The following is a 63,256-nucleotide window of genomic DNA, read 5'->3' on the forward strand; positions in this document are numbered from 1 at the left end:
CACTAGGTCAACATGGGGATAGGTCGACATGGGTTTAGGTCGACAGGTCATTAGGTCGACACAAGCATTAGGTCGACAGTTTCTAGGTCGATAGTCAAAAGGTCGACATGGGTTTTTCCACTGTTCTTTGAGCCGACATGTTCCCACAGGTGGTATTTCATGCCCTACCATCCACTAGGGTGTGGTGGGAGAATAAAATAGTGTGCCGAGCGCAGAGAGGCACCGTGCCCGAAGCATCGCGAGTAAAGCGAGTGGTGTGAGGAAAATTCAAAAATAAAAGGAAAGAGACCATTTCACGCATAGTACTTTGCTACACCCAAAAAATTCATTTTTAGGGTATGAAATACCTACTGTTTTGGAATAATATAATTATTTGCTTTGTTACATATAACATACATGTCTATGGGTAGCATAATGTCTTGTTTGAAAAATGGAGCTGATTGGTTGGAACTTTGGTACTTATGTAATATCTGGACTCCCGTTTTTCTTATGAGACCGCGTCCCCTCGCGGGGCTCGCTGCGCTCACCACGCTTCGGGCACGGTGGCTCTCTGCGCTCGCCACACTATATAAAATCAACTGGATAGTAGGGGTATGAAAAAATGGGGTGCATTTAACATGGGAGTCCAGATAATACATAAGTACCGGAACTTTATCTCTCTCGTACATCTACCATGTCTTCACAATTTGTTTGGGAATTATAGAATAAATATGTATAAACCACCCAGTAATATCACTAATACCCCTTTCGCATCGCATCCTCGAGGTGCAGTGTGAACCCACCACGGTTTATAACCCGGATTAAGCAACCCGGCAATTCGACCCAGGTTAATCTAACAGCGCCGGACAGAATTGGACCCAGGTTTGCGATGTAAAAGCGGTACATGGTGCAAGGCACCTTTGGCCTAATGACTCTAATTCGGATGACAAGTAGACAGGAATAAATGTATCAATTGCAAGTTTTGTTACTGTAGCATTTATGTTATTTCATGACTAGTGGTATAATCTAGAATCTCAGAAGTTATACTGTAGGAGATCTACCTGTGACCTGTGGTTGTGCTCCATTCAGGCCAAGCATTAGAGCCTACTGATTTAAGAACTCTCCTTTCATAAATGGTGTCATAATGGCACCGGTACCAGACAGGCAGACTAAAGGCTCCAAGCAGGCAAGACTTTTATAACCCAATAGGTAACAGGGATTATGTTAAGAGAGATGTGGATTAAAGAATATCAATTATTAATTGGGGGGTATTTTAGCCAAGTGCAGTTTACTCAGCTGTGCAGGAACAAAGGTGCTTCGGTATGTTATCTCCTGGGAAGCCAGAGCCCATTTGAGAGTAAGCGGACTGTCTTTATGCCTCAATGAGGACTGTCAACATGCCCCAAATGTCTACCTAAGGATTCACCTGGTCTATTCTCCAGGATTGCAAGGTCATCTAGCCTACCAAAGTACTGCGTGAAACTTTAAACTTTAGGGTCAGTGGAAAGGTCAAGCAATTATAAAGACATTTCTTTATTTAAACAAGAAGGATAATTGGAAGTGCAATACCTGCAGATGCAGACCCCCATTGGATAAAGTGTCAATGTATACACAATACAATTAGTTGTCAAACACCTTACAGGTCATCTAGGATTGCTAGGATTGTTTGAAGACATTGTTTCTTCCTGTTGACGGAGAGATTTGGCTTTGGTTCTTTAGATCACTTTTTCCAATTTAGTTCACTTTCAGGATTTGAACACATTATAGTCATTACCCTCATAAATCTGGCATTGTTCAAGGTGTGACCTACAGGAATGGACCACACTGGAGAAGAGTCTGTGTGTATGGGTATTGTTTCTGTGCTTATATGGTTATACAACAGAGGTATATGCTGTAACCGGTGTAATTGTGGGACTATATGTCCCAGCATGCTCTAATACAGTGGTTCCAGGGGCGTAACTATAGCACCGCAGCCCTCGCCACCGCGGGGGGGGCGCTGTGCATGTGGGGGCGCCGGGGGATGCGGTGCTATAGTTAAACCCCCCTTCAATCCCCCGCAGACTTACCTATCGCGCTGGTCCCGGCGGCTCCGTTCTTCTGCTGAGGACCACCACAAAATGGCTGCCGCCATATAGCACACAGTTCTCTGATAGGTAAGGCTGTGGGGGATTGAGGGGGGGTTTGCATGGGCGACGGGGAGGCGGGGTAGGGGTGCTCGGCGGGGCGGCGACGGGGGGGGGGGGGCGCCCCCCCCACTAACGGCGGGGGGGGGGGGGGGCACCCAAAACGTAGCTACGCCACTGAGTGGTTCCCAACCCTGGTCCTCAAGTACCCCCAACAGTGCACATTCTCCAGGTTGTCTGAGGGTTCTCTAACAGAAAGTATACCTTGGGGTGAGGTGTGGGTATATGTACTAATGTAAGTCTGAAGATTGGTTCATTTGTTAGTTAATAATGAATGCTAAATCAGTGTACACATGGGGGTAATTCAGTCCTGGTGGGCGACTCCCGGCAGCGATGAACTCTTGTTATTTATTTTTTATCGTTGGCCGATCAAAAGGTGATTGATAGAAAGTAGACATCAGGGGGTGGTAACCGGCCATTTAGTGGGAGTGCTAAGAAAAACGCAGACGTGCCCCACCCAAAAAACGGTAGGCATGCCTAAAAAAACCGCTAGGTATGCCTAAGTATTTTAGGGGAGGATGTGTGACGTCAGCAACAGGCCGGATATGCCAGTTTTCCTTAAACGCCACAGAGTAAGCCTCTGGGTACTCTGGCTTTGCAATAATTTGTGCCCAGCGTAAAATCAATGTGATCTGGACCTATCAGCATGGCTGCGAAGAGATTCACAGCCGTACGCATCTATTCGCACACCGGGCACATTAATACGCTAGGCGGGATTTCACTCCAACAGGGCAGCATCTTAACCGAATGCTGGCCGCTGCGAATTAGCAGCCGTGTGATTACTTTTTAATTACCCCATAAAAAAAACGGGATCATTATTTGAATAATTGATTGTTAAATTATTCTCAATTTTAGACAGTGCATAACTTAAATAATTGTAAATATATATATATATATACTGTACTGTATATCTGTGTGTAATATATATATATATATAGTCAAGGGTGAACTGGTCCGACTTGTCCGTAGGACAAGTCAGACTACTGTATGGGGGCCTTTAGGCAGAGCTTTCAATTTTAATGTTATTTTAATGTTATATCTAACCAGAGGCAGGGGTGGAACTACCATTTGTGCATCAGGTACATTGCATTGCCCAGGGGTAGGAGCCCCTAGATGGGTTCTACTGCACCAGTGATTTTTCGTAATCGGATGGAATCAGATGAAAACAGGAGTGCTTTTTGTGCATGCGATATATCGCATGTGATGTATCGCAGGAACCCTAACCCCCTAATCCAGCCCATCAGATATATTTTATGGTACAATTGTATACCATATATATATATATATATATATATATATATATATATATATATATATATATATATATATATGAGAGAGAGAGAAGCGATGGTGTGGCACTCGTGGCCAATGTTCAATAATCAGGAAAGGACGCCAATTAATAACTTTGTTATTAATTGGCGTCCTTTCCTGATTATTGAACATTGGCCACGAGTGCCACACCATCGCTTCTCTATCCAAATCCCCCTGTGAGGGCACCGGCCGCAGTTTTTTCGTTATAGGGAGTGCCGAACCTTTGCTGTCTCTCTCTCTCTCTATATATATATATATATATCTCAGCTTGATCAATCGCATGTGATATATCTTATGGAAAAATGACACCAAAGTACATAATCGGATGGAATCGCTCCCGGGAAGGTCCAGGGGGGAGTTCAAGGGAATTGCATCCAACTTCAGCGTCATATATATCTTTGTAGTGTATGGGAGCCTTAAGGATATTGCTACCCATTACAAGTGTTTTGTTACACCGTGTCCAATTTTTATATATAATTGCCTTCATGTGCAAATATATATTCACCACAATCAGCATGTAGGCACATAGAAGGGCTTTATTGATAAGAAATTTGTTAGTGATCTATTTTTGCAGAATTATTGCACATGCACATTTTTACATTTATACATTATGATATTTAAGGTGTAAGCATAATTGTATTGTGTTTTAAACTCATTTAGAAGCATATTCGGAACATCTTCTCTTTCAAGCCTATTTTTTATATATATTGAATAAAAGTAGATTTTTATTGAAATAAGACACAAAATACACAGGAGAGCGCCACCAACTCACATACATCTGGGGTATTAGCCACGGAAGTGGCCCCTATAGGTGAGGTAGGCAGTTGGTAAAGCAAACAAAACAAAACAATTTTGGGACAAATGTAATAGGGTGAGAGTTTCAGAAAGTGATAGATTTTGGGAGAGTTTTCCCATGTTTTTTAAAGCAGCAATCAATTACATGGCAAAATCAACCTGGTTTTGCAGTGTCATTGATTGCTGCTTTAACCCCTTCCCGACATTTGACGTACATTTACGTCATGGCCGGGATGTACTTCCCGACACATGGCGTAAATGTACGTCATGGCTTTAAACTGTCACCGCGTCTATAGACGCGGTGACAGTTTAAACATATCTGCTGTCCCTGACAGCAGACATGTCCCTGCATGCCCAGGGGGGGCTGCGATGCCGCCCCCCCGTCGGCGATCGCTGTGATTGGCTGTTCAGTGTGAACAGCCAATTACAGCGTTTTCTGTGTCACCGGCGAATAACGTTCGCCGGTGACACAGGGATCAGTGGTGATTGGTGCTGTAAAGTACAGCACCAATCACCACGAGGTGTAAAGGTGACACTGGTGTCACCCCACCTCACCCCACCCGCCCCCAAAGGCCGTGATTGGTTCGTCGGACCGACGAACCAATCACAGCCATGGATGGTGATTTAAACTAACTGTGACTGCACTGCAGACGCCATTCCGGTCTGGAATTGCGTGCAGTGCGGTCACCGTGCCTATCTGCCGCGATATACTGACCTGATCCTTGCAAACACTTACCTGATCACTGCTTGTAGCGTTCCTGGATCTTGTTACTTCTTGTGACTTCCTGTGTTGTGCTGTGCTGTGTTGTGCTGCTGCAGTGTGTTCGAGTTATAGATAGAGAGATAGAGAGAGATAGAGAGAGATAGAGAGGGCTAGTGACAGAGAGTGCTATATTTTGTGCTGCTGCAGTGTGATAGAGTTATAGATAGAGAGATAGAGAGAGATAGAGAGAGATAGAGAGATAGTGACAGATTGTGCTATATATTTTTTATATATATACAGCTGTACTGCGTGTGCAACTGACTGCTGCCCCCCCCTTTTGTGCTGATCAGTATAAATTAACTGATCAGCAACTTTTTGGGGGCGCAGGTTTTTTTTTTTATATATACCTGTCAGTGCTGCTGCTGCAGTGTCATAGAGTGATAGATAGTGAGAGATAGAGAGATAGAGAGAGATAGTGATAGAAAGTGCTATATTTTGTGTCTGCTGCCCCCCTTTTGTGCACCCCCAGCAACTTTTTGGGGGTGCAGGGGTTATTTTTTATATATATAACTGTCAGTGCTGCTGCTGCAGTGTCATAGAGTGATAGATAGAGAGAGATAGAGAGAGATAGTGACAGAGAGTGATAGAGAGTGCTATATTTTGTGTCTGCTGCCCCCCTTTTGTGCACTCCCAGCAACTTTTTGGGGGTGCAGGGGTTATTTTTTATATATATAACTGTCAGTGCTGCTGCTGCAGTGTCATAGAGTGATAGATAGTGAGAGATAGTGAGAGATAGTGAGAGATAGTGAGAGATAGAGAGAGATAGAGAGAGATAGAGAGAGATAGAGAGAGATAGAGAGAGATAGAGAGAGATAGTGACAGAAAGTGATAGAGAGTGCTATATTTTGTGTCTGCTGCCCCCCCCTTTTGTGCTGATCACTATATCTGAGGTGATCAGCAACTTTTTGGGGGTGCAGAGGTTTTTTTTTTATATATACCTGCCAGTTGCACTGTCAGTTGCACCAAAGGTTGTGCACCTGCTGCCCCTCACTGGTAATCAGTGTCGCATCACTGATCACCTTTTTTTTTTTTTTTGAGGGTGCTGTGGGGTCTTTTTTTAATTTTTTTTTATCAAATTTTTTTGATCAAATTCCTGTTGCCTTTGAGCGCTGTTCAGTGACGGACGTTACTGACCAACATCTGTGCTCAATTTTTGGCGCAGGACCTTTTTTTTTTTTTCTGCACTACATACACACTACACACTACACACTACATACTACATTGAAATAAAGTTTGTACCCCCCCTACACTATACACGTGTTGAAACATTTCACTACCAGAAACACAAAAATAAAAATGGCATCCCAAATGTCATCCCAAATGTCATCCCAAATGTCATCCCAGTCATCCAGAAGAATGTATTCAGCGGAGGAGGCATATGCCATGCTTGCCTCTGACTCTGACACAGCCAGTGAGGCAAGCGGGGAATTTGAAGGATTCATCTTAAGCTCCTCTTCCTCCTCTAGTGATGAGGGACCCCCTCAAAGACGCCCCCGTAGAGCAGCTGAGACCCCCCCCCCCAATAATTGATCTCGTATGGACCCCACCACCAGACAATTTTGAGCCCCAGGTTCCTGAGTTTTTGGCCATCCCAGGAATCCAATTTGATTCCACAGGTCTCAGAGAAATTGACTTTTTCAAATTATTTTTCAATGATGATTTTATAAATTTAATGGTGGACCAAACTAATTTATATGCCCAGCAGTTTATTGCTCAAAACCCCACGTCATCATTTGCTAGGTGGACCCCTGTAGATGCAGTAGAGATGATGACGTTTTGGGGTCTGGTGTTTCATATGGGCATAGTAAAAAAGCCAGAAATTAGGCAATATTGGAGTACAGATGTTCTGTACAGCACCCCACTTTACCGTATGGCCATGACCCGGACTCGTTTTGAGTTAATCCTTAAATTTTTGCATTACAACGATAATGCACAGTGCCCACCCAGAGATGATCCCACCTTTGACCGGCTATTCAAAGTCAGGCCGGTCATTGATCACTTCAGTGCCAAATTTGAAGAGATGTACATCCCAGATAAATTCATTTGCATAGACGAGTCCCTTATACATTTTAAAGGAAGGGTTAAATTCCGCCAGTACCTTCCCAGTAAGAGGGCAAGGTATGGCATAAAAATGTATAAGCTGTGTGAAAGCACCTCAGGGTAAACTCACAGGTTTAGGGTATATGAAGGGAAGGATTCAAGAATTGAACCGCCAGAATGCCCCCCCTCCCTCGTAGGTGTTAGTGGAAAAATTGTCTGGGATTTAGTGCACCCCTTCCTGGATAAAGGTTATCACCTCTATGTGGATAACTTTTACACCAGCATCCCCCTGTTTAAGGCCCTTGGTTCAAGAGGTACAGCAGCTTGCGATACTGTGCGCAAGAACCAAAGAGGCCTCCCAAAAACGCACATTGCCCAAGTAATGAGAAGGGGTGAAAGCAGGGGAATATGCACCGAAAATATGTTGTTGGTCAAATATAAGGACAAGAGGGATGTCCTTATACTGACAACAATTCACGGAGACAGTACCACCTCCGTCCCTGTACGAGGTACCAGTTCCCACACCTCAAAACCTAATTGTATCCTGGATTACAATAGGTACATGGGCGGAGTGGATCTTTCAGATCAGGTACTGAAGCCGTACAGTGCCCTGCGGAAAACAAAAATCTGGTACAAGAAGCTGGCCGTGTATATCATCCAGATGGCACTGTATAACGCTTACGTGCTATTCCATTCAACCAGCCAGAGGGGGACATTTATGCACTTTCAAGAGGAAGTCATAAAGGGCCTAATATTTGGGAACCAGCAGGCAGAGGGCCCCAGTACTTCTAGTACTGGCCCCCGTATTGTACCAGGGCAGCATTTTCCTGATGAAATCCCCTCCACTGGAAAAAAGGGCAGGACACAAAAAAGGTGCAAAGTTTGCTATAAAAAGGGAATAAGAAAGCAAACTATTTTCGAGTGTGACACTTGCCCCGACAAACCCGGCCTATGTATAAAGTAGTGTTTTAAAATATACCACACATCTATGGATTATTAGGTTCATAATTTCACCGTGCTTCGGGGGTCTTGCTAATGCCACATAGCACCCACCATTCATTCCACCAGAATCTGAGCCGCAAAATCCAAAAATCACTCCTTCCCTTCTGAGTCCTGCCATGCACCCAACTGGTATTTTTTGGTCACATGTGAGGCATTGCCGTACTCGGGAGAAATTGGGGCACAGATTTTGGGGTGCTTTTTCTCCTTCATACCTTCTGAAAATGAAAAATTTTGAGCCAGAACTGCATTTTTGTGTAAAAAAATGTAATTTTTCATTTTCACTGCCCAGTTGTATCAAAATTGGTGAAACCCCTGGGGGTTTGAAATGTACACTATACCCCTAGATGAATTCCCTGAGGGGTGTAGTTTGCAAAATGGGGTCATTTGTGGGGGGGTTCCACTGTATTGGTGCTTTGGGGGTCTTGCTAATGCGACATAGCACCCACCAACATTCCACCAGAATCTGTGCTGCAAAATCCAAATATCACTCCTTCCCTTCTGAGTCCTGCCACTTTTTGGTCACATGTGAGGCATTGCCGTACTCGGGAGAAATTGGGGCACAGATTTTGGGGTGCTTTTTCTCCTTCATACCTTCTGAAAATGAAAAATTTTGAGCCAGAACTGCATTTTTGTGTAAAAAAATGTAATTTTTCATTTTCACTGCCCAGTTGTATCAAAATTGGTGAAACCCCTGGGGGTTTGAAATGTACACTATACCCCTAGATGAATTCCCTGAGGGGTGTAGTTTGCAAAATGGGGTCATTTGTGGGGGGGTTCCACTGTATTGGTGCTTTGGGGGTCTTGCTAATGCGACATAGCACCCACCAACATTCCACCAGAATCTGTGCTGCAAAATCCAAATATCACTCCTTCCCTTCTGAGTCCTGCCACTTTTTGGTCACACATGAGGCATTTCCGTACTCGGGAGAAATTGGGGCACAGATTTTGGGGTGCTTTTTCTCCTTCATACCTTCTGAAAATGAAAAATTTTGAGCCAGAACTGCATTTTTGTGTAAAAAAATTTAATTTTTCATTTTCACTGCCCAGTTGTATCAAAATTGGTGAAACCCCTGGGGGTTTGAAATGTACACTATACCCCTAGATGAATTCCCTGAGGGGTGTAGTTTGCAAAATGGGGTCATTTGTGGGGGGTTCCACTGTATTGGTGCTTCGGGGGTCTTGCTAATGCGACATAGCACCCACCAACATTCCACCAGAATCTGTGCTGCAAAATCCAAAAATCACTCCTTCCCTTCTGAGTCCTGCCATGCACCCAAATGGTATTTTTTGGTCACATGTGAGGCATTGCCGTACTCGGGAGAAATTGGGGCACAGATTTTGGGGTGCTTTGTCTCCTTCATTCCTTGTGAAAATGAAAAATTTTGAGCCAGAACTGCATTTTTGTGTAAAAAATGTAATTTTTCATTTGCACAGCCCAGTTGTATCAAAATTGGTGAAACCCCTGGGGGTTTGAAATGTACACTATACCCCTAGATGAATTCCCTGAGGGGTGTAGTTTGCAAAATGGGGTCACTTGTGGGGGGGGTTCCACTGTATTGGTGCTTGGGGGGTCTTGCTAATGCGACATAGCACCCACCAACATTCCACCAGAATCTGAGCTGCAAAATCCAAAAATCACTCCTTCCCTTCTGAGTCCTGCCATGCACCCAAATGGTATTTTTTGGTCACATGTGAGGCATTGCCGTACTCGGGAGAAATTGGGGCACAGATTTTGGGGTGCTTTTTCTCCTTCATACCTTCTGAAAATGAAAAATTTTGAGCCAGAACTGCATTTTTGTGTAAAAAAAATGTAATTTTTCATTTTCACTGCCCAGTTGTATCAAAATTGGTGAAACCCCTGGGGGTTTGAAATGTACACTATACCCCTAGATGAATTCCCTGAGGGGTGTAGTTTGCAAAATGGGGTCACTTGTGGGGGGCTTCCATTGTATTGGTGCTTTGGGGGTCTTGCTAATGCGACATAGCACCCACCAACATTCCACCAGAATCTGTGCTGCAAAATCCAAAAATCACTCCTTCCCTTCTGAGTCCTGCCATGCACCCAAATGGTATTTTTTGGTCACATGTGAGGCATTGCCGTACTCGGGAGAAATTGGGGCACAGATTTTGGGGTGCTTTGTCTCCTTCATTCCTTGTGAAAATGAAAAATTTTGAGCCAGAACTGCATTTTTGTGTAAAAAATGTAATTTTTCATTTGCACAGCCCAGTTGTATCAAAATTGGTGAAACCCCTGGGGGTTTGAAATGTAAACTATACCCCTAGATGAATTCCATGAGGGGTGTAGTTTGCAAAATGGGGTCACTTGTGGGGGGGTTTCACTGTATTGGTGCTTGGGGGGTCTTGCTAATGCGACATAGCACCCACCAACATTCCATCAGAATCTGAGCTGCAAAATCCAAAAATCACTCCTTCCCTTCTGAGTCCTGCCATGCACCCAAATGGTATTATTTGGTCACATGTGAGGCATTGCCGTACTCGGGAGAAATTGGGGCACAGATTTTGGGGTGCTTTTTCTCCTTCATACCTTCTGAAAATGAAAAATTTTGAGCCAGAACTGCATTTTTGTGTAAAAAAATTAATTTGTCATTTTCACTGCCCAGTTGTACCACAATTGGTGAAACCCCTGGGGGTTTGAAATGTACACTATACCCCTAGATGAATTCCCTGAGGGGTGTAGTTTGCAAAATGGGGTCACTTGTGGGGGGGTTCCTAAATTTTAGCATCTTATGGTGCCTAGAAACCTACATGGTGCCTAAAAAATAATCTCATAAAAAGGAGGCTCCAAAATCAAGTAGGTGCTCCTTCTATTATGAAGCCTGTGGTTTGGTCAACGTGCACACTAGGGCCACATATAGGATATTTATGAAAACAAAAGAATTGGGGGAATCAATTTTTAGTCACATTTCTCTAGTAAAATCTACTGTGTTCCTTAGAAAAATGTATTAAAATTGCAAATCTGCAAAAAAAATGAAATTTTGAAATTTCACCTACACTTTGTTTTAATTCCTGTGAAACACCTAAAGGGTTAACAAACTTCCAAAATGCTGTTTTGAATACTGTGAGGGGTGCAGTTTTTGAAATGGCATCATTTATGGGGGTGTCTCACATACAAGTCCCTCAAAGTCACATCAGAACTGAACTGGTCCCTAAAAAAATCAGTGTTTGAAATTTTCTTGAAAATTTTAGAATTTGCTATTCATATTGTAAGCCTCCTAGTGTCCAAAAAAATTAAAAGGAAGTTGAAATAATGATGGAAACATAAAGTAGACATATGGTCTATGTTAGTTATTAACTATTTTGAGTGGTATGATTATTTGTCTCACAAGCAGAAAATTTAACATTTTGCAAATGGCTAAATTTTCCATTTTTTTACGACATTTTGGTATTTTTCACAAAAAAACACAGACTGTATCGACCCAAATTTACCACTAATTTGAAGTACAATGTGTCACGAGAAAACAATCTCAAAATCACTGGGATAAGTAAAAGCAAAAAAAAGTTATCCCCACTTAAGTGATACATGTCAGATTTGAAAAAAAGGGCTCTGTCAGGAAGGCAAAAACTGGCTGTGTCAGGAAGGGGTTAAAAAACATGGGAAAACTCTCATAAAATCTCTCACTTTCTGAAACTCGAACCCTATTACATTTGGCCCTTTATTTTACTTTCTCTCTGTACCTCCTATCAAAGATGATTACTCAATCATATGTAGAAGGATTACTTGGCACCATCAAACTAAATTAAGTGCCGACAATTAAAACCACATTAGGGAAATAAAATCAATGGCAAAAATCAATTTCAGTTTTAAACAATCAGCACCTATTATTCTCTCCATGTAATTTGCCCCCATTTTGGTCCTTATTCTGGTTCACTCGCAGAGGCAAATTCCTTCTCAAAATGGACAAAACCATGTGCACTGCAGGGGGGCAGATGTACCATGTGCAGAGATAGTTAGATTTGGGTGGGTTATTTTGTTTCTGTGCAGGGAAAATACTGGCTGCTTTAGTTTTGCAATATAGATCTCAATTTGAAGTAAAACCCCACCCAAATCTAACTCTGCCCGATTAACTCTAGCAACTTATTTGATGAGCAGAGGAGGTATTATTATATAACATATCAATAGTGCAACACTGAGTACCAAGCTCTAAACAACCTCTGGAACAACATCAGCATGAGAGCGGTATGCTGGGAACCTCAACGGTTGAGTCTCCATGGCCAAGTAGCCTTGGAAGTCTCAGATCCCCATGTGCAATACTAAACAACATCTTAGGTGGTGTAGTTGTGGTGTGTACGGGACAGGCTGGTATTTACCCTTTTGTCCTCCCGGTATCGTGTAACGATAGACCTTCTCTCAGTTCGGGTCCCCCTCCAGGTATTCATGGCTGGTGTAATAGGGACAATGTCGGAATAATGAGTGTGGGAACTATGGGTGGCAGTGACCTTCACTGGCTGGGTAAATGGTCATCATTGGCCGTAGCCTCAGCCACCCAGTTTCACCTATGTAGCACTCATGCGCTGAGGCGTTTGATTCAGGCACCTACACTTGTTATCTGGGGGTTGACCTCCCCATGGTGTGAGCAGCTAAGCTTTAACACCTCACCCAGAAGCGCCTGCATTATACTCTTCCACTCAGGTGGTTCAGTATAAGTACTTCTCTTACCTACACATCCGTGTGCAGTCTCCAAGCCGGCGCTCAGAAAGCGGGAAAAGGACAGACAATGCAGAGGAGAGGATACTCATGCCCGCACATATAGGGGAAACACAACCTCGCTATCCTATAACTTTCCCTAACAGGAGGCTACTAACCTACACTCACCTAACAGTGTTACACCAAACGTCATGCAGCTAACTTGCCTTCACAACAGTTACTAACAACAATTTCTTAATATATGCCTGTCCGCCACTGCGCCACCCAAACACGGAGAGCCTCGGCTTCGGAACGGGGGTGAGTAACCCCCCCAGTCCCTCCACTGCACTGGGGCATCCCCTCGCAGTTGGACTTGTTTGCTGGAGTGACTAATCATGCTTCCTGCCTAATTCAGACCTGATCACTGTTGTGCGAATACGCAAGCCTAACTATACATGAATGCGGATTGTACGCACATGCGTGAGGCCAAACAGCGTCAAAAAAACAGATGACTTTTTTCTCAATCCCCTCGCAACTTGATGGACAACAATCTGGCGCTTGGGGTTGGTAACCAACCAAAATCATTAGATGGTGAGTTGCGAATGGATTTGCAGATCAGCTTGTTATGGTAGCCTCCTGCCTGCGGGGCCTAGCTGCAAAGGCAGGTACTGGGCCGCACTGTTTTGGATGCAGTTGCTGCATGTGATGTCTTGCAGCCGTTGCAAACCGCCCACCCAAAGCTTTGCGGACTCCCAATGCCGTGTCACCATCCCGTTGCCAACCCCTGCTAGCATTTAGTCTTTGGTTGCATTTTACAGGATGTGCGAGCATGCGCAGAATAGCGCAACTGACGAATAGTAATTTTCACTATTCTACATACCAAGCTGAATTAGTCCCTATATCCTATATGTAATTCCATGCTTATGTTCCTTTAATAGGGATTGTGATCTACCTCCTAGTTGGCCTTTCACTAGGGGGTAGAACATCTTTAAGCTGCTTGTGATTAATGTTATCCATGATTATTATATAAAATATGAGATATACTGTGCAGGCCTGGCTGACCTGTGGCTCACTAGCTGTTGTAAAACTACAAATCCCAGCATGCCCTGCCTTATTTTTGCTATTAGGGAATGCTAAAACTGTGGCAGGACATGCTGTAAAGTGTAGTTTCACAGCAGATGTAGAGCCAGGCCTGGTATAGTATCTTCTAGTAATGATTTTGGTGCATTATAAAATGATAAAGCAGACCAAAGCGGTCCACAATTGCTCGGACTCAGGCGTATCACTTTAGAGGTCATGTCACATGACTAAAAAAGGAGGTGCCTATGTGCTGCAGTGCTTATACACTATAACTGGGGTATAGGGTTACCACCTTACCCCTTTAATTCCGGACACATATTAATTACACAGGTTCTGTGGAAGTTTAAAACCAGGTGATATGGAGTCTTGAAGTCAGCCAGCCACAGAACCTGTGTAATTAATATGTGTCCGGAATTAAAGGGGAAAGGTGGTAACCCTACTGGGGTAGCCAACCCTAGTCCTCGAGAGCTACCAACAGTGCTTGTTTTGCAGGTCTCCTCACAGAATCACAAGTGAGCTAATTAGCTCCATATGTGTATCTTTTAAAATGTGTCAGTGAATAATGAGTGCAGCTGTGCAGCAGCTAGGTTGTCTGGAAAATGTGAACTGTTGGTAGCTCTCGAGGGCTAGGGTTGGCTACCACTGCACTATAATGAATGGAGACAGTGTAACCCATTATACCATATGCAGTAGTTTCTTCCAATTCTCCAGTCCACATTATGAATAAGTGCTTTAATTGCGTGCTTGACATTACACTTACAAACCTTCTGGCGCCCACTGCCATTAGCTGGGAAACAAAATACCACCAGTCCTTTTTTACCTATGGCACTCTGATTTCAGGCATAGATTCCTATGTTTAATAGCCAAACTGTCCTTGTTTAGGAGATATTCATAACAATATGTGATCATTTCCCCACATGGCTCTTGACATGGTTTAATCCTTTTATTCCTCCCCATAAAGGTTGTCTTACTTCCTTATAGGAATCACAGCTGTTCCTTATAAAAGAGTCACCATATAAACAAAGCCACATCTTGTTCTTGGAATTGTATTATAACTGCACATAGATATGATTCGGTAGCTGGGATTCTGGAAGCTATCATTTAATTACAGGGATCCTTTTATTCAGGATAAATTATTCCGTGGCTAGTTTTAGTAAATGGTAAAAGTGGCCTTTTATCTTGTGGGATATTTTGGCGCAACCTGCTCCTAACACAGGCGTTGGAAGTTTGAACTCTAATATCTTTTCAGCTGCAGTGCAATTTGAAAAACTTTTTTATATAGTAATCTAATATAAATCAATTCAAATAAAAGTTGTATTAAATCCATGTTTTAAAAAAGGTTTCTGAAGACAAAGTTTTTACTTTAATGTATAACCTGGCACAAATAACTAATACATTTGGATTCATAAAGAAATAGAAGGACTTATCAAATTTTAACAGAAGAGAAGACATTAGAAAACATGGGCTTCACACTACAGCAGTGGTCAGGGAACTCGGTCCTCATTACCCCACGCAGTGCATGTTTTGCAGGTCTCCTCACAGAATCACAAGTGAAATAATGAACTCCACCTGCGGATCTTATAATATGTGTCTGTGAGTAATTAGTACACCTGTGCACCTGCTGGGTTACCAGCAAAACATGCACTGTGTGGGGTAATGAGGACCGAGTTTCCTGACCACTGCACTACAGTATGTCTCCAATACCTGAGCCCAGAGCTGGAAACATACTAACCTTAAAGGGCAATTCTGGACCTTATTCAGTTCCATTCGCTGCCCCGGGCATTGGCACAGCAGAGCCATGTTTAGCAACTGTGCATAATCTATTATACGCATGTGTAGCCGCTTGGTGCGAACGGGCACGACAAATTGATTATTCACCGACCCGTTTGCACCTAGCTGTGTGGGTGGGGGCGAGGGGTAGCGCCCATTGGAACGCCCAGCGCTTCATGAGCGTTCCCATGTAAATGTGCCGTTGATGTGGATGTGGGGGGTAGGCAGCTGACGTCAGCTGCCCGCCCTCTTCCCGTACAGGGATACCGCAGATCTAAGACATAAGACACCAGCAAGATGTATTAGATCTGCGAGCGTTTTCAAAATCATTCAATGGTCGTCGACCATCAAATGATTTTGTCCCCGCACGCAAGGCTAAGTATCCATTCGCATGCGTGCAGGGATATTCTGCGTGTGGGTGGTGCATAAATGACACACGGAGCTGAGAATTTTGCAGCTTTGCGTATCAACCAGAATCACCCCCTCTGTGACATCCATGTCTGTGACTTTATGCAAATACCACAGCCGTTTCTTGATATATATAGCCATGTGTCACCATTCTGCTGGCTGAACCTGTGGGAGACAGAAGTCCTCGAGAGCGGACTACTAATACTAGGAGAGAGAAAGTGTCCAAACAATCCTTCCTGGGCGGTTTCACTTATATTTTCAAAAGGTTTGGCCAGATAAGCCTTTCAGAAGAAATATTTATGGCACCATCTTTTTATCTTTAATTCTTGTTGAAAGAGAATCAATTATCCAATGAGGAGAACTAATAAAATCACCGGATTCACACAGTGGACCGAATAGGACCTATATACGATAATAGGAAACCCTATATCATCCATAAGATTGTACTGTTGTTCCCCTGATGAAGTCTTTATAAGACGAAACGCGTTGGACCATCTATAATATTTTCGTCTTATGACCACGTACCAAATCAAAGAACAAAATAAAAACAATCGCTTGGAGAACATTTCTCTGTCATTTTATTCAAATTGGATGAATTGGATGTTTTCATAAGGACTGTACACTTATTAATTGGCGCCTCACCACTATTGGGGAAAATATATAGCCATGTGTCTGAATGTGCAGAGACTTGCACCCCTTCTCCATGAAAATTCTGGGTTTGGACCCAGCTCAGACCCCATTTTCACTGCATCCTAAATATGGGTTTTCCTGGGTGGCCCTGTTTCTGCTGAACTCGGGTCAGCCCTGAAAAACTTATGGATGTTATTAAAAATGGCCTTTTTCTGGTTCACACAGATTACTATGCCAGCAGCAGCCAGGAATCTCCAATCAGCAGATTGCCTGGGTCAGATAACCTAGGTCGCACCTGTTTCCACTGCAGCATCACTGTGTCATCCCATGAAGGACCTGCTCTAGATCCCAGAAGGAATGCTGGCTCACTCTGCTCAGGAAGTTTTTGGGACCCATTTCAACTAGGTTAACATGGTAATAACACAGGATTTTAAGGCCGTGGAAAAGGGGTAGTAGACAAACAAATACTGATTGGTGTCTCCAATCATGCCCCAGCCTCCTTCTAGGTGCAGATTCTCCAATAAGGCCCCCAATGTGAACCAATGTGTTTGAGTTCAAAACCAGTTCAGCAACACATCCGGCATGCACAGTGCTTGCAACTCAGAAACGCCCAAAATCTCCTGGTTATTATGTATTTAAGAGCCACAGTGCTTGATTAAATGAATATCATTAACAGCTGAGAACAGCTGGATTTTTACCACATTTTTAAAAGTACTAAATCCCCTCCCATTGCAGATGGTTCGACTCTGGTTGGCATAACCACATAGAAGCCTATGGCTCCTCCCGCAGCACTGCTGTGCAAGGGATCTGACACATATCCTTCCCAGCATGCCCTGTGGTCTCCAGTGTCTCTGTGCATGCGCAGAGGGACTCCCTGGTCACAGACCCAGATGTCCAGGCAGGGCTGCCATTAAGGGGGTGCTGAGGGCGCAGCTGTCCAGGGCTCGACCACTCTGAAAGTGGAAAGGCCCGTGCCGCTGATTTGTCTGCTCCACTATCCCTTCAGTGGCACTGGCCGCTGGGAGCAAGAGATCCGGAGCTGCAGAGACTGCAATCATACATGTGGGGAATGCTGGTTCAGCCTGCTTAATGGATAAACCGGTCATCTCAACATGAGTCTGGGTACATGTGACCTTTGTTATAGCCTTATATGTAACAGCATGGGGTCCAGGAAGTTACAGTACACAGGTCATACTGCTCCAGACATGGTGTTTATTTCTGTAAGACCTGAGCATTATTTCTTTCAGACATAGGTCGGTATAAAATCAGCCGCGATAAGCCAGCAAAATCCTCAAAAGCACTTTTCGTTGTCACCTTAGTCCATTGGTTCCCAAACTCTTTTGAATTAAGCCACCGTAGAGCATTAGCATTAAGTTCACAGCACCCCTAGAACAAAAAGATTTTTATTGGGGGGGGGGGGGGGGGTGGTGTGTGTGTGTTATAAAATTAAGTAATCCTTAGGATTAGATATATGCTGTACAGTTGTGCTTCTAACTGTCCACGCTTTTTATGATTGGCTGCCACTAGCACTGGTTTTGCCTGTCACTTTGTCCATAGATAATAGGATTTGGTCCAGGTTCACCAGCCCGAGGCACCCGTGCATGAGACTCGTGGAACCCCAGGCAGGGCCGGCGCCACCACTAGGCAAACCTAGGCATTTGCCTAGGGCGCCGGCCACTGGAGGGCGGAAAATGCCGCCCGGGTACCTGTCCTACCGGCGCTGTCTATTTCAATCTGGCGGCGGAGGCAGCGGGGGTCCCTGCAGTCTATTAAAAATCACGAGCGCTATCCGCCGGGCTATGCGGAAGCGCTTCTAGTGTGAAAACTCTGGCAGCACGGCGCACGCTGATCTCAGCCAATCAGCGTGCTGCCAGAGTTTTCACACTAGAAGCGCTTCCGCATAGCCCGGCGGATAGCGCTCGTGATTTTTAATAGACTGCAGGGACCCCCGCTGCCTCCGCCGCCAGATTGAAATAGACAGCGCCGGTAGGACAGGTACCACCCCACACCTCACACACACCACCCCCCCCCCCACCCCCGGCACCGGGGCGCCCCCAGCCCGACTCGCCTGGGGCGCTCCGGTGCCTTGCACCGGCCCTGACCCCAGGGTGCCTAGGTACACACTTTGGGAACCTCAGGCTCTGTCTCTGCCTTAGATATAAGGCTAGACTGGCAGCTAAGATTGTATATTAAAGGAACCTTTATGTTCATTACATGGCACTGCTGTGTGAGTACGGTACATCTCCCCATAGTTAAAAAATAACAAGGTGATGGACATTGTCATGATAGTTAGGAATATCTGGATTTCTGCACGCACCAGGGGTATATTATCTATTTTCGGGAAGTAATACACTATTTTGTTTTTCTTTCAACTTACTTTCTCTGTATCTTGAAATCTTTTTAGCATTTAGTGGGAATATTTCCAAGGAACGCTATACCAGAATTACAACAAAAACGGAACATGGACTTTTATCCTTTATCTGATAAACTTTGGCCTTTATTCAGATCTGATTGCAGTACAAATTTGTTCTCAAAATGGGCAAAACCATGTGCACTGCAGGTGGGGCAGATGTAACATGTATAGAGAGTTAGATTTGTGAGTTATTTTGTTTCTGTGCAGGGTAAATACTGGCGGTATTATTTTTACACTGCAATTTAGATTTCAGTTTCAACACACCCCCATCCAAATTTAACTCTCTCTGCACATGTTACATCTGCCCCACCTGCAGTGCACATGATTTTGCCCATTTTCCAAACAAATTTGTGCTGTGATCAGATCTGAATAAGGGCCTTTGACCATTTGTTTGAACCTATAGTGAGCACAAATCTGCTGCTTTTAGTGTGCACCGTTACATATCCATACTCTCCTGTATAATCAATTATCTAGGACAATCCATAAAGTGAAAGGCAGAGTCTGATTGGTTACTATGCCCATATTAGAAGGTTTGATTCATCTGCATGATCCATATGGAAATCACTGCTGGATACATCTAAAGTAAAAGGACAAAGGTCACCAGTGTGTCATAAATGAACATCCAATCCAATTGGTACTTGTTACCTAGAACGGCGTCCATCGCGGGCATCGCATGTACATCACATGTGCATCGCATGCCATTATAATGGCATGCGATGCGATGCGATGCCCGCGATTTCACATAGAGATGAATGGTAAAAGGAAAATCGCGTCGGTCGCATCGTATGCGGCCAAAAAACTGCATGCGATGCGACCGACGCGATTACCGCGATTTACATAGGGAACAATGTTAAATGGCCCAATTGACCCGATTTCACATAGGGAACAATGTTAAATAGGCCACAGACCCAAAATAGCCACCCTGAAGTGTGAAATGGCCCCCCCAATTGTTAACGCCACCCCACGATCAACGTCAACCCGAAGCGTGGCGAGCGCAGCGAGCCCGCGAGGGGCGGCGGTACGCGTCCTCCGACCTTTTCATACCCCCACTATCCACGTCGGCGTGGAGTTGAGAATAGAAAGTGTGTCGAGCGCAGCGAGCCCCGCGAGGGGACGCGGATACCTGTGAAGCCCGCGAGGGGACGCGTATACCTGTGAAGGTATCCGCGTGCGCTCGCCACGCTTCCGCCTCGGTGGCTCGATGCGCTCGCCACACTTTCTATTCTCAACTCCACGCTGACGTGGATAGTGGGGGTATGAAAAGGTCGGAGGACGCGTACCGCCGCCGCTCGCCACGCTTCGGGTTGACGTTGATCGTGGGGTGGCGTTAACAATTGGGGGGGCCATTTCACACTTCAAGGTGGCTATTTGGGGTCTGTGGGCCATTTAACATTGTTCCCTATGTGAAATCGGGTCAATTGGGCCATTTAACATTGTTCCCTAAGTAAAATCGCGGTAATCGCGTCGGTCGCATCGCATGTGATTTTTTGGCCGCATGCGATGCGACCGACGCGATTTTTTTCCTTGCGATGCCTAGGATCAAAATCGTGGGCGCCAAACCGAACAATTCCCCATCAGCTATCTCTGTCCACTACAAGCAGTGTTTTAGAACAATGGTAAATGCTGCTATGGGCTTTCTCTGTAACAGGACCCCTTCCTTCCAAATATTAATTTTCAAAAAGTCAGACGTATATCATGTTTGTAAAGAAAAAAAAAAGTTGTTTAATGTACAGTCTGGAAAAGTAATATTCCCATTCTCCTCCTGACCCAGGCATTGGAACGCATTCCTCCGTCACTGGCTCGCTGTTTTACAAACTGAAAGAAAGCACACCTGACACTTGTGAGTGTCTCTGAGCGGAGAATCCTGGGCAACATTTACTAAGTGCTGCTAATCCGAAAGGTGCCTGATGTCTCGGCAAAATCTAACAAACGCAGATGGAAGAAGAGTCAGTGGTCCCTGCTGCCAGGGTATGTGCTGATATCGCTATAAATACAGTTAGTAAAGTTTCATGGAAGCTGATATTCTGTTATAATGGGAGACGTCGCTTGCACGGGGAGTGAAAGTCTGCCGTCTGTGACGTGTATTCCTACAGTCGGCCAAGATTCTTTTTTTTTTTTAATTACGTTTTTATTTAATTTTCAATATAAAACAATACAAAACACACAGTTACATTTAGTACCAACGTAGTACTCACTTTACACAATTCATTACTTAAAAAACAGTACCTCATGTAACATAACACAAAATACACATAGACACGTTCACAGCAGAACTCCCCAAAAAAAAAAAGAAAAAAAAACCATAAAAAGATATTTCCCACCTTAAGGACCACTCAGCTTTATCTATAACAATGTCCCCTGGCCCATTGCACACAGCCCCCTTGCCATCCCCCCGTCCATTCTCCTCTCCAAAAAGCCCAACCCAGGCCCCCACGGCCTATTTATTAAGCCTCTCCACTTGTTCATAGACCGTACTCCATCATTGACAGTAAAAAAAAAAAAACCAACTAGCTATAGTCCCGGCCCTATCCCTTGGGTAGTATACCGTATTAAACCCAAAGAGTCACTCAATCCAGAGAGTATATATCCTAAATATCGAATTATATATATCCACACAAAATCAGCCAAAAAAGAGGAAAATGAAAAAAAAAGGAAGAAAAAGGAAAAAAAAAAAAAAAAAAAAAAAAGAAATAAGAAATAAAACACCCATTTTGCTGAGCTATCAATTAAATTGTACTCCAAAATTACTAAATGTATCTTAGAGTGTCAAAGACATCTCCGTGTATATATACTATCTACATCAATTTTCACTAGAGTCACCTCTAGCGCTTAAATGTGGACCTATTTCAAATCACGTGCCTACTGTAGAAATATCTTGTGAAATAACAGTGAAAACAAGTAAATTCCTTCCCTTTATCTCTCCTTTTTCTTCCCTACCCCGCTCTCCCCCACCTTCCCCCCACCCCTCTACCCTCCCCTTCTATTCTTTCCCCTATTACTAGTGAGTTTATTATACCTTATTCTGTGTAAGAGAGGAAATCTCCTCATATGTACATCTGCAACTATAATATTACATTATTTAAATTTGATCCCTAAACCAGTGCTTATACAATCTCCCTCTCTCTGATATTGACCCTATAGTCTACTGACCGGTTCCAATATCCCCATATACCCAGATATTTAGTACTCGAACCCCGGGATGCATACACGTACTTTTCATGTTCACTAGTCTGGTTAACTAAATTAACCCATTCCCCATGGAGGGGTCCCAAAGGGGACATCCACCTACGTGCGATAATTACCTTCGCTAGAGCCGCTAGGTTTTTTGCCATCTGTTTCATTTCCCGGGGGACTGTCCCTTCTGCCCATATCCCAAGGACCAAATTCAGTTTATTTAGGGCATTTCGAGGGACACCAATCAAGACCAAAGTTTCAATTATATCATCCCAAAACCTGCTAACCATCTTACAACTCCACAGCAAATGGTCGAGAGTGGCATCCCCTTCTCCACATTTCGGGCATCTATCAGACCCACCCCCAGCAAATTTTTTAAGTCTGACAGGTGTTACATAGGTCCTATGCAGAATATTGAATTGGACCTGTTGAGTCCGCATTAAGTTTGTTGCCTGACGTGGGCCATCCAAGGCGACCCTCCAGCCTGTTTCATCTAGCTGGGGGATGTCCTTGGTCCATTTTTCCCGTAGAACCCTTAAATCCTCAGCCTGAACAAATGAATGTAGATAGTGATACATTTTAGACAAGCGCTTGCCCTTCGCTAGTTGTTTAATGAAGGATTTGCACGGAGCCTCCACCACCTCCCACCTGGTGGATTTGCCCCCTACATTCATAGCACTCCTTACTTGAAGATATCTGAAAAAGACTGCCTTGGGAATACTAAATTCTGCCTGCAACTGGGAAAATGATTTCAGCTCCCCTCCCTGACACCAATGGCCCAAAGTATTGGCCCCGTAGGTGTTCCACACTAACCCTCCTTGTTGTTCCTTGAGGTCCCCCATACCTGTTAGCGAAAGAATTGGAGTGTCCGGATCGAGACCAACTGCTTTTGTTAGTTTACAAGACCATCGGCCAAGATTCTTACATGAAGTTTCATCATTGTTCCAAGTTTTCTAGAATAACTGAAAAAAGCAACATTTTATTTCCTACACTCATTAAACTGGTGACAAATACAAAGCACCCCTGGCTGTAGTTATATACACATTTATATGAATGTGTCAAAAGATGTATAGCTGAAATGGAGAACAGTTACTGTATATTCTTTATTACACAAGTGGGCCATTAGAGAGATTGCTTTCCTGGGTAATAAACTGGGCTGCCCATTCCCCAGTATCCCTGAGCTAATCTCATTTATCTGATGGGAAGGATGTGTCTATCGGAGCTATTGGTTCCCCCATAAAGACCCCACTGCTCAATCTTATAACCACAATGGCCGATACTCATGAATATATTCTGTCAGCCAAATCCAGTCTACTACCTTGTAATATTTGGCCGAATAAACTGTTCTGCATCTAATCCAGTGATGGGGAAACTCTGCCCACCCAGCTGTTGTTGAACTACACAACCCAGCATGCCCTGCTACAGTTTTGCTATTTGGCCATGCTAAAACTGTAGCAGTGCATGCTGGGTTGTGGATTTTAACAATAGATGGAGGAGCAGAGGTTCCCCCATCACTGATCTCATCCTTCCATGGGAACTGAAACCATGGCTGTGCTTAGCCATTCTAAAGCTGGATACACACTGGGCGATATAGAATTACCAATATTGCATGCATATGGGGACCGAGTGTGGACACAAGGATGACAACAAGGAAGTCTACTTGGGGGACAGACGAATGGGGGAGGTTGACATGAGAAAAACGAGAGTTGGGCGTTATCATTTTGCTCTCTGTATGCAAATACATTTTTTTTTATTTTTTTTTAGGGCAGGTTCATATCATTGTGAACACATGAAGACAGAGACAAATACATCAGCAAAATTGATATTATATGAGGGTGATTAGAGGCAGGTGAAATTAGTAGACAGTTACTGTTGCAGCACTGATGAACCTCTTGTGGTTTGCAGTTTGTGATTGAGCCACTAATGTGGAATGGCAGTGTTTTCATTGATAAGGCAGTGTTATGCTTTTCTGCTTCTAAGCAAAAATTTGTATTTTTGAAGATGCACAAGATGAAGCAGTGTATACCATTTTCCCACCCAAATCTCAGATCAAACACAGGATTTTTTTCAGGTCTCTGTGTTCCCGGGTTTTTTCCAGGTAGGCGCCATTTCTACTGAAGTGAAAGCAGGGCAGTGGGTGGGGACCAGAGGGCATATGCGGGCATGTGTCGGAGACAGGGATTGTCAGCCGGTGGGAGGCGTCCAGCTTCCCCTGCCCGGGTCTAAAATCCTGGGTAAGAGTGGTTTCTATACTTCTGTACCTGGGTTTTACCCGCTAAAAACCCTGCTTAATTCAGGGGTTACTTATTCCAGGATTTTTACCCTGTACCTGTTTCCACTGACAAAAATCCTGGGTAGGTGCGATTTATGTGGAAAAACCCAGGATTTTTAGGTCAGTGGAAAGGTTATATTAGAGAACAAGGTTACTAATGAGGGCAAGAAAGGACATTCAGACTGCAGCATATGAATTGTTCTGCCACCTTCCAGCCTGGACAGCCAAAATTGGAATCAGAACCAAAACAGACTTTAAGAAGTAGCAGCGCCTCAATGTGCGCAATTCCCTCTCCTCTCTAGAGTCACTGACTACAGTGATAACCTCCATTGTGGGGGGAACAGAGGTCAACAAATGTGGACCTGTGGAGGGGTCAGAGGCCATGGTATTTCTTATTGTCTTAGTACAATTCTAGGTGTTTGTCGTTAGCTGGGGTGGTGCAAAAAAATGCTGCGCGATACACTTGTGAAAAAGTGCATAGGAAGAATGCTGAACAATATTACACTATGTAGACAAAAGTAACCATGTGCAAGGAAAATGGTGTGCTCCTGTCACAAACATGTTTGTCAAGGTATAAAATGGGAGCTGCCAGAGTGTACAGTAGATACAGTACAGCAGGTGGTTGTGAGATGTGGGGAAATCCCAGAATTTGGATGGACAGGCAGCTCAGAATCCAGATCTTAACCCCACTAAGAAGTCCTTGGACGAATGGGAGTGACGGGTGTGTTCTAGGCTGACTCCACCTTCTCCAGTGTCACAGTTGTTCACGCTTCTTCAGGCAGAATGGCAAAACATACTACCTGCCGGTGTCTGGGGATATGTGGACAGCTTGCCAAGAATGGGGTCTGCAGTATTCACTGCACATGGTGGGCCTGCAAAGTACTGATGTCAATAAATCTAGTTGATCTATTTACTGTCTGTGTTCAATCACTTTTGTCCACATAGTGTATATTCTGTGGAATCATTTTATAACTGTGGGGTCTATTATACTTGGATGGAAACCAAATACCAGCCAACCAGCTCCTACTGGTTGATACTTTTTCTCCATTGAAAGCTTTTACATAGACACCATGGGTGGGATGCTCCAAGAAATATCCCCCCCCTCCGCCGGGCTTCGCATTGTTAATGATCGCATATGCTCTAACATATGCGATCATTAACGCAAGGGACGCTCTTGCAATAAGAGCTGTCCCTTGCGATGCGGCTCCGCTGCTGGACTTCCGGGTCTGAGACCCAGGAGTCTATCTGCGCATGCGCAGAGCACGGCGCGGGGCATGCTGGGAAGGATCTGTGACAGATCCCTCACACAGCGCTGCCGTAAGAAGCCCATAGGCTGGCGATTTCCTCTGCAGCACACTGACACTGTGGAGGGGCAATAAAGCATACAGAAATGCGGTAAAATTCTGCTTTAAAGAATCCTGCCCTATATGTGTTTACTAGACCTTAAAAATGTAGGACTGAAATTATTTTTAACACACACTTTCTGTAGTGCACAGAGAATATTAGTCATGCACATCAGCCCCTGCACTAATGCAGTTTACAATCTATATTTCCTACCACACATTCACAAACACTAGTATTTTTGTGGAAGAAAACCAGAGAACCCAGAAACACACATAAGGGTAAATGGCACACAAGGTACATGTTGAAATTGAACCCATGGGTTGGGATCATTTGGTCTACAGCATGATGGTCGACAGTCATTAATTCGACACCATTAGGTTGACATGGTAAAAGGTCGACATGGAAAAAGGTTAACATGGTTCTAGGTCGAAAGGTCATTAGTTTGACACTGTCTAGGTTGACAGTCAAAAACCTTTCACTTTTTTTTACCTGAATGTCAACAGTCGACATGGACACAGTTTAAAGTGCACCGCATCCGCTTGCAATGCATCGCGCACTGTGCCTCGCTACGCTCGGCACACCATTTTATTCTCCAACCACCCCTAGTGGATGTAGGGCAGTGGTAGCCAACCCTAGCCCTCGAGAGCTACCAACAGTTCACATTTTACAGACAACCTAGCTGCTGCACAGCTGCACTCATTAATCACTGACACATTTTAAAAGATACACAGATGGAGCTAATTAGCTCTCTTGTGATTCTGTGAGGAGACCTGCAAAACATGCACTGTTGGTAGCTCTCGAGGACTAGGGTTGGCTACCCCAGATGTAGGGCATGAAATACTGCATGTTGGCTCAAAAAAACAGTGAAAAACCCCATGTCGATATTTTGACTGTCGACCTAGACACTGTCGAACTAATGACCATGTCAACCCTTTCCCATGTCAACCCTTTCCCATGTCAACCCTTTCCCATGTCAACCCTTTCCCATGTCAACCCTTTCCCATGTCAACCTAATGACTGTCTATCATCATGCTGTAGACCAGTGGTTCCCAACCCTGGTCCTCAAGTACCCCCAACAGTGCACGTTTTCCAGGTCACCCGGCAGGTGCACTCATTCAGGCACATTTGAAAAGATCCACAGGTGGAGCTAATTATAGCACTTGTAATTCTGTGTGGAGACATGCAAAACATGCACTGTTGGGGGTACTTGAGGACCAGGGTTGGGAACCACTGCTGTAGACCAAATGACCACATCCAAGCCCATTACCCCATTGCTGGAAGACACATTCCTTTTTTAAGTTTCGCTTATTTATAAATAAAATACAGCATTAAAGGCAGAAACCAAAACCAGCCACTCTAAAACTATTACATAAAGTTGGCTTTATTGCTTAGACCACCATCTAGTGGTCAGTAACAAAACTACATTTGTTTACCATATTATGGTAATATATACACATTTCTGGAGCAAGAGGTGTAAAAAAACATACATAGATAATTCTGGTAAAAGTACTATGCTTCAATGAAGATCTGCAACATAAAACCACTTCTAGCATTGTAATAGGTCAACTCCTGCCCAGTGAATTCTGGGCAATTTGTACCCTTACAGATCTGTTATTTACATAAATAAGAGACAGCTTCATTTTGGGATGGTATCCGGACTATGTGTAGACTACAAGTAGATAGACAGCCATTAGGTCGACATGCCAAAAGGTCGACATGGTTTTATTCACTGTTTTTTGAGCCGACAGGCGGTATTTCATGCCCTACTATCCACTAGGGCGTGGTGGGAGAATAAAATAGTGTGTCAAGCGTAGCGAGGCACTGTGCCCGAAGCATTGCGAGCGAAGAGAGGGGCTGCGGTTCACTTCAAATTGTGTCCATGTCGACATTTCGGCCCAAAAAATGTGAAAAAAACCATGTCGACCTTTTGACTGTCGACCTAGACACTGTCGACCTAAAGGCATGTCGACCTATTGAGTTGTCGAACTAATGGTGTCGACCTAATGGCTGTCTATCTACTTGTTGTCTACAAATGGTCCCACATCCCTTTGGGATAGCACAGACATATTTATGGTGGGAAGCTAGTCCTTTCTCCAGACAACTGGCTTCTTTCTGCTTCTCAAAACTAAAGGTGCATATACACTCGCCGATAAAGCGATGGATCATCGGCCAGTGTGTACAGTTGATACAACTATGAATGGCGTTGTCCACAGATATATTGTGTCAGCTGTGCAGCAAAGCCGATGCCCGATATATCGGTGCATAGTTCAATGTGTACGGGAAATCCGCCGGTGATGCGCCCGCCAAGTTTTGGTTACATGACATGGTTACATCTTTGTGATTTTGATGGTCTGGTAAAAAAGTTACAAGACCAATGGTTATATTTCATAGTTCTGGGCATACAGCAGAGCATGGGAACCAGGGAATGTTAACTTTTTGCTTATAATGTATCCCCAATAAATTATTCCACAAATCTACTGTATATCAATCCAATGGTTTGCAATGAATTGCACCTACAGGTCATAGCAAGAGCAGCCACAAAAGTGCACTGCCCCATGGGACTCAGGACTTCCTGCGGCCAGAAATCAGCCCGAATCAGCACAAAATTGCTCAAAGTTCGGGTTGATGGCACTGAATCGGTACTTCACACCCTTCACAAACACTTGGAATGATCAGAGTATTACTAGTAAACGAACCTTTGCAATAAATAAACCACCAAATATGACCAACTGGACAGAGGACATCAATGAGTCAATGAATTACTGACAGTATACAATTTTATAAATAGATTTTTTTTAAAAGAAGCTGTCCTGTATCCTGCTGCCTCATTTGTTCCGTGACACAGCTCCCCATACAAGGGGTGATTTGTACTGGGCCAGAGGAGATTTCCGTAATATAATGCAACCTATAACCGTAGTCTGTTATCCTTTGCCTCTAGAGCTTTGACTGCTAAATCTGCTTTGTGAGTGAGCAAATCAGCTTCTTCTGCACTTTTCTGAGCCCGGATGTTCTTTAGTAGGAAATGAGAAATGAAGAGTTTTAATCCTTCCCGAAGCATTCCCAGCTTGGCGTTGTCAGAGACCCTAAAGGGAAAACGGGACACAGGCATGTAACTCACAACTTCTCTGCTGACACACAATACAATACATGTACCCAGGTTAGACGTCACCGGCATACTTTGCCTTTAGCAAAATGAATAAATTCACAAAGAAAATAATTTCCGGCTTTTAAGTGTCAAAGGCTTCTGTGCTCTCTTTAACTAATCTGTTTTAATCTGTTTTAATTAAAACTAAAATCTATCACTTACTATAACTTATCACTTGCTATCACTATCACTTACTTTCCAAATATAAGAGCGAGATCATCTACTTCAGCTTCCATCAATAGCTTAGAAAGGACTTGACGCAAGAAGGAAACTTTGATCTTATCCAGCTCACTGAACTCTATGACCTGGAAAAAAAAAAAAAAGGTGTTAAATAGGCAGATTGGAGGATCACAATTACAGTATAGCAGATGCTTCGTACATGCACTTTACTTAAAACGACCATGTTACATTTTACATTGAAGAACGTAATTTAGGGAAACTGTAGAACAAGTTCAAAATGGCAGCGGTTTTACCTGGGAACACAACGGTCGGTATATGGTTTGATTGATGAAACCACATATTATACTTACTGATAACTCCATTTCTTTGAGATACTTCATGGAGGCCATTACTCTGGGGTTATATCCCATTCCTAAAGTTTTTTCCCCTTTTTGGAAAACCCACCTAACCCTTTCTCTTCCTCCAGCATAACAATGCTTATGTTACTGAATAAATACAAAACACTGCCCCATTACTTTCAAAGTGGGTGTCCAGAACATTCAAAGCATAGTGACTAAAGAACGTATGAACAGAGGACCACGTAGCTCCTGTACAAATGTCTTTCCCTGACACAGGAGTCTTCTTAGCCCATGAGGATGAGACTTAGCTGAGCGATATAAGAGATTTATGTCCACCATTCTCATGTATAAACGCGAACACTTCTTGAATCCACATTGCGATACTTTGCTTCACCGGTGCCCACCTTTTCTGGCAGGACCAGCAAATGCTTTGTTTTCAGAAAATTCACTAAATCTGTCTAAATAGACATATATGGCCCTCACCAAGGCCAGCAGATACAACTTTTTTTCCTTCCCATCTTGAGGTTGAGGTCATAAAGATGGTAAGATGATCAGGTTACAGACAGACACTACCTTTGGGTAGGTAAATTAGACTGCTCTTCAGAAAGACAAAAATCTCTTGGGCTAAATATTCAGATAAGGCTACTCCGACCATAATGCCTGCAATTCTCTCACCCTTCTTTCTAAAGGTAAATGCAGTTAGGAAAACACCATACCAAGACAATACCTTTAAGAGGAACCTTATGTAGGAGCTCAAATGATGGTAACAGTAATGCACTTTAAATCTCATGGGGTAACACCAATCTAACTTGCGGCCATACTGTTTTCATGGGACGATAATCGGTATGCTGGCAGTCAGAAGCCCAATAGCAGCATAACTTACCAACACCCAAGTGGTAAGTATTCTATCCCCCCATCCAACCCTCCCTTCCTGCACCCTAACACCCTGCCCTTAGTGCTCAATCCTAACCACCACCACTGCAGCCCAAGCGTAGCCTCTTAGTGCCCAATATTCCCTTCTTAGTGCCTAATGCTACCTAATCCTTCCAATAAATTCCTGTACAGACGAATACTCAGCACTGCCATCTGTCTTTTACAGTCAACATTGCTAGGTCTTTCAAAAAGTGGGCATGCAGAAACTTCACAAATTGGGACGTTTCCGCATTCATTATACCAAACTTCGAATTCACCTAAGAAATTAAGGGTTTTCCAAATGACGTACTATATTTTATTTTTTTACGTTATTTATTTAGCGCACAAATATTCCGCAGCGCTTTAAAGAGAATATTTGAACATTCCCATCAGTCCCTGCCCTAGTGGAGCTTACAATCTGTTTCCTACTACGTGTGCACGTACAGACGTTCTAGGGTTAATTTTGTTAGGCACCAATTAGCCTACCAGTATGTGTTTGGATTTTGAGAGAAAACCGGAGTACCCAGAGGAAACCCACGCAAGCAAGAGGAGAATATACAAACTCAGCACAGTTAGGGCCATGGTGGGTATCGAATCCATAACCTCAGTGTTAACCATTACACCGTGAACGCTGCTGTATATCTTTTTATTGCCTGCATAAGAAACTAAACAACTGGATTGGAAAAACCTTTGTTTCAATGATTTCAGTTCAATCTTCACGCCATCAAAACAGACACTGTGGATTTGATTGAAGCAACGAAGTTGAATGCAATAATCCCGGCCTGACTGGTAATACCCATGGCTCTTCAACTGCTATTTTCATTACTGTTGAGAGCCAGGATCTTCTGGGCCAATAAGGAACAATTGCTATTACTTGCTCCTCTGATTTTCCTCAGTGTACGAGTAATTCTAGGAAATAGTAGGAACACATACCCCAGCTTGAACTTCCATGGCAGTGAGAACACATCTACACCGCTTGCTTGCAGCATCGCCTACGCACTGGTGAGCAGATTTGTTTGAACAGTGAGCGTCGATTTTCGCTTTGCGACCGCCACGTTAGACGAGTATAGCGGTTAAATGAATGGGCACTCAACCTGTTACATACAATCACTTCTAAAGGGTGAAGGGAAAGACAACTTAGGGTGCCCATTAAACTATTGCATCTCCCTATAGACTGAATTTGAATGCAGCCAGCACTCAGACACATGTGCATGCGGATTCTCTTATTAATATACTACCGCTGATCCTCACCTTAAATATGGACAGTGGAAGGCTCTTCTTTTTAATCAGGTGATTCAATAGGTGGATGAGGTTTGAGAACGTTGTTGTTGACAGGCTTCCCAAGTCTCTGAATTTATCCCACATGCTGAACTGGAATGTCATCTGTAATATAATACAAGAGAATAATCAAATAACGGAACCTAATAATCCTAGTCACCAATATTCAGGCAGCTGGAAAATAGGAGGTGATCGTGGCCACAAAAGAATAAAATGTCAAACATTTTCTCCACCAGTGCTGTCTGTAAAGAATTTATTTTTTATTTTTTCCTTAGCGACAGCTCATTCTGGTGAAAATTATTAACTGCAAATCTCTGCAGATTTCTGGGGTTTATTTCTTTGCTACTAGCAATAACCAGGCAAGCATAAAGCATTTCTCTACTGGTTTAGAGTAGTTAAAATTAGAGACGTGCAGAGACGTTTACTCAGTTCTCAAGTCGGTATCAAAATATGTGACAGCCAATCCGATGCGGACTTAAGAACCAACTAAAACCGAACCCGCACATCTCTAGTTAAAATGCACAGGATGCTGCAACAAATTGCTGCTTTACAGTAGTGATTATCAGTGGCCCATATAGAAGGGTTTTCTGAGCACCCAGACACCCCACCTGATGGGTTTTTTAGAAACTGAGACAGCTGTGTCTCCATCTTAACACTAACTGCAACAGCAGCTGCTGGGAGCTTTGAGCTCAGTGTCTAATCTACATATGGAGGAACTTGGGAGCTGAAGTAAATGATCAGACTCAGCCTAAGCAGCTCCCTCTACATCCACTCCACACAATCATTCTGTAGTAGTGCCGTGGCCATCACAATTCACTTCTTCTTGGCCCCTGGAAAGTGTGTACAGCATATGCCCAGGTATGAGGTGTGTAATAAATGTCTGTATTGTTTGTAAGTACATTAGCCTATGTGTGCATATGTGAGAAATAGAAATGAAGCTTCTTTCTCTTCACACTACTAGAATGGTGTAGTAAATCTGTCCCTTCACACTCACCGTACAACCGGAATGTCGGGAAACCAAAAGACTGACATTTAAAATGCATAAACAGACCAGGGTGACCGGTCAACACAATGAACACAATTGTGACCATAAAGGGTATATAATCGATCATAGCAGCCCTTTAAGGCTATACAGTGCGAATGCAATATAAAAAAGGATTAACAATGGGCAGCTAAATGATCACCAATTCTGATAACTTCACAAAAGTGATTTATTTTTTATTTACAAATAAAATCCTCCTGTTAATAGCAAGTGTATCATGAAAAAGTGCGGTACAATGTTTTTATTGTATTGTTGAGAGCGATGCAGCTGCATCTATCTGAGATAACTGAATCTCTCTCCATTACCTGGAACCGCCTGTCGTATTCACAGAACTTGCTGGACAGGAAGGCGTAGAACGGGTTATAGCACTTCTCCTGCAGACAGCAATCAATGAGGACATGGACGATCTCCCGTTCTTGTTGGTGCTTTAGCCCCAATCTGGACAAAAGAACAAACAATGAAAACCCTAAAGGCAACAGTGAGAATACTTTAGGTCAGCGGTTCTCAAACTGGGTCCTCAGGACCCACACAGTTCATGCTGTCCAGGCGCCCCGGCAGGTGCACTCATTATTGACGGACATTTTAAAAGATTATTTCACTTTTGATTCTCTGAGGAGACATGCACTGTGTGGGGTCCTGAGGACCGACTTTGAGTGGTGTCCTGAGGACCGACTTTGAGAATCAGTGTTCTAGGTTTTACAATATTTCTAAATTGAATTCTAGCCAATGAAATTATTTTCCAACTTAGTCCTCTCTTCCCAGCCAGGATCTGCTAACACAAGGCGCTTTTTTCTGTAATGCGGAACCAGTACATAATAAAAGCATCCATCATTTAATCTGCGACATGTGTGGAGAATACGGCTCAGCCTGAGGACCAATCACGTGATAACTATTTTTAGAAAACTGGAAAAATGGCTGCTCCTTGGGGTAAAGCTCCAGAAATGGGTCATAATAGCACCATGATTTCATAGCTGGTAGGGCAGCTTTAAATTTAAAAATCTATTTCAAAGTCTTATGAAAAAGGACAACATTTTAAGACTGCAACATTTATCCGTGCTGTGTCACCCCAGTTTGTCTTCCCCTTCCCTTTAGAATGTAAGCTTTAATGAGCAGGGCCCTCTCTCCTCATGTGGTTTTCTAAGAATATATCTCTGCCACTGATATAAATTGCATCTGTGTCCGCTGCTGAAACTGTCTTTATTTACCATGTACTTGTTGGAATTTGCATTTTGTACTGTAAATCCCTATTTTCGTGTTTTGTTCCTTTGCTCATCTATGTATTGTCAGGCGCTGCGGAACCCTTGTGTATAAACAATAACAATAAAAAGACATCAGTGGCCAAATGTAACAGGGTGTGAGAATCAGAAATTGAGATATTTTGCGAGAATTGTCCCAGTTTTTTTTTTTTTTTTTTAAAGAGGGGATCAATCCAGGTTGATTTTGCCATGTAAATGATTACTGCTTAAAACTCTTAAAATCTCTCACTTTGATTCTTGCACCCTATTACATTTGGCCCTAGATCACACCTAATAAGGCAGTATCTAGTTGATAATTATCAGACTGATGAAAAAGTGTCATACAGATAACTACAGCTCCCTTTGTGAGTTACTGCTATGTATCTAAGCCTTTGATGCTGCATTTGGAGGAGCTGCCAGCAAAACCACAGGAAAGGGAGTAAAAGTGGTAATCTAGCAACATAAAAGGACATAATCCCTGAAATGATTGGCTACACAGCAGGGTCCAAAAGCAATACAGAACTCCTATGGCTAAATACTAGCACTACGAAGTCAGAAAATGGTCAATCACGGCAATAGGTCCAGTACCCGGATCGACACCATCTAGATGTTATGGTCAACCACGCTTTGTCGAACCCATCTAATTAGATGCCAAAAGATAGTCGACCACATCTACAGTAATGGAAGGTAGGCGCCAGCATTAGAGCGATGGGCGTGTGGTTGACGGTTACATGAATTTTTCACATTTTTTTGGTGCTGAATGTCACAGGTTCATATTTTACTATCCAAGTGGACATAGAGTGAGATTAGAATAGTGTGCAACAAGCCATGCGAGGGGACACTGTGCACATATACAGCTTCCATGGGGACCCCAGTGACATTCGGCACCAACAAAAACATGAAAGCCGCACGTCAACTACCACCCACGCTCCCATTTGCTCTAACGCTGGCGTCTTACTTCTGTTACGTTTGACCTAGGCGCAGTCCACTATCTTTAGGAGTCTAACTAGACTGGTTCGACTAAGGGTGGTTGACAATTACACGGTAGATCTAGGAGGCGTCAATCTGCTATACCAGAACCAATAAGTCCTCCTTCCGCTATGACAACTTACTTCAGCAATTTCTCAAAAGCATCTAAATAGTCTTCACTGGTCATGAGAACACAGAAGATATTCCTCCTGATGTCGGTGTTCATCCTCTGTTTGCGAGCTAGGTCCAGGATCTTTGCACTGAGCTTAGGAAAGAGGATACATGATTACAAACTGCACATTCTGTAGATCCCTTCACAAGGAGAAGTGAGGCATCAAAAGCTTTAACTCTGGTTACAAAGTGACCCAATGTCATTTCTGCCCAGGTGTTAGTCCATTGTGTTTTGGAGACTGTGAAACAGTTCAAGCTCACAGCAGAGACAAAGGGGGGAATTTAACAAAGCTTTGGATTGGATTGATCCCTTGCATACATCACAGGAACAGGAGTCCAATCCAGCCGGGAAAATTGATTTTGTTATGGGTTACTAAAAACATCTAAGTCCAGTGCAGGTGTCACACTATCACCAGACGGTGGTCCATTACCGTTATTAACTATGCATGATTTTATATGTTTATTCTATCAAATATCGTTAAAAGTCTCTTGTTATACAAATGGTCATATCAGCGCTGCCATGCCTTTTGTATACTGTATATTTACTTCTTGGGAATGGACTACTCCCTACTTTAGCAGCAGCTGTTCAGAAACAAATATTAGCGCCCAACTTTATCAATTAATGGTATTCTAGGACTAAATCAAACGATCTAGGGACAATGTGATGGGCAAAACCATGGTTACTAGCTGCCAATTATAAAATATGTGGACAAACCCTGTACCCATTGCATAACAAGTAAGCACAATTTACTAAAGGCCCATACACACTAGAAGATTATCTTTCCAATCTGGCTGGTTGGAATGAAAATCTGGAAATTTTTGGGAACAAATTACAATCAACCATTTGCTCCCAAAAGTTGGAAAATGGACAAAAGCAGTCATCTACATAAATATATTTAACCAATTTGTCTGAATCATCATTTTCATCTATTTTCCATGTTTAGGAGCAAATAAATCAATTATCATTTGCTCCCAAAAATTTCCAGATTTTCATTCCAACAGTCAGATTGGAAAGATAATCTTCTAGTGTGTATGGGCCTTTAATACATTTGTCTGAATTTCTCTATATGAAACTTTTGGCCTGTGGGGGTCATGAAAAAAAAACATACTCTAAAGTTCCATAATTCAAGAACATTTGGAAAACACTGGTATAAAAACTTCCACATTTGGAAGAAGTGAAAGAATTCTGAATTCAGGCTGAATTACTTTATATAGTCACAATGAAAGGTTTCTCTTCTCCGGGTAAAGGTATAAGGTCTGCTACCTTGTGGAGGTTTTTGTTTCCTCAATGCCATTTTATTTAAAGAACTAATTGCATGTATTGGAAATAGAATATAGAAAGCGCGCTCATATTTATGAATAGTAAATTGGTCAGAGAACCATGGTTCCCATGCGAGATAAATTTACACCTCCACATTAATACCTTCCCAACTGCCTGCGAAGGCTTTGCGGCAGATGCCGGGTCAATCATTGGTGCTCCGCTCCATGAGGATCCAACAATCCACCATCTTCCAACCTGTTCTGCTTCCAAGATATTCTTCAGGGATACACGAAGACGAGTGTCACTGCCAGACGCGCCTCTGTGGACCTGCACAATCAGAAGGACATGTCAAGACCTCACTTCATCAGGCTAAAAACTAGCGATGAGATGATTGACATTACACAAAAATGCTGTATCCAACAGCTGCACAATAAAGGGTGTTACGGTGAATGTAGAATGAACACATGCTTATCTGTCCTATAGAGCTGCAGAATATAGTGTTGCCCTTTATAAATATAGGTCATAAAAGTTAATCATATGCAATATTTTAAAAATCTTTTATAAATCAAGAGAATAGTAGATATACTAAATAATCCTGATTGTTTATCCTCCCTATTCCCATTCTAAGAGATTTCATTTATCCCTTCACTGTTCTCTATCTGCTGTATTGGTCCCCAACACCCAGGTAGTGAGCATGTCTGACATATGACCCTTGGGCTGGAGGGAACCAAGCTTTGGGCATTTCATAGAAATCAATCTGCAGAAGTGTTTTTGTCCTAATCCCAGGCCATGTTACGTGGAATAAATGGGCATGGATTGGGTTTCTTTATTGTAATGTGTTCCAGCAAATGCCCATCACAGAGTGCCCCAGAAACCTCTTCCTAATGCCCAACAGCTGGATTCTATTACCAGAGAGCGCTGTAGTTTACGCAGTTTCTCCACTGGTTCGGGGTCGTAGCCGGGTATCTTGCGCATATCATTGTTCTTTAACGCAAGCATAGTCTCCAACATAAACCGAACCTAGGCATGGAAACAAACAAAATAAATAGTCAACACAAGGAAACTACTACAAATGTGTGTATATAGAGACTAGAATGTGTCACAGTGCCAACCTACTCCAGTCATTGTGGGTGTAAGAATCCAAGATTCTAAAAGCCAAGTGTAAGTATATGTCAGGGGAGCTGTCCACTGTCACATGGCAGATTCTCAACACCTTGGTTGGAATTAAATAGCCGTCATGTTGCAGACTGTGCAGGACTCATCCGGAAATCATTTTATAAATGGCAAAACCAGGATGTTTTGTCATGTACATGATTGCTGCTTTAAAAATATGGCCAGACACTCACAGCATCTCACACAGCCTGCAACCTGCAGGTTATTACATTTCTTGTTGTGTCTGTCGTTACTCCGAACAGCTGGGCATATGATTGTCTGACTGACCTGCAGCACGGCAGACCACACAATGGGGGCGCATTCGCAACAGGGACCAATGATGACGGCCTGCGCATAAGGCTTATGCTGGGGTCTTCACTGCGTGCGGCCTCGGAGGCTTGCATCCAAAGCGCTCGCAGCAGGGGGGCATGCAGAAGGTGGCATGCAAACGCCTGCGTTTCTTGGGTGTACCCACGAAAATGCTGGGTGCAGCCAGGAAACCAGGGGCGGGCGGTTGACTTCACTGGATGTCAGCTGCCCACCCTGTTCTCGTAGCAGGGCACCACTAATCTGATTCACCAGAGACGGACTTAGAGATTAGCGAGCGCCACAGAATTCATTTGATGGTCGGCGACCATCGAATGATTTTGGGCCCCCATGCAAGGCAGTGAATGGATTTACATAATAGTAAACTAGAAGAACCACCACAATAACTGGCCAGTGGGCGTTCTAAGACGTTGGAAACTGAATTACTCGAGTCTGATCCGGCAAGGTCTTATCCACTGCATTAGCTTTGGTTTGGGCCTCAAGGATCAGTTCCTTCAGGGCCACAGCATCATCTTTCCTCAGGGAGAAGCCGACGTTCTTCAGCAGCAGAAGGATCAGCTCTATATCTCTCTCTTCGAACGTGGACACCAACATCTTCAGAATGTCAAACACCAGGCCGGAGTCAATGATGTGGAAGTTGTACAGGTGGCCGAGGAAGACGATTAAGTTATCACACTCTTTACTTTCGCTGCCGTTTCCATGGAGGTCATGGAACTGCTTCACCACTAATTCCAGGATGTGCGCCCCCACCTGGTAAAGAAGAAATGACACTCGAGTTAAATACCCCTTTTAAACAAACTACCCAGGATATTCCCGGCATTATGACAGCTGATTAATTTTCCCAGGTGCAGCCTGCACCCTTTCACACTTACAGCAGCAAATTACCGGGTGAAGCAGTTCTAACAGGTAATTTTTTCTTATGTTTGAATGGGTCAACGCGGGTTGTAAATCCCGGGTCCTCAACCCAGGTAAAAAGAAGGGTCGGAGACCCAGGTTTTAACACCCGGGTTGACCCTTTCAGACATACCAAAATCCTGGGTTGATGCGCAAAAACCTGGGATTTTAGAGTGGGTCTGAAAGGGGTATCATTGGACTAATATCCTAAAACTACTAAGGTCTGTTGAGCACAATTGCAAGCAGCTTAATATAGTCCTGCTACAGTGCAAGAGTCATTGTGGACTTAAAGTATGTGACTATTATTATACATGAATATATAAATTTCTTAACATTGCAGAGGGGGAGAATTGTTAAACTGTTTGGCTCCTTACCCACTAGCATAAAAAATATAAAATGGCATTGGCATGGAACTGCATCCAATTCGCTTTAATGACTCCATTGTCACTTGGACTTCAGATTTGTACGCTACCTGAACCAAGCATTACAGCAGACATTGCCTGTTCTATTTACTAATCCTCCACCAACCCCAGTCCCACCCTAACAGCAAGTACTGGTATCCAACATGACAAATCCAACTGAGTTTTACCCGTATTCTCTTTGCATTGTTTTCTGAAGGCTGGTTTACAACTATCCTTAACCACATACCTGGCATAAATCTCATCATAAAGTGACTGCAGCCAGGAGTGTGTTTCCTGGCCAGGTCATGTCACATATGTCGGGCTGCCCCGCTGTTTCCCCCATATTTAATGGAGGAAATCCATACTGCACACTTCCTCCTGCATCCCCCTGGAAGTGACGTGTCAGTCCGTGATCGCCGACATCACTCCTGAAATCATGCCCCAGAATGCCTTGCAGGCATCATTACAGGGTGCATGCAACTATGCTGATATCTGTGGGTGCAGAGATCAGCAGCAGGTAAGGAAATGGTTGATCAATCCTCTCAGCCTCACACTTACCAGCAATGGCATATTAAAAAAAAAAAAACCTAGATATATGTTTTTTAATCTTTATTTATTTAGCAAAATAAAAACAAGTTAAGAAAAGTACTTTTGCTATTTTTTTTGTGATGCAAACTACATGCCAGCTTAAGCATTCCAGTCTCTTACCTTCTGCATAAACATTCTCAAAGCTTGGGTAGGATGCAATTGCACACAAGAAACACCAATTCCCCATTATTTTAAAATGTTAAATGTAAATGAATTGCTCTTTCTATATTGCAGAACCAGAAGGGTCCTAGTTAAAAGGCTGAATGGATCATGGGCCACCAGCTACCGAGTGAAGTTATGAACAGGTAGTGCAGCCCTAAAAACAGGTCATACCCCACTAAATAGTTCTGCCTCCAGTGTGTCCATGTGTGACAATGTAGAGGATTGTCCTTACCTCAATCCCCACTGTGTTGTGCAGTACACTGATCAGGAGCACGTGTTCCATCATCAGCCGGTCTGGCATTTTGGCGGGGGTGATGCAGGCGCTCAGAATGATGCTGGCTACTGTTTCATTCATGTCATTTCTGCTCTGAGCCATGTACAGTTCCTCAAGCTGCCCACTGATAGAGGCCATGTTTGGTTCACTCAGTCTAAAAGGGAACAGAGAGGTTAGTCCGTACTGTGGGCACACGTTACTGGGTGCCTTAATACCTCATACCCCTTATTGGGGAGTGGCTTTAACACCTCTCCAAAATATTGGTGGTTGGAAAAGTGTGCAACATATTAATTACAGCTTATGTTTTAATGAATCTTATTCACACGTGCCCCAGTTCTGGCAGATCACTGAGCATTGATGCGTTTTCCTTGCAGTTGCCTGAGGTTATACTACTGCCCAATACAGATGTGAGGAATGGACCAGGTCTGCAAAGGAAAGATCTGTGTATTAACAGGGCTCTGAAGCCGGTATATGGTCGTTAGGTCGACACAGCTTAGGACGACACATGAAAAGGTAAACATGGCTAAGGTCGACAGGGTCAAAGGGCCACCAATGTCAAAGTCTTTCTTTTCTGTCCTTTCTCCCTGCTGTATGTAAGAGACACAATGGTTGTTTAAAATTAACTTGTTAAAACTGCACCTCAAATGCATTTTAACAATGAACTAACCACATAAATTCTCAATCTAACACCAATATGAAGTACAACATACTAACTACCAAGTACAGGCAGTTCAACCCTTACTGAGTAATCTCTATGGAACTTTGCGCCGGCTCAGAAATACCTATTCATACGTTCTTAAGCATGTACAAATATTGGGACCCGTGTAGCGTTACACTGCGCACACATAAATGCGCATATTAGCCCATATGCAAACCCACATCTGTAGCAGTGAGCATGATTCATGCATATACGTATAGGGCTATACCTGGTGCCAGAGGTCCAGCCGCAATCAGACATAACTTCCATACGCTCAACATAGACCATAATAGCCCGCGATGTACCCTCTCCTACTTCCAAACACCACATTGCCACGGTTACGCTCATAGCAGTGTACACGCAGACATGGAGCATGAGCAGTGCTGTGTGTACAGTTAATAGCATGCAGCAAAGGTGTTTTAACTGCCTCAGGAGTTTTGGGATGTTTTTTTATGCACACATATAATGCTACCTGGGATTCAAGAGCTGATCAGCTGACTGCCCACATCCACTATAAACAGTGACAGGTCGGTATTCATACAGTTCTCCTGACTGTTATACATTAGAATGTTGTAAACTAATGTAATGCTATGCAGGAACACAGCACAGGCAGATACAATGCAGTACAGAGTACCATCGGCATAGGTCCTCACTTCATTTCTGATTCTCACTGGTATATGGACTATATAACACGCCAGAAAAATGTTATGGGTGAGGTTATAAAAGGTAGCTGCTAGTAAGCATGCCATCCCCCATAATAGAGGGTACTGGGGACAGGATTTGGAAAACAATGACCCAAATAGTGAAAAAGACAAAACTAAGCCCTTATCGCCCATTACAGCCCCGATTGGCTTTGTACACGCCCTTCTTAATTGTAATCTGCAACAAAGCAATTGCTGGTATTAGGGTTATGCTTCTGCAGCCAAATATGAAGGCAATCAATCAGATGCCAACAGTAAATTACAGCAGACAGCATAGCAGCGGATGGTTATATGGCATATGACAATAATTATTAAGGGGTATAGCACAAGGTGCACTAGAAAGAAAAAATATCAACTTGCACTTGGGAAGGGCCCATATATCACACATCTGCTCAAAACAGGAGAGTAAATTAATTAGCTGAAGCCTGTGAGTGATTTAAAGTTCATGGAGTTTCATCCTGTCAATTAAAAATATGAACTATAAAATAGTTGATGCACTCCAGGCCTGGAGCCAAGACAGAGCACACAACTCACGAGAAAGGACGCTATTATTTAGGCGGATGTGTCATGTGATACCTGTTCATCAATCCTTTCACGCTTTTCTTCAACCGCTCCAGTTCTTCTTTCTTCTTCACATCGACAGCATCAGATGATTGTCTCAGCTGGGGTGGGATGTACTTGGTGCCTGCATCATGCTAGGAGACAGGAGAAGAGGACTGCTTTACCCTCATTGGACAGTAGAAATATAGAGGATATTATAAATGCCTTTCACATTAATACAATACATCACAAATAGAACAGAATCAAAATGAAAGGGTCACATGACATTTTGTTAGGTAAGAATATAAAACAGAAGATTCAGATCACACAGTGCTCTGTTAATAAATAAGGGAGATTAGGGTACAAATGGCCATAGCAATGGCGGTAGTCAAAGGAAGCGAAAGAGGAGCACATTACATTACAAACAGTTATCGCACACAAGGGGAGAACTGAAAGTAGAAAAGGTCATGGTGATGCTGTTTTGAGCGATTTTCAGCTCAAAGTCGCCCAGTGTGTATGGGCCTTTATAGAAAATACTATTTTAGATTAAACAGCCAATTCACCAGAAGTTAATAAGTATGTTCATTCATTCTTTCAAACTCTATTTCTTGCTTTGGGTGTCTTTCGGTTGTGGCACTTGAGGCACAGCCTGGTCTGTATTTCAGAGATGAAATACCGACCCAAGTGTGCTAGAAGCACCACAGCAGAGAGCGATACCCCAGGTACAAAAGAGGAACTGCAAGTGTTTTGTGGAGGTGTAGGGTGTTAGAATGAACAGTATAGATGGGATTTTCTTTTTTTTCCCCCATTTAGGAAGGAGAGATAAATGGTAGAACTATGTACAGTGTAGAAGCCAGTTTACTTTACAATGGGACTGATGCAGAAGGAGGTGCTAACTGTGGATGAAACTACTGCATTCAGCATACCCACAACAGGGCTGGCACACCTCCATTTCCTGGAATGCTGCTGGTTGCTGCCTGCGAATGCCAGCAGTACATCAATCATGCTGCAGCATTTAGGGAGCGGCAAGTGACATCGTAGTCCAAGATGTGCATATAGTAAGTAAGCATCAGCTTCTGATTATGTGCAGCTCTTAAAACATCACATTACATAAATCGCTATATTTGCAGAAGATCTCATCTAATACATTTCACAGATATGATGTATGGTTAACAAACCATTGCCTCTCATCATAATGCTCAGGATGGATATCAAAATGTTGGTATGGAAGATTTTGTCCCTTTGTATTTAGGAAGAGAGAGAATAAAACCCTATTGGCACAACGGTCATACCTATAACATACAGCAGTATAGGTCAGTGATGGCCAGGGACGGACTCGCCATCTGGGTACTTCAGGCAAATGCCAGAGGGGCCGATGGCCAGGTGGGCTGATTTCTTCTTGTAAGGTGTAGGCTCCAACTCCCGATCGGCACACAGTGAGAGCTGCTGGACTCGCGGCTCTCTCTGTGCGCCGCTGAGGTCCAAGAGAGACAAGGTCATCAAACGCCGTTGTTCCCTTCTCTCCTGCAAGCCGGGAGAGGCAGAGCACGTGTGTGCACATGTGCACAAATGCCAGGGCCGATTCAGCGGCACAGTAATTCGCTGGTGATGGCTAACCTGAACACTCCAGCTGTTGTTGAACTACACATCCCAGCATTTGCTGCATCAGTTTTAGCATGGCCAAATAGTAAAACAGATGCAGGGCATGCTGGGATGTGTTTTTCAACAACAGCTGGAGAGTCAATGTTAGCCATCACTGGTATAGGTCGACAGGTAAAATGTGTTGCTAAAGTTTGGGACCGCATATATTACATGGTGTGGGGGCAGGGCCTGGGCACATGGTGCCTGAAGTAACACACTGTTCAAGGGCCGCATATATTATATGGTGAGGGGGTGGGGCCTAGGCACAGGGTACCTAAAGTAACATTCTGGGCAAGGGCTGCATATATTATATGGTGAGGGGGTGGGGCCTAGGCACAGGGTACCTAAAGTAACATTCTGGGCAAGGACTGCATATATTATATGTAGGGATGGCCATCATTGCCTTTGCTATCGATTGCAAAAGTGCAACTGGCCATCGATAGTGTAAAACTATGCAATGGATGACCATCAATAGTATTATATCCCTTTCACACCAGCCTAAATTCCCGGGTTGGGCCCGGGAACAACCCGGGACTAGCTCTGTGTGAAAGGTTCCAGGGACAAATTCCCAGGTTAATTTGCCGGCAATTCAACCCTGCTAGGTAGCAGGGTTGCTCCCGGGTCCTTCCATGGTTACTGGCTGGTGTGAAAGGTGCAGGGACATGTCCCTCCTTCCCGTGTTGCCTCTGCTAGTGCTGATTTGCTAGCAGGGCAACATCCTGTTGTGGTGGATACTCACAGACACGCCCAGAGACAGCATGCAGGGAGACAGTGTGCATGTTCTGTGGCACCACAGACCCCAGAAGTTCATTTTAACCCCTGAAAGCCTGCAATGTGTGCTATGTCTTGGACAAATGAGGAGGTGAGAGCTATTACTCATTAGAGGGGAAAGTGTTTTCATATGCCTTATAATTTGTTTTATACAAGTAAACAAAGGCTGAAACACTACAAATGTTTTGTGTCTTAATTATTAATAATCAATAATCTAATGTGAGCCTAAAAAAGGCCATTTTTAATGCTATTCTCATAGAAATGCAGTGTCATCCCTGGTTCAGTGTGAAAGGTGCCGACCCGGGTTGTCCCTGCTTCAAAAGCATGTGTGAATGGGTCCCAACCCGGGAATGTCCCTGCGTGTCCCTGGAATTTAATTCCCGGGTTTGTCTCTGCATTTCTGGTGTGAAAGGGGTATTACATGTCAATGGTCATCCATTATGTTTGACTGATTGGCCTGTGGGACAATCAAAACACATGGGCGGGGCTTCACGGGTGTCGGGGACACTTTGAAAAAGAAAAAAAGAAAACATCGGTTTTGCTGTGCCATCTGGTTCCCCCCCCCCCCCCTCGATGGCAAAAGTATTTGACATCGGCCATAAACCATCGATTATTTCAAATCATCGATGGCCATCCCTAATTATATGGTATGGGGGTGGTGCATGAAGTAACATTCTGTTCAAGGGCCGCATATATTACATGGTGTGGGGTGACTAGCTACAATATTATGTGCAAAAGGACAATAGAATTCAGAATACAGAGGGCAAAGCTTCATACAACCCATGCACCAGGTTAGTGCAGAGGTTATGGTAGACCAGTGCTGTCAGTGGGGACTCTGAGGCTGTTGATACATTTAATGCTACTGTCAGCTATGGTGCAGTTATGGAACAGTATTTCTTCAAGAAAAAGGGGTTTTCAATTCCACACAGAGTGCTCTATTTTGTTCGTCTTTATATGGGTTATATCTTCATATATATATATATATATATATATATATATATCTTCATATTCTTTATCATTTTTATGTTTTATATCCTTGTATTTCTACAAGAAAGCTGTGCTACCCTTCTCCCTTACAATGGTTCACAAATGAAGAGAAAAGAGAGAGTGGAGAAATGTTGGGTGCACTCAGAAGGTAACCCTAAAACGTCCAACTGATATGACACAAATTCTTAAAATGTAACTTTTATTTAGTTTAAAAAGAAGTGTACTAATTACACCTTCCTGAAGAAGACATAGTAAGAGTGTGCAAAAAAGAGAGAGGTTAGAAAATGTAATTACAAAATTGAGATGTGGAAACATCTGGAGGATGATTAACATGTATTTTTCATGGAGATTATTTCTCCTTTGTATAAAATGGGATAATCTCCCGGGTTGACAGTATTTCTTAATAGTTTTCTTCAAGTTATTAGATGATATTGCAGCTACTGGAGTCCCTTGTGTATAGCAATTCTTCACAACACTAGGTTTCCTTTTCTTGGTTCATAGTATTCAATTTAATACATTTGTATCAGAATTGTTTCTGTCTGGAACTCTGCCAGATAATTGTTCATACACTGCCCCCTGTATTGACCTAGGGCTGTGTATAGTGCTTGGCTATTTAATAAATAGCCAATTACACTCAGGACTTGTGATTTTTATGGCTGCATTTGTCAACCTTTATAGAAGAAAATGTGGCTCAGAGCAATGTAGATGTTTCATTTCTGGTAATGAATAGATCTATTCTTTACATTGTGGAGTGTGTCCCATTCTCTGTGTATCTCTCAATTTTTTAATCACATTTTCTAACCTCTTTTTTTTTCAAACTCTTACTATGGGGGGCATTCAATGTCAGGGGCACGGCTGTCGAGCTAGCGCGACAGTTTTGCCCCTATACCCGTTCTCGCTTTGCTGGAGTGGAGCTCGGCAGTAGGGATTCAATGTCCCGGCCGCCGAGCGGCGAGAAGGGGGCGTGGCCGCGAGCTGAGGCCGGAAATAGTCGAGCTCCGGCCAGGAGCTTGACTATTTCCGGCTTTTCTCAGCAGAACAAGCCCAACAGCTTCTAAAGTCGATCTCGTTCTGCCGAGAACCCCTGTTCAATGCTGTCGGGGAATACAGCATTGAATAGGGCCCCGCAGCCATCTCCCCCGTCGGGAGCACGACAGCGATTAAATACCCCCCTAAGTCTTATTCAGGAAGGTGTATTTAGTACTTCTTTTTAAACTAAATAAAAGTAAAATTTTAAGAATTGGTGTCATATCAGTAGGACGTTACCTTCTGAGTGCACCCAAAATTTCTCCACTTTCTCTCCTTTCTCTTCGTTTATGGAACAGTATTTGACAAGTTCATCATTGTTTATGCCAGAAACCCTTCCTTGACACAGCAGCTGCCCTCATATACAGATGTGCTCTCATTTATCATTGGTGCTATACAGCCCCACAAGACTCCTGTAGTTTCAGGCATTTTTTGTTTGTTTAGAAATAAGACATCCATGTCGTTTTCCTGTTTTAAATATTAAGATGTTTTAAATATTAAGATATTTAAGTTAAGATTTTATTGAGGGTGTATTCAGTACCAAGCAAACCGCTGCACCTAATCGGAACAACAATTGAATTGCTCTGTTGGGCGCCCCTTTCTTACAGCAGAAGCAAAAAAAAAAAAAAAAAAAGTGATCTCCCACATAGGGAGAACAATAGTAGAGTAATTAACTAATTATAATACTAATAATAGAGTAATTAAGTTGTTTCGGAAGTATTATTATTATTATTATTATTATTATACTGCTTGCGCCCAAATAGGCTGGGTTTTGCCATGTAAAACGGCTAAACTCACCTAAAATCCTGGTTAGGGCACCCAAACTACTGAGTTTATGCACATATCTGCTTGGCACCTCAGGAGACTGCCACCTCAGGAGGATGCAAGCTGATATGCGTGAGGCTGCAGCAGTCACACTCGAAATGAGCAACAACTGAATTGTTCTGTTGGGTGCCAACTAATAAGAGCCGCTGACAAAAACATTTGAATCTTTTAGAGTTCAAAAGAAGAGCATATTTGTACTGCACAAGAGCAATAGACAATACAGTTCAAGCTGTAGTAATAAACAGGTAATAGATGTTGAGTAAATTTACTAAAGCTTCTTAAAACAACAAGATGTTGCCCATAGCAACCTAATTCTATCATATCTCTAATAAATCCTAGAAAATGGTACAGAATCCGATTGGTTGCTATGGGCAACATCATCTCAATTTTTAGAAGGTTTAGTAAATGTACCCCTTTGGGGCTATTTCAGCAGGATGAAGAGGTAATAATCATTGTTCATTTTCCTTGCACCTCTGGCCTAAGTCTGTACCCAACACGGGCTACCATAAATCGCTTTTAGGTGATTTTCAGTAATATGCGCACACGTAATCCCTTACACTGTGGTCGCATTCAGGAAAATGTGACTGCAATCTAATGGCCGAAGGGAGCAGCAAAGCGGTGTTGTCGGGGCATTGGCTCGGTGTTGCTGGGGCATATCTGGACCATTAGCGGGGCAGCCCGCAGTGGCTGCATGTCACACTCGGCCATACTACTGACTTTGCAGCTAGGCTAGCCTAAATATGAGCGCTGTATAGCAAAGTGCTTGCATATTAGGGATGCAAATGCAATTGGATCGCGGGGAAGGACCTGGCATGCAGGGTGGCATTGCCCTGTGCTGGGCGGCCACATGCATGCCAGTGAAGGCAGTTGTAGTTTTGCAATAGTTTGCAAAACTCAGAGACACAGCTAAAGAACACTTCTACAAATGATCTCCTTTTCAAAACCTCTCTGGAGGAAAAACCCATTAATCAAAGTAATCAATGTAACCACAGGGAGGAGACCAAAAAAGCCCCAATTCCAGTAACCATGGAGAGCCTTACATGTACTTGAAATCTGTCAACTCCTTTTCTATGGTAACCAAAAACCTTTAAATAAGGACATACATACCTTGATGACCGATGAATCTGCCATATCCTCACTGTCGGATCCATCAGAAGCAGCCTCTGAGTCCTGGCCAGAGTAATCGGTTTCTTGCTTCATGGCCTTATCTTTCTCAGACAGGGAATTATCACCATCACTGTCCCCTCCAATTTCATTCTCATCCTCCTCACTGTCCTCCCCACCATCTTCTTCCCCCATCTCCTCTTCTAAGTCGCTGTCCTCCCCATCATCCTCACCTCCCATCTCCTCTTCTACGTTGCTGTCCTCCCCATCTTCCTTACCTCTCATCTCCACTTCTATGTCGCTATCCTCCCCATCACTCTCCTCGAATGCCTTCTCTGACAGTCTCTGCAGCTTCTCAGCAGTGTTTGCCTCCTCTTCCTCTTGGTCATACAGACCAGACACAGAGCCACCTGGCTCCAGAACCCCCAGGATGTAATCCAGGCCATCTTGAGTGAATGATTGGGGTAGGGATGTCTTATTTTTCCGTTTATTCATCCCGAGACTCTTTTCCAGCCTCTTAATCTCCTTATCCTCCTTCTCATTGGCCTCCAATAGAGCTTTGATCCTGGCCTCCCCTTTGCTTAGTTTCTTGACTTTCTTCTTCTTTGTGCTGGTTCCTTGTCCATCTGCACCTACAGCTGTCCTCTTCCCCGCAGGCGGAGTATCCCTGGGGCTCTGCCCACCGACCACTGCCCTCTTCCCTGTCGGGGGATTATCCCCGGGCCCCAGCCCACCGACCGCTGCCCTCTTTCCTGCCAGCTGACTATCTCCCGACCCCTGCCCACCCACCGCTACCCTCTTCCCGGCTTTTACGGCCGTGTAACTGGGGCCCTCCAGCTGTGGCCCTGAACACACCCGGCCATAGTACGCTTTCTTCCTGCTTTTCTTGGACAGACGTTTCTCCTTTCTCAGCTCCCTGCGGCTCTTCGCTCGGACTCCATCCCCAGCACCGGACACCGGGTCGACAGCTGCCGAGCCGCCCACCGCCTTGTCTACAAACTCCTGCACCGACAGCTGCAACTTCTTCATCTGCTCCGGCCCCTCCCGGACTGGCCCTCTCCGCTTCATGCTGCTAGTTACACGCACACCCGTTTATTCCATGCATGTACAGTACTCCGTACCAGCACAGCCCACGCTGCTCACGGGCGCCGCCATATTGTGGGAGACCAGCAGCTTCCGGCATGTGGAGCAACCTAACCTTACCCAAACTGAAGGGCGAGTTTTCTCTCACACCGCCCCCTGCTGCTCACCTCCAGCACATGGAAGGGGTGTGTTTGCCTAACTACATTTATTTTATAAATGGTTAATTTATAATCTAACAAATATATGATTGTTTACAGTAGATCACATACATCCAGACGAGCATGGACAGAACAACAATGATAACAGGGGTGTAAGTTTATATCAGTCCAACTGAGGCAAGTTGAAGTTTGGTGTCCCCCTCACCCCAAATACATACCCTCCAATATCTGAAGGGCATATGATCAATGATGTGTGTCAAAATTCACCTGTGTGTAACATCTCAGAGTCCAACAACATTGCTGCAGTGCAAGCTAATTGGTACCAGGCAGGCGCCATCCTGTCCCCTAGTGCAGATGTTAAGGTGCCCATACACGGTGTGATGATGGGGCTGCATCGCATTGCATCGCATTGCATCGCAATGCATGCGTTTTGCATGCGATTTACGTGCGATGCAATACAATCCACGGGCAGTAAAAAAAGTATGTGCAGCAGTGGGGGTATGGAAAAGTGAATGTTGTTGCTATGCGCGCTGCAGAAAAGGGGGTTGGCCACTTAAAAGGGGACTTGTCCTTGAGTGTAGTGTGCCACACCATATACGTCTTATATACATTATGCAACACAATAGTAGACCCCTTATACTTGCCCCTTAAACATTATGCCACATTATACCAAAATTCACCTTATGCGACACACAATGAGCCAAAAATCACAATATACCACCCGGGTGGAGCAAAAATCACATTACGGTGCCAATACATGAAGCGATGTGCTCCTAGCGTTTTGAAGTAGATTGCATTGCATCTAGTTAAAAAAAAATGCAATGTGCTAAAGCAGCATGCATTTTGAACTAGATGCGATGCGATCCAGTTAAAAAAGTACGTGCAGCACATACTTTTTGTGGAGACGGCCCATTGCCTTGCAAAACAGGGTCACTCTGTTTATGGGCACCTTTATGTCAAAATGAAAGTGACAAAATCCACGTCATGCCACCTGGATTGGGTTTAACATCCTGGTACCCAGACTGAGCCAAAATTCCCATCATGCCATACTGAAAGAGCAAAAATTCACGTTATGCAACACGTATTGAGCCAAAATTTATGTCATGCTACCCGGATTGAGCCAAAATTCACTTCATGCGACCCAGATTGAGCCAAAATTCACATCATGCCACCTGCATTGAGCAAAAATTCATGTTATGCCACATCATTACATGGGATACGCATCAAACTTCAACCATCCTATAATCTCCCTGACACTCACCACTCAGTGCACATTGCCTCTTCCATTATTCACTCCCCTCTTCTAAACACTCATGAGCTCTTTAATTACTTCTCTACTTGTACTTTCACATCCACATCTCACCACCAATACAAAAAACACGAACATCCACCTATATCTATCTCTCCTTTATAATCTTATTAGCTGGTGACATATCACCAAACCCAGGCCCCAACCACCTGTCCCACTAAGAGTTTACTGGTTGTATAAAGGGTGTTTGATCAGTGCGCTACTATCTGCAGCTGGTACTGGGACTTGTCAGGTCTCAAAGGTAAGTATAAATGGAAAAAGAAAATGTACCAGCGCTGGCTGTAGAGAATAAATTTAGATATATAACAATAATAATATACAGAACGGTATCCTTTACAAAATTTATTTACTAATAAAAAATGCTAAAATAGCTGTACCATTATTAGGTTCGGTAAATCAATGTATAAAATGGGGGGTTACAATAAAATGGTAGGACATTCAATAAGCATCACAGTAGGTAGGTTATACAGGCATTGAATATGTATATTACCACACAGACGTCTCAGATGGTAGTCCCATAAAAGCAGCAGGTAGCCAGGTGGCCAATGGCAGTCCCAAAACACAGAGACCAGTTGGAAAATTAGGTTCCTCTGGTGGGAAAAGATGGTAAACGGCAGAACAGGGGAGGAGTAGCTGCTGAGAGAGGGCATGCCCAGCAGCCCCCTTCCGCCATTTTTGTTAGAAGCAGTCTCTATCCCGTCCCGAAACTCATACAGACTTGCCAAGTCTCTGCACCGGCTCCCACGATCCCTGCTGATCCCTGATTGCGGCCAGTTAGGTCAACTTGGCCACAATGACGATGGCCACCCCGATCAGAGTGACATGTTTTTTACTGGGAGCGAGCGGAGTCTCTGTACTAGCTTGTGCAGAGGCTCCGCTTGCTGCCAGTAATAAACATGTCACACTGAGCGCGGCAGCCTCCTGCAGTGCGGCTGAGCTGACCTACCTTTTGGAGCATACACTCAACTCTGAGGTGTGCGCTTAACTGCCAGCTGACTCCAGATCTCAGCAAGGCAGCCAGTGTCAGCAGCTGCCCCACAAACCACCAATGAGCCGCCCCCTAAGCATTACAGATGCCCTAGGCAATTGCCTAAGCTGCCTATGCCTAGGGCCAGCTCTGCTCCTAATCGCCAAGGGAGAGGCTAGATTAGCGGTTCGTGTTACTTCTCCCATATGCTCAGATTCAACCATTTGTGTCATACTCCCCCAGAAGAAGATCAGAGTTAAAGCTCTCTTGGACTCTAGGGCAGCCAGGAACTTCCTTTCATCCAATCTCGTTACCCAGTATTCCTTGCCAAAGCAGACCTTGGACGAACCCTTATTCTTGACAGATGCTGATGGAAGTCGTATCCCTAACGGGCAAATTTCTTTCCAGACTCATTCTTTAGTATTCCAAGTTGGGGTATTGAGTCAAGAGTCCATAGAATTCCTGATCATTCCACAAATTTCTCACGACATCGTCCTTGGGATGCCTTGGCTTACTAAACATAACTCCCAAATCGACTGGGTCGCCATGGATAATTAAGGCATGGGGTTCAAACTATTCTTTGTCTTGTTTATCTCAAGTTTTGCCTGTGCAACAAACTCTTTCTTCAAGTTCTTCTTCTGGGCTGCCAACGCAATATTCTTTGTACTCTGATGTCTTCAGCAAAGGAGGAGCTGACAACCTTCCACCCCATCGAGACTGGGACTGTCCCATTGAGCTAATTCCCAGGAAGATGCCACCCAGGGGCTGCACATGTCCCCTCTCCATACCTGAGACGGAGGCCATGAACAATTATATACAGGAAAATCTGAAAAAAGGCTTTATTAGGCCCTCAACCTCTGTCGCAGGACCGGGGTTCTTTGTTAAAAAGAAAGAAGGATCTCTCTGGCCGTGTATAGACTATCGAGGGTTGAACGACATCACCATAAAGAATTGATACCCACTCCCGTTAATTACAGAACTCTTCGATAAAGTCACGGGTGCGACAGTCTTTACCAAACTGGACTTGTGGGGTGCTTACAATTTGATTCGCATCCGTCCAGGTGATGAATATGGAAGACGGCCTTCAACACCCGAGACTGACACTACGAATACCTTGTGATGCCCTTCGGGTTATGTAATGCCCAGAGGCGTAGCTAACCCGGAGCCGGCGGAGCACACGCTCCGGGCGCAGGATGCTAGCCTGGCGCCGGAGCTGTGCCAGCACCGCCAGCTCGCTCGCCCGCCTCCGCCGTTGCCCTGCCCGCTCCCCCGCGAGAGACGTGCTGCTGCTGCTGCTATCACAACACGTCTCCCGCACGCTGGACCGCTAGCCAATGGGCGCTTGCGGTCCAGAAGCCAATCAACTGGTGGCTGCTGGACCGCGAGCGCCTATTGGCTAGCGTTCCAGCGGGAGATATAAATTTTACACAGCAGCAGTGTCTCTCTCCCGGACACAGCGGGGAGCCAGGAGGAGGGGAGGGAGGGGTTGACGCGACGCAGCACAGCACAGCAGGGGGGGGAGGCAGGGGTAGACGCAGCGCAGCACAGCACAGCAGGGGGAGGGTTGAGGTAAGGTGCACCCTCCCACCCTGTTGCATCCACCCTGCATCACCCGCGCGCACCCACCCACCCTGCTGCACAAACCCACCCACCCTGCTGCACAAACCCACCCACCCTGCTGCAAGCAGCCACCCACCCACACTGCTGCACAAACCCACCCACCCACCCACCCTGCTGCACAAACCCACCCACCCTGCTGCACCCACCAACCATCCCACCCTGCTGCACCCACTCACCCTGCGGCACCAACCAACCCTCCCAGCCTGCTGCACCCACCCACCCACCGACCCTACCACCTTGCTGCACAGCGGCCGGGAGCGGGCCGCTGCACAGTTCTGCACCCCTGGGCAATGAGCAAATTCAGTCCCCCTTGGCATTGAGCATGAAGCCCCTTGGCATTGAGCATGAAGCCCCTGGCATTGAGCATTTAGGTAAGTTGCACTTATTTGTCAAATGTGTAAAGGGCATTATGGTGTGTTATATAGTATGTCATGGGCATTGTGGTGTGTTATATAGTATGTCATGGGCATTGCGGAGTGTTATATAGTATGTCATGGGCATTACAGTGTGTTATATAGTATGTCATGGGCATTACGGAGTGTTATATTGTATGTCATGGGCATTGCGGAGTGTTATCTAGTATGTCATGGGCATTGCAGAGTGTTATCTAGTATATCATGGGCATTGCGGTGTGTTATATAGTATGTCATGGGCATTGCGTAGTGTTATATAGTATGTCATGGGCATTAAGGTGTGTTATATAGTATGTCATGGGCATTGCGGAGTGTTATATAGTATGTCATGGGCATTGCGGAGTGTTATCTAGTATGTCATGGGCATTGCGGTGTGTTATATAGTATGTCATGGGCATTGCGTAGTGTTATATAGTATGTCATGGGCATTGCGGTGTGTTATATAGTATGTCATGGGCATTGCGGAGTGTTATCTAGTATGTCATGGGCATTGCGGAGTGTTATCTAGTATGTCATGGGCATTGCGGTGTGTTATATAGTATGTCATGGGCATTGCGGAGTGTTATATAGTATGTCATGGGCATTGCGGAGTGTTATATAGTATGTCATGGGTATTGCGGAGTGTTATATAGTATGTCATGGGCATTGCGGTGTGTTATATAGTATGTCATGGGCATTGCGGTGTGTTATATAGTATGTCATGGGCATTGCGGTGTGTTATATATTATGTCATGGGCATTGCGGTGTGTTATATAGTATGTCATGGGCATTACGGTGTGTTATATAGTATGTCATGGGCATTGAGGAGTGTTATATAGTATGTCATGGGCATTGCGGAGTGTTATATAGTATGTCATGCACATTACGGAGTGTTATATAGTATGTCATGGGCATTACGGAGTGTTATATAGTATGTCATGGGCATCATGTGTGGGCTTATGTGTAATTGGAATTACAAAGTTCACTAAAATGTGCAATGGGCATTACGGTGTGTGGTATAATGTTTGTCCGTGCCAACTTTTCACTGCGCAGGAGCCTCACCTATGACATATTGGGGGGGCGCAAAACATGCCCTTGCTCCGGGCGCCGTGGCACCTAACTACACCACTGGTAATGCCCCCGCTGTTTTCCAACAATTCATCAATGACATCTTCAGAGATATGCTGTATAAGTCTCTTGTAGTATACTTAATTATCTCTTTATTAGTTTTCTGCATATATTAATCACATAAACATACAAAAGTAGTAATAGTATTTGACATTTCTCTTATACATTGAATCACTAAAAAAAAGTATATCCAATTACTATTAATACACAAAACAAGACTTTACATACAATAATTGCATCCAGGTAATACTGTATCGATAAACTTCAGCTGACTTATATAAATGTAACAACGAACAGTTACTCTATAGTCTATCATTGCACATCACTTCCCTAGTGATTCAGCAGGTGCATTCTCAATTTTGGAAGGTTGATGATTTTTATCTTCTCATATATTGGAGGGTTTAATTAGATATTTGGAAGAAAGTGAGAGAAAAAAAAAGAAAAAAACATAAGAATAATAAATAAATAAGTGAAAAATCCATAATATTCTATAGACTACATTTAGTGTCTTCTATCGTGCAGAATATACCTATTTTCCATTACTTTTCATTTTTTCCCCCTCCCTCCCCTCCCTTACCCTTTGACCTCTTAGCCTATCCTTCACCTTCCCCTCCCTCTTCCCCTTCCCTATATACTTCCTTACCATCCCCTTTACTTTATGTTAAATTAGTGTTTAACCTACCGCCTTATCAGGCCTCTATACCAAGATTTGTGGGTTGATGTCCTTCAATCTTAAAAAAAAAAAAAAGCCATCTATTAAGTGTGTTTAATATATATAATTATGACATATATTATTGTGCTTTATAACACCGAACTTAGTGAACGGTGTGATATCGAGATAGATACCATACCCCCCAAATTTCATAAAACTTCGCTACTTGTTTTTTCAAAGTGAATAAATATTTTTCGTGTTCCAAAGTGCAGTTAATGAAATTAATCCATTCTTGTATGACGGGCCCTTTTTGTGCCATCCATGATCGTGCTATTATCACCTTGGCCATTGCCCCCAAATTTATGATTAGTTGTCTCTGCGCTGATGACAGCGAGCCATCTGGCCATGTACCTAATATAAGACCACTGGCACTCAGTCCCTGTCGTGGGATTCCTAGATCTATCAATGTATCCTTCACACCCTTCCAAAACTCTTGAAGACAACTACAATCCCAAATTAAGTGCCAGAAGTCGCAGCCATTAGCTACTCCTCCCACACTGCATTTAGGACAGCTAGTACCTCCATCTATTGAAAACTTACTGATTCTCACCGGGGTAAGATATATCCTGTGTACAATATTAAATTGCACCTGCTGAATCCTGCTTGAACTGGTTACAGTACTCTGTACGACTAATGCATCAATCCACATGTCTGCTGTTAATTCAGGGATGTCCTTCAACCACCTTAAGAACACTGCCTCTATATCAGTGGCCTGCATAGTTTCAGTAATGAATCTATAGCATTTAGAAATCATTTTTTTCGTGCCCAACTTATTTAAAAAAATTTGACAGGTGATTCCTGAATTCCAATTCTGTGGACATTATAGTAGTGGCGAAGAGCATTCCTTAATTGTAAATAGCGAAAAAACATGTTCTGTGGTAGTTGAAATTCATCCTGCAGCTGAGAAAAAGGTTTAATACAATCATTATTATAAACCTGGCCTATGTTGTTGACTCCATAATGCCTCCACATTCTTGACCCTTGATACTTATTAATACTTTTTAGAGACTCTAGTGAAAATAAATAAGTATCAGGGTCCATCTCTTTAAATCCCATTTTTTTAGAAATCCACCACCAGATCCTTTTTGCCTGTTTAATAATAGGGGGAGTATTCCTCAAGCACTGCTGTTCCAGTAAGACCTGTAGTGGAGTATACCCCGGAGCCGATCTCCTAATAAGTTCTAACAATTCAGCTGATACATCCACAACCCTCATCCACATATGCAGGTGTACCAACTGAGCAGCATAATAATAGGCTTTAAAATTAGGTAGACCCCAACATTGTTAACGGAAGCTTCGCCCAGTTTTTACATTTGATTTTAAGCTGAGATATCAGTGGGTCGATGTTTTCTAACACATACTTATCCGATTCAGCTGACATAATGACACCTAAGTACTTAATATTATCTACCTTGGGGATGCCAAGGTCAAGATTATACAATTCGTCCCTCTTCTTTAGGGTGACCAGCAAGTGTGACTTATTCCTATTAATTGTCAACCCAGAGTACTTCCCGAACTCATCTATACATTCTATCGCCTGGGGTATCGCCCTGGCATATTCAGAAACTCCAATCAAGATGTCATCGGCATACAATGATACCATGCCAGTCTGCCCACCCCTCCCCTCCCCCATCGCCCCTCTCAGTTTACATGCAACAGGTTCAATAGCAATAGCAAACAGGAGAGGGGAGAGGGGGCATCCCTGCCTGGTGCCATGACTTAATCGAAAGGATTCAGTAATATAATCATTTACCAGTATTCTGGTCCTTGAATTCTGATACATTAGTGACACCCACCCCAGAAACCTAGGGCCAAAGCCAAATCTTTGCATAATGACTCTCAAATATATCCATTCTACTGAATCAAATGCTTTATTTGCGTCAAAAGACGCAATTGCAACACTTTCTCCAGCTCGATCAGCAGACTGCATATATGAAAATGCCCGTTGAATATTTATGGCAGTGGAGTTTCCCTTAATAAATCCGGTTTGATCCGGGTGCACTAGTTCCCTAATTACCCTTCCCAACCTTGTTGCCAGTATTTTCACGAAGATCTTGGCATCCGCGGTTATTAATGATATTGGACGATATGAATCAACTAAAGTGGGGTCCTTATCCCCTTTAGGTATAACAATAATAATAGATTCCGTCATAGAATCTGCCAACTTCCCCTCTGATTCCATACCCTGAAAGGAGTGCAGCAGTCGCGGTGCAATGGCATCTCCAAAATATTTATATAGTTCACCTGGAAGACCATCTATCCCTGAAGCCTTCCCCAGTGAAAGGGGTAGTATACTTAGATGACATACTAATCTTTTCATCAAATCTTCAAATTCACCGACAAACGGTGAGAGAGGTTCTCACCCGTCTTCACCAGAACCACCTTTTCTGCAAGTTGGAAAAACGCGTCTTCGAAGTTCCTACAATTCCATTCTTAGGACACATTCTTTCCAGCTCCGGTTTCAAAATGGAACCCGAAAAAGTAAAGGCCATCCAAGATTGGACAATACCAAGTACCCTAAAAGGAATCCAGAGATTCTTGGGTTTCTCCAATTATTATCGGCGGTTTATCTACAATTTCTCTACCATAGTCGCTCCGCTCACATCTCTTACTCATAAAGGGGCTGATCCTTCACACTGGCCACCAGCAGCTGTATCAGCCTTCCAGCAGTTAAAATAAGCTTTTGCATCAGCACCCATTCTCCTCCATCCAGGCATCAATAAACCTTTCTTCCTGGAGGTAGATACATCCTCCGTAGGAGTGGGATTCATTCTCTCCCAGAAATATGAGAATTAGTCTTCTGCCCTGCGCCTATTTCTCAAAGAAGTTTCTTCCAGCCGAATAGAATTATCCCATCAGGGAGCAAGAACTGTTAGCGGTCAAACTGGCCTTTGAAGAATGGCACTACTTGCTTGAGGGGGCTCTCCACAAAATTACTGTCTACTCCGATCATAAAAATCTCTCCTTTCTCAGTAATGTTCAGTGTCTCTCCTCCCATCAAGCCCGATGGGCAATGTTCTTTAAACGCTTCGACTTCCAGATCGTGTATCGTCCTGGGTCTCAGAACTGCAAGGCAGATGCACTGTCCTGCTCTTTCGACTCCTCAACTGAGGAACATCAAATTCTCAACCCATCCTGAATCCTCTAGTCTTCGCCCAAATCACCACTCTTCCAGTACCACCTCCTGGGAAGACATTTGTTACGTCTGAATTACGTAAGAAACTCCTGCTATGGGCCCATTCTACTCGGTTCGCTGGACACATGTGAACACAAAAGACTTTTATGTTCTTACAAAGATCCCACTGGTGGCCTACTATGCATACAGACGTAAACAACTTTGTGTCATTCTGTGTTAAATGCGCCCAGCACAAGACTTCTCAAACTGCTCCCAATGGTCCCCTTCAGCCACTTTCCATTCCAACTCAGCCATGGTCCCATCTGTCCATGGACTACATTTCAGAATTACCACCATCAAAAGGTCACACCGTAATCTGGGTCGTAGTGGACTGATTCTCCAAGATGGCACACTTCTTCCCACTAAAATATCTTCCTTCAGCACCGGTTCTGGCACAAATCTTTATTTCTACCATCTTCAAAAACATGGTCTTCCAACTGAGATTGTGTCAGATCTGGAAGTGCAGTTCATAGCCAGATTCTGGAGATCGTTGTGTTCCGCAGTTCAGGTTAAACTCAAGTTCTCTACTGCTTATTATCCCGAGATGAACAGCCAGACCGAGCTGGGTCAACCAAGATCTAGTATCCTTTTTAAGACTCTTCATATCATCCTCACAAGATGACTAGGTAGATTTATTGCCCTGGGTTGAATATGCTCATAACAATTCTTATCATTCTTCTTCCAGAACCACCCCATTTTTTTACAGTTGGACTTGGCGGGCAGGGTACTCACCTGTCCGTGTCCGCTGGTGGCTAGCTTGTGTGCAGCTGCTCCTGGGGTCTGGCGGCAGGGGACAGGGGTGATGGTGGTGTCCGGCAATTGTTACGTCCGCCAGTCACAGTCTTTTACAGTATCCCGTTATCTCCAGTTGTCATCATTCCAGCAAGAACTTATTGCTTCATTGTCTTCTCCCATTTGCCTCTAAAATACTAGAATGGCTGGTTTACAGGCGTCTCACCAACTACCTGTCTGACCACTCCATCCTTGATCCCCTTCAATCTGGCTTTCGCCCACTTCACTCCACTGAGACTGCCCTAGTGAATGTCACCAATGACCTGCTGTCAGCCAAATCCAAGGGTCACTTCTCCCTGCTTATCCTTTTGGACCTATCTGCTGCCTTTGACACTGTGGATCACCCTTTCCTCCTCCACACACTCCAAAACATTGGCCTCTCTGGCACGGTCTTCAACTGGTTTTCCTCTTACCTCTCCAACCGTTCCTTCTCAGTCTCTGGATCCACCTCACCACCTTCCATCCTTCCTGTTGGGGTCCCTCAGGGTTCCGTCCTTGGCCCCCTTCTGTTCTCCCTGTACACCTCCTCTCTGGGTACACTCATTAACTTCTTTGGCTTCCAATATCACCTCTATGCTGATGACACCCAAATCTACCTCTCCTCTCCTGATCTGTCCCCCACTGTTTTCTCTCAGGTTTCCAACTGCCTCTCTGCCATCTCCTCCTGGATGTCTAAGCGATTTCTGAAACTGAATATGGACAAAACCGAACATATTATCTTTCCCCCACCCAGAGCTATGCCCTCTACGAATATCTCTATCACTGTTAACAACACCATCATCTCCCCCATTCCCCAACTCCGCTGCCTGGGTGTCACTCTCGACTCCTCCCTCTCCTTTGCACCCCACATCCAAGCCCTTGCCCATTCCTACCGGCTCCAGTTATGCAACATTGCTTGCATCAGGCCCTTTCTCTCACAGAGTGCAACTAAGCTGATCATCCACTCACTGGTCATCTCACGGCTTGACTACTGCAATGTTCTCCTCACCGGCCTCGCTTGATCTCAACTGGCTCCTCTCCAATTTGTCCTCAATGCTGCAGCCATGCTTATCTTCCTTTCCCTCCGCTCTAATTCAGCCAATCCCCTTCAGCAAAATCTGCACTGGCTCCCATTCCCCTACAGAATCCTCTTCAAACACCTCACACTCACATACAGAGCCATCTCTAATTCCATTGCTCCATATATCTCTAACCTCATTTTACTATATTACTATCTGAGTAATATTGTGGCTAACTGGATGTACAAACCATGATATCTTTAAAATATTGATTATCATAGACAAATGATCTGGGAACCCAAAGGGGAGATTGTACCAACCCTTTGTTAGATATTTGTGCTAAAAATTGGAGTATCCATACTCAGTATTTGTATATATAGTTTCTTATTGGACAACAAAGCACACACGTCTGGTGTATTTGTTCTACACTAAAGCACAACTCGTTTTAAGGCATATCAAATAAAAGTTAATTTTTTACTAAAACAATTAACACTAATTATACAATAAAGAGTGCCCCGGAAAAGACATAGTCAGTCTTTTTTCTCCTGTACCCCTGTGCAGGAACCACCCAAGATTGAGGGCACTGAAAACTCACCTATTCATCAAAGCGTACCCTTCCACTGCATAAACTAGCTGGTTCTCCGACCCCTTGCCTGTTTACATCGGCTATCTAGCTACCACCCACTTGCTTGCACCTCTTGTACTCTTTCTGTCTCCCTTCCTACTAGATTGTAAGCTCCTCCGAGCAGGGCCCTCTTCCCTCCTGTTGTCAAAGCCCTCTTCTCTTCACATTTCACTCACAGCTCTCCTATACTCCAACACTCAATGACCATCTTCGTCTGCATACTCATCTCCATCATTGACCTCAAGCCTCTAGTTGTATGTGGATTGAGTCCTGACTACTTATATTTAAGCTGTAACGTGTATTGAACTGTGGCGCTCTTTTTTTGTACTTCTATTTTTGTTATTTATTCAATGTTATGCCAAGTTTTGTCTCCCTGTACTGTTCCTTGCTGAGGTGCTGCGAAACACTTGTGGCGCATTATAAATAAAATTATAATAATAATAATAATTGTTATTTTGACCCTTCGGTTACACTCAAAGAAGTATTTCAGAGCCTTTCTGTTGGTTTCCATTGATGAAAAAATCAATCATTAACCCCTTCCCGACATTTGACGTACATTTACGTCATGGTCGGGATGTACTTCCCGACGCATGGCATAAATGTACGTCATGCATTTAAAGTGTCACCGCGTCTATAGACGCGGTGACAGAGGGGAGATGGCTGCTGTCCCTGACAGCAGACATCTTCCCTCATTGCCCAGGGGGGGCAGCGATGCCCCCCCCCCCATCAGCGATCGCTGCGATTGGCTGTTCAAATGTGAACAGCCAATTGCAGCGTTTTCTGTGTACCGGCGAATAACGGCGCTCGGTAACACAGGGATCGGTGGTGATTGGTGCTGTTAAGTACAGCACCAATCACCACCGGGTGAAAAGGGGTCACTGGTGGTCACCCCACCTCACCCCACCTGCCCCCAAGGCTGTGATTGGTCCGTCGGACCGAAGGACCAATCACAGCCATTACACCTCAGAGAAAATAACGGAGACAGCCCTGCAGCCGCCATTCCGGTCAGGAACAGCGTGCAGAGCGGTCTCCGTGCCCATCTGTCCTCTTATACTGACCTGATCAGCGTTGGTGGTGTGGTGGCATCCGTGCTGCCTGCTGCTGGTGCTTCCTGGTTGTTGTGCTTCCTGGTTGTTGTGCTGCTGCAGCGTCATTGTGTAATCTAATTTTGTGCTGCTGCAGCGTCATTGTGTAATATAATTTTGTCTCTGCTGCCCCCTGCTGCCCCCCTTTTGTGCTGATCAGTATAAATTAACTGATCAGCAACTTTTTTGGGGTGCAGGGTTTTTTTTTTATATATATATACCCCGTCAGGTTGCACCAAAAGTTGTGCGCCTGCTGCCCCTCACTGCTAATCAGTGTTGCATCACTGATCAGCAGGTTTTTTTTTATTTATTTTTTTTGGAGGGTGCTGTGGGGTCTTTTTTTAAAAAAAAATTTCAGCATTTTTGGCACAGGGTTGATCTAATTTTTTTTTTTTTGGATCAAATTCCTGTTGCCTTTGACTGATCAGCAGTTTTTTTTATTTTTTATTTTTTTGAGGGTGCTGTGGGGTCTTTTTTTAATTTTTTTACACCCACAGTGATTTTGTGGGTGTCCTGTGGCCGCTGAGCGCTGATCAGTGACGTACATCACTGATTAGCATTTTTGGCACAGGGTTGATCTAATTTTTTTTTTTTTTAATCAAATTCCTGTTGCCTTTGACTGATCAGCAGTTTTTTTAATTTTTTTTTTTTTGGAGGGTGCTGTGGTGTCTTTTTTTTAATTTTTTTTACACCCACGGTGATTTTGTGGGTGTCCTGTGGCCGCTGAGCGCTGATCAGTGACGGACGTTACTGACCAACATCTGTGCTCAATTTTTGGCGCA

General features: G+C 43.9%; 1 protein-coding gene across 1 annotated transcript; it reads right to left on the reverse strand.

The window, feature by feature from the left end:
- Nucleotides 1-27,166: 27,166 nt before the first annotated feature.
- NOM1 (nucleolar protein with MIF4G domain 1) lies at nt 27,167-49,624 on the reverse strand. The gene is made up of 11 exons (XM_083189006.1): nt 48,434-49,624; nt 42,113-42,231; nt 40,097-40,292; nt 38,246-38,569; nt 37,250-37,360; nt 36,503-36,667; nt 35,052-35,173; nt 33,010-33,142; nt 31,636-31,767; nt 29,150-29,259; nt 27,167-28,892 (listed from the first exon to the last, which is right to left on the reverse strand). Exons 1-11 carry the CDS (start codon nt 49,496-49,498, stop codon nt 28,715-28,717), a joined length of 2,655 nt encoding a protein of 884 aa, XP_083045132.1. The 5' UTR covers nt 49,499-49,624; the 3' UTR covers nt 27,167-28,714.
- Nucleotides 49,625-63,256: the final 13,632 nt, after the last annotated feature.

This window comes from Crinia signifera, chromosome 5 (genome assembly GCF_055691185.1).
Source record: "Crinia signifera chromosome 5, ASM5569118v1, whole genome shotgun sequence".
Classification (NCBI taxonomy): Eukaryota; Metazoa; Chordata; class Amphibia; order Anura; family Myobatrachidae; genus Crinia; species Crinia signifera.

What these genes read in the sequence shown, in the direction of transcription:
- NOM1 (XM_083189006.1), bottom strand. Translation starts at nt 49,498, where the DNA reads ATGAAGCGGAGAGGGCCAGTCCGGGAGGGGCCGGAGCAGATGAAGAAG. An exon ending in GTAAACTACAGCGCTCTCTG is followed by an intron (nt 36,668 to 37,249) that starts GTAATAGAATCC and finishes CTGATTGTGCAG; the next exon opens with GTCCACAGAGGCGCGTCTGG. An exon ending in AATACGACAGGCGGTTCCAG is followed by an intron (nt 31,768 to 33,009) that starts GTAATGGAGAGA and finishes ATTATATTACAG; the next exon opens with ATGACATTCCAGTTCAGCAT.